Source organism: Trachemys scripta, chromosome 6, assembly GCF_013100865.1.
Source record: "Trachemys scripta elegans isolate TJP31775 chromosome 6, CAS_Tse_1.0, whole genome shotgun sequence".
Lineage (NCBI taxonomy): Eukaryota > Metazoa > Chordata > Testudines > Emydidae > Trachemys > Trachemys scripta.
Genome location: NC_048303.1, coordinates 105,370,358 through 105,442,446, shown reverse-complemented (window position 1 = coordinate 105,442,446; position 72,089 = coordinate 105,370,358). Strand labels below are relative to the sequence as shown.

Sequence of the window (72,089 nt, the reverse complement as noted above, 5' to 3'; positions counted from 1 at the left end):
GCACAAGGCTTTAGTTTTGATTGGGATTTTTGGGCACCATTATAATACACATAAATAAAATACTAATACAGGAGATTACAATGTTGTGTGTGAATTCACATGTTGTCTCAACCTCGTGTGGGAACATATGCAATTTAATGACTACAAATAATCTGAGGTTGAATATTTAATAGACTACTTCAACAGACACATTAGCCATTTGGGACCATTATACATTGCTTCTGTACTATCATTTGTTCTCCAAGACCTAAAGACTCACTTATCTAAACCACCATCCTGATGTCTACAACTTCAGTTTACAATACTTGATTATGATACTGTCTTTGTATTTTGACTGAACCCTTTGAAAGGCACAAAGTGCATTGCAACATTACACCTCTTAATACTGTGGTTTATAAGGTTTGAAAGCAGTATTACATTCATTTTATAGAGAAGTAAAATAAGGCATTGGGATGTGAAGTGACTTTCACAACCTCAACGACCAAGTTAGTAGCATAATCAGGCATAGAATCCAGGAGTCAAGTTCCCAAGACCATTGCTGCAACCATTAGCAAATACTGCTTCCCTTCTTCTAACAGAAACTTTGTTCAATTCTGGCTCAGTTAGGAACTTCTGTAAAGGAAGATTCCTAAAAGGGAGACAGCAAATTCTCTGAGTTTGTACATTATGAGTTGTAGTTGTATATTCAGTTGGGACTGATTTGAATCTAAAGAACTCAGATCACTGTTACCCAAGAACCTCTCAATGCCAGCAGGGCTACAAGATTATCCCAATTCTGGGATGTACATTCTGGTTCACCACAAAATGTCATGTGATGTCTTAAATGAAAGCCAGGGTCACATAGACCATTGTTATTCTTGTGAAATGAATTTAAGGAATTATGTGTGTATACTGAAAATATGTTCTTAGATTTTGTATCTCAGCAGAGATGGAGAAACTGGTTTCCTGTCAGACAAAAAATGTCTGTCTCTCTTTGTTGAAACATAAATTAAGTATTGCCTCATTCAGAATGGGTCTCCTATCACCTTAATACAAATGAAATATGGTAAGAATTTAAAAAGAAAAACAGTTATAAGGAGAAACAAAGGGAAGAGAACTTTATCTTGAGATCAACTTCAAAAGGTTTGCTGGACTATAGTCGGGGAACAAAGAAGATAACCCATCATCCTACACCTAGGAAGTATATTGAGAGAGCATTTACTTTCATGAAAATGGGATCACAACCAGCCTTGGTTGAAGATGCTGCAAAAGGCTTTTGGTGAGATAAACTTCATTAGACAGGAGGTTAACCTAACAGTTAAGTCTGTAGAAAGCATGTTATGATTTTGTTTTATATGTGACCCTTTTGTTTCCATGATCCTTACTCACATCTTCAATCTTTGATAGTAAACTTATATTTATAGTGAAAACAACAATATCTCAGTGTGGTGATACTAAGCAAGAAGCTGATCCTGAGTTGAATCATACAAGCTGGTATGTACTCTGTTCTCTTGGGGACAGCAGACCTGATATTTTTGTGACTATTCATAGGAAAAGGGGTTGGACACTACTCTTCAAAGGGACTGGGGTACACCAATTGTTAACCTGCATGGCAAAGAAAGGGCTGGCACAGCAGAGAAGAGTGTTTGGATGGCTAACAGGCTGATGGTGTCAGTGAGCTGACAACCAGTTAAGCACAAGCAAGTCTCCCCCACCCTTGAGTACATGGTGATTCACAGTCCTGGGTAACCTGAGAACCATCACAATCACACAGTACCAGAGGATTAATCTGGAAATTGGAAAGAATAATCTTATCCACTACACTACCCAGCTCTCACATTCTGTATTCTTAAAACCTGAGAAAACTTGATTGAATATGTTCCGTAGCCAGTGCTTAATTTGTGCTAGGGCTTGCCAGGGATGAGCCCCAGCACATCTAGACTTGGCAGTTCACAGCCCTGGCACCTCTGGGCTTGCCATGTCAGGCATGAAAGTAAAAAAATTGTTTGAGCCCCAGCACCTCTTATTAAAAATTGAGAACTGTCCATAACATAACATATATTTATTCCAACAACCTTGAAACACTGTAGCTCAGTTATATACAATTTTGATATCCTGCAAGAGGCGGCATCATTGAGTAAAGAATAACAACTCTAATGTGAGGAGACAAATTATTAGAGCCATCAAAGCAATGGTGACAGAAGACAAAAATATTAGAGTCATCAAAGCCACCGGGCTCCTGAGCTTTAAATATTATTCAGTGGATGAATCATACATATGCATGTCTGTATGTACAATACTTTCATATGTAAGTATCACATTCCCTCCCTCCAAAGTATATTCGGGATGAACATTTTACATACAGCAGCTTTCAAGAGTACAAGGAAAGTTAAAGTATGGCACAGAGTTGTCATTTATTCCTTTTTATTAACAGCACTTGTGCCACCATCAAGATATTTATGAATCTTTTGAAACCAAATATTATGAGTAAAGCTAAATAAGTCACAAACCATGAACCTAGCCTCACCCTATTGACAGAATCTGCAAATGAATGAAGCCGGTGTAACACACACTGCCTCTGTAAATGAAAAACAATTACAGACGTTCATGGTGTGCTTTCAATATTCATTTCAAATCACAATGTGTGTAAGAAAAACTCAGCATCTCTACAAAAGCAGGCTAGACTTTCATATTTAAAAGCACATTGATAGGAATTCGAAGTAAGTTAGTTTGTTTTGCACATAGTCTCTGTAATCATGTACTCCCATAAAGCATTTTAGCACTAATATAAAGAACAGAATTTTTAAAGCAGCGCTGGAAGAAACCGTCATTCAAAAGGAAAGTGAGCTGCCACATAAGGGCAGCAAAAGAGAAGAGGCCAAGTAAGATTTTTCATTGTAGTATATTCCCAAATGAGCAAGAGTTAGTGTTCACATAAGTGACCAAGTGAACAAATGGAGGCATCGGTGACTATGATTTGTAAAGATCTGGTAGATAAACTAAAGCTATCCTGTAATTCCAATCCAGGTTATAAATCTAAACTCTACCTGGCACTTAGGTCGAATGCCTGAACTTTGTGCAAAGCTCAAATAAATGAGCATTACATGGTTGTTCTCTTCAGGGGATTTAGAGGAAGATAGACAAATCATCCCTATTAGAGTATGGATCTTGCAAGGTGCTGAGAACTCTGATCCTAGATCCAGCAAAGTACTTAAGAGACAATAGGAACATTCATATACTTAAAGTTAAGCTTGTGTCTAGTTTTGCTGGATCAGGGCAGGAGTGTTCAGCATCCTGCAGAATTAAGCCACAGGCCACAGAACCAGCAAAACCGCTTTGTCCTCCCATGGTGGATTTTAGCCACCAAGTCTGTGTAGTCACAGAACCACTGGTCAGAGCCCTGCCCAAGCTATCTGCTCTTGCACTCTGAGGGTGCACCCTGCCTGCCATTTCTGTGGCTGGAACCATCATGCAGTGAAATTGCACCAGTTTCATTGCCTATGCTGCCTCTTGCCTATCACAAGATTTGGCTCTTAGGTAAATCTCAAACAGGTATGATCATGGCCCAGAGAACTTTATTCACATGGAGCTATTTTTTCTTAATTAAATCACCTTACAAAATGGTATTTAAAAATAAGTGGAGAGGATATTCACGTCAGATGCAGAAATACACATACAATCACCAAGATTGTGCCTACAATTGCTATATCTGCATTCACAAATAAGAAATGCAAATGAATGCAATTCTCTTTGCCTGGTTCTGAAAAATCTGGCTCAGTCTCATTTACAACATAGCACAGACTAGCTTAGCACAATAAACTGGCTTAACACAGCATAGGACTTTTGAGAGAATAATGTTTTTTGAATTGTGACCCTGCAGTTTACCACTGACTTCCTGATAACTACTTAGATGTTTTAATTGTAGTGCAATTGCCAGTGGAGTTGCTTTTGAATCCTTCAGCAAGTTCTTACTGCTCTATTCTGCTTTGAACTGGAGGGCCAGTACCCCAGGAACCAATAGAAACAGTATTACATAGACCCATTGCTTTTTTTTTTCCCAATAATGTAATTGTCCTACTGAAACTAATAGGAATTACCCGAAAAAAAACATTTCATTTTAGCATCTATTGGTTAAAAGTGCATTGCCATAAAATGTCTTTTCCATGCTAAAAAGCCAGTCTTTTCAGGGTAAATGTATGACATCTTTGTACAAGCACCAGATTAAGTGCTTTGGATGGTTAAGTTTGAACTTGGAGGTACTGATTTAACATGATCCAAGAGTAAAATGGCTAATTTTCTAAGTAATTATTGCCATTCTTCAGTGACATCTGTAATGACACTAGAAGTAGAATATAATATTTTCCTTTCAGTAACATGCTTTAGTTTAAGATAGCAATCATTGCAATTGGAGGAACTTGGACTTACACAAGCTCATTTCACAGCACATTCAGATACAAATATTTTAATATACTTAAATTATTAATTCATTCACAAGGAGACCTATTAATAGGAATTATGTTCCCTGTGTCACCTGTTGACTCACTGCTCAGGTATCTCCCAAAAATAACAACACAGTGAATGCTAGGGGTGAAACCCTGGCTCCGTTGACCTGAATAGCGAAACCCCAATTGACTTCAATAGAATCTGGTTTTCAAATCGCAGTTACCAGAGTGACAGGTACCACTGCTGTAGTGAAGACTCCACCTTCTCATCTACTGTGGGATTGAGAGAGATCGGACGCACACAGCAATCACAACAGACCACTGAGCACTGCAACTGAGTGGCAATGTTAATTTGCTGCAGAACTCTTCCAACCAAAAACAATGAATATTTTGCTGCTTTCGTTTGACATTGTCTCATAAATAAAAGATAAGAGGATAATGAATTACAGTTTGTAAACACTAGAGCCAAATTCTAATTGTTGATTGCTAATAAACTGCAATGAAAACAGATTCATACAAACCACAAGTGATACTGCAGCAATAAATATCGAGGAGGGCACTGTACATTAATAACAATTGTTGTGCTGCTCTTTGAATATTAATTATTTGTATAGCTTTTGGCTAGAAAGCAACGGGAAAATATTTCTCTAACAGGTTACAACAATTAAGCCTGTCAACAACTCACTTTTCCGCTATTTCTTATGTTCAAATCATTCCTGATTTGTCATGATAAAGCACCTCTCTCTCAAAATGAATTCAAAGAATAAAAGTTAAAATTAAATATATTGTTATAAAATTCAAACAGTGTACCATGACAGTTTTTTTTTAAAATATAGTGCGTTGACATTTTGACAAACTATCTTTTTCCTTCATATGTATTGTTCTCAGAAGGTTATTCTCCATTTAAGCAAAGTAATTCTAGTGACATTGGTATTAGACGTTCCATAAAATAGCATAATTTCTGCAGCCATACAGTGTAGGCCCTGTGTAGTGAATCCCATTATCTGAGCTGTTGAAGCACGCTTCACACACACATAATTACCAGCGATGATCCAACTTCTATGGTAATTACAGTATTAGAATAAATGGGAACATGGCAGCATGTGACCTAAGAATCCTCTGGCAGTACAAAGATAAGTATGATTGCTGTGCACAGCTTTGTCTAAGCCTTTTAAGACATTCTCCAAGGCTCCACTACATAAGTAGTAACAGATCAGCTTTCGGACTTACTCTTTTTGTTCCAGGCACAATAGCTGTATATTTGCTATCTTATTTGTATTGTCCACGGTTGCCAGTATTGGCAGGGGAAGGATTCGGTTGGGAGGGGGATGGGAGCCACACACATGCACCATTGTTATGGAAACTAAATCCACATGATTAAATGCAGAGCCAAATGATAGATGTATTTGTCATGAACCTTTGATGGCCTTACCTGTACCCTGTCCACTAATTCATCTTCCCAGAATTTATCCTAACATTCCAAAGCCCTGTGCAGCTTCCAACAGCTGAAATTTGTTTTAACTAACAAATATTTCCTCTCTTCCCCTACTTTGGAGCCCCCTTTTACTTCCCCTTCCTATGCACTCCCAAAATTACTTCTGTCTGAAGTCCAGAATGAGCAAACCTCAGTCCCAGGCCATTAAGGTCCTTTCTATACATGAAAATATTTCATCTGTAAAGACAGTTATTTCCCATCCCTGCAGGGTTAAACATGAGACCTAACAAGTCCTGCCCACACGTAATCACATGAAAGCCTACCAGTCACATATTTTCTTTTTAAATTCTCCATTTTTACATTTTTTCCCCATTTAAAAAAGTAGAGGTTTCACTTCAACCATATGACAAATGTAAGTTTCATGGCGATAACTTAAAATAGCCACTCTCCCATCCAAACTACTCCCACACCAAATAGACACCGGGGTGTGGTACTATCTAGTGGAAAAAATGGTTACATGATTAGCTATTGAATATTCAAAAAACATCTTTTTCAGAATTAACCTGCAAGTTTTCTTATGTTAAAGAATATGTAAATGCAGAAATGCAGACTAAATGCAGAAATCAAAGATGATTGAAAAGTTGGTGATTTCTATTTTTCTGTGTATGTACATTGGAAAAAAACATAAGTACCATAAAATATAGCAATACATCTTAATTTAAAAGAGTCTCAGCAGATACCAACTTTCAAGACATATTGCTAAACCCAGCTGTTTACCCAGGCTTTTTCAGAGGGTGTGGATTGACAGGGGAGACCCTCAACTTAAAGGCCAGTGAGTATTTTAGTATTCACACTGTACCAACTTTTTGTTAGTTTGTAACACATTTGAACAAACTGTTTTCTGCTTCATGTGCCCAGAGTTTAAAGAAAAAACATTAAATTCATTCTCTTTTAGACAAGTGAAATGTGCATCTCCTTCAAAAATGAATGCTAATAAAGCACTTTCTCTGCACATTTTCCATATTTAATCAAAGCAGCCTAGTTCACTGTTTTTTACTCTTTTGCTCAATATCAATACTAGCGTAAGCACATTTTGTTAACAACGGAATTTTACTTTGACCTCAAAACATTGGAAAGGGTACAATTGTTTTCTGGTTTACTAATTACTAACCTTTGTTAGGAATATAATTAGTCTACAATGTCTAAACAAAGGGTTAGGAACAATGTTATTGTATCAGTTATCAGAAGTAGCCTGTAAAGATTAGAAATAACATGTTTTCATTCATTTAGGCTTAGCATATCCTCATTTTTAATGGTGATGCAAACAGTTATATTTAAAAAAACAAACAAAACAAAAACCTATCCTTGCTGATGAAGATTTGTTACTCTAGAGTAAATCTCATGATGGCCTCTAATTAGCAATCACTTAACTTGTAGAAGACCATATGACCCGACCAACTACGAAAACCAAGATACTATGTGTCCGATTTATTTCCCATTCCATAACAATATAGTAAATGGCTAAAGTCTCAAGATATACAGCCAAACATAAAATTCAATAAGGCACTCAAACTATAAAACAAAGTGGGTGACATACTGATAAATAAAAGTGCTGAAGTGTCTTACATAGTATAATAAATGGAACGTATATGCTCCTTTAACACTTTTAGGTTCCTTCACAAGGCTAAGAGACACTGTTTTCTAGAATATTTTCCTTTATCTGGAATATATTACAATTATAAACAAAATACTAGAACTTTTTGCCCTTTGCTGAGTAGAACTTCGGAAGGGAAAACAATCTTCTAGCACCTTTGTTTAACATATAAAATAAACCCCCCATATTCTTTCGTATCTACTGAGCAACTTTATAGAAAACGAATCTAGTCACTGAGCAGTATCCAGAAAATTTAACACTGAACAATATAGTTACTGATATTCCCAAACTAGATAATTTCAAGTGAAGGGGCTTGAAAGACAACTTGGAGAGAAGACGGAGAGTTACCAGGCCTCTGAGAGTAGCATCTCTAAAGCAAAAAACAAAACCAAAACCAAAAAACCACCACTCCCTATCAGCATCTTCTTATGGCCTATGCTCCCAGAGCACTCTAACCCCCTCTGCTGCCAATCTCTCACTATTCTCACAAGTTAGGAATGAGAAGGGCGCTCTTTGGGAAACAAGAATAAAGCTGGAGGACAGAGTGCACAGAGAAACTAACTGAAGAGATGTGGGGGCAGTAGCCAGAGACGGGTGGTTGACCAGCATGAGACACTTGGCCTATTGAAGGGGGTAGTTGGATTGTTCCAATGTTCAGTGGTGAATAAGAGGTGTCTTATTTGTAGAGGGGGGAAGACACAAGGGTGCATGTGCAGAGATGTGGGTCCATTTAGAGGCATATACTCATCTCTGTGCCACATTGTGGAATGGTTCTAAGAATATTGATACCTCAAAGCAGTTAATCGTGTGGGTGCGTACATTATATCTACATACCCTGTGGCTACTTTAAGTAATTCTAGAGCACTGCACACAGTCACTATGTAAAATGTATACAGGTGAGTCTCATCTTACACTGGGGTTACGTTCCGCTGTCAGTGCGTAAAGCGAAAATCGCATATAGTCAAAATTACATTGAGTGTAATGGCGGGCAGAATTGCCCGCGCTACAGGTATAGTATTTAAATTGTTATTTTTCTCCTTTCTTTTGGTTTTTGCCGACCATGCAAAGCTGAATTTGTGCATGTTAAATGCGCGTAATATGAGACTCGCCTGTACACACAGACAGAGCGAGAAAGATTTTTAATCATGTGCTTAGTAACACAATATGGTTTATTTCCACTAGGAAGGGAATGATCCATAATTTTCATAAGGTATACTCATATTAGTTACGAAGGTCATCCCTCATGCAATACTGATCAAGAACCCATAGAGCCAAACGGCACACAAATGACCACACTTTAGAAAAAAAGAAAAAGAAAGCTAAAGCCTCTGATGAAAGCTTGGTACAAGTGACACCACATTAAAAAAAATCTGTAGGAAAAAACAAAAACAACCATAACGTTACAACAGCTGTTTCAACCCCACATATAAAATTAACTTAATTTAAATAAAGTACACAAATAACTAGCAATGCACATATCAACAGAATCAATGAGCAGCAGACTCCATCTCCTAATCACAACTGCTGTGGAGATCTGTAGTCAGAGATAAGAATAAAGAGATAATTGCAATCAGAAAAAAATGCTCAGAGTGGAAACAAATTGCAGTGGATTTTACCAAGCAATAAAAGAACAGAAATTTAGTGGTACAAACAATCTTCATTAACAAACAAAAGGCTTCATTAACAAACAAAAGGCTAGAGATTGGCCTGAACTAAAATCCAAAGCCAAATAACCAACCCATCACCACTAACTTTGGAAAGCATGAAACAACCCACTTCTGCAGCTCAATTTAATTATCTATCTTTTCTGTATAATAGTTGGCAATGCAACTCATGACCCTCAACTCACCTCAGCCCTAGTGGGTGGGATGTTCAAAACAAGAAAGCAACTGGCTAGTTGTCTGGGTACCACTGTATTCCACAATTATCCTAGTATCAATGCTAGTTTTCCCTTCCTAAACACTCTCTTTATAGTCAGTTTCTGGGTCTTTTTTCCCTTCATCTTTGCAATCCTTTCTTTCCCCAGTATACATACCACCTCAATTCCCCTCTCTCCTTATTTCCCCCTTCTTTTCCTGTGCTCACTTTCTTCTCTCCTCACCCTTAACTTCCCTCATTTTCTCCTCCTTTCACTCAAAAGTCCCCAGTCACTCTTCTCTTCCTATTCCCCGTCCCTCTGTGCCCACCATTCCTCATCTCAATCTTTCCCAATTTAAAAGGCCACCACTGAATTTCTCTGGACTAGGTCTTTCCCTTGCTCCTCCACAGACGACTTTCTCAGTGCTGGTCTTACAATCCTGGGGAAGATCAGCAGGATTCCAAGAGGTTGCCCTGAATGTAATCAATTCTCCACATTTGGAAAAAAAAATTACTACATAAAAATATTGGGAGAAGACAAGTTACTCCTCAGAAGCAACACTTTCCTTTCTCCGAGGAAGAAGTCCCCAGCACTTGCTAAGTCCTCCTCCAGATAGCTGCCTAAAGACTGGTAGGCATGATTCTCCTACCCTTCTCCCAGCAGTAGTCTTTGGTCAGTGCTTCAACACTTGTTGTGCTTCTCTCTTGCTCCACATTTTCTTCTGTCTCCCTTAAGATCCCCCACACATTTCCACCTGCCTCCATGCCACTGTGGCTCTGCTTTATTGCTCTCTCCCCCAACCCTCATCAAGTTATGTTCCCCCAAATTTCTCTCCTGCCCTTTCAGATGTAGATGAAGCACTGTTGCTGCTCTGTAGTTGGCTGAATTCTATCTCCCCAGCAACCGGCATGCTCACAGCTTCTTTTCTTCCCCTGCACACTTCCATTCTGCAATCAGATACAGAATCACAGCTTGAGTGGAAATGGCAGGGAGTGTATGACCAGTTGGGGAAAGGAAACCCAGCCACCAATGACTTACTGAGCTAAAAGCAGGAAGATCAAGCAAGCCTCCCAACTCCCTTCCAGGCTCCTTCCTCTGTGTGTGTGTGTGTGTGTGTGTGTGTGTGTGTGAGTGTGAGAGAGAGAGAGAGAGTGTTCTCCAAGGGGACAAGGCTGGATTAATAACCCAAGGAGCTGGCAGCTACTGTGCTGCAAATGCCCCAGCCATTATTTTGTCACTTCCCCCTCAAAAACAAAACAAAACAAAAAATAGATGGCCCATGGCTAGGAAATTCACAGGCTAAACTCTGGCTCCTCTAACTCAAATCGATCCACTCATCTCTAAATCACGCAAAGGGGCAAAATGTCCTTTTCAACCTGCATGCCTTGCACACCTTCATTTCCATGAAAGTCAATGGGAATTTGGGTGCCTGGGATAAGCAGGATAAATCACTTTAACTGTTTAGGTTTCAAAAGATAGCATTTTGTGACAAATGATTAGGGTGAAATTCTCCCCTGGGGTGCTTGTTATCCAGGGCTTCTCATGATTTCAGCGGGAGTTACGCCTGGACATCCTAGGACATAGTTTTCTCCCTCTTGTTTTGTATTTACTGAAACTGAAGATTACTCTGAGGAAGATATTGCATGTGCAGCAGAGAAACTAATTACAGCTAAAAATGATGTTGCTGCTATCAAGAATGACTAAAGTGAAGCATTTTGTGTGTGCGCAATTGAGATGGAAATATACTGAATACAGCATAATCACTAGTGCTCATGCCTCCCTGCAGTTCTTCTTTCTTCCTCTCTTGAAAGGCAGCTATACTGTAACCATATCCAATGGTCCTCCAATCATTAAAATCTGCTGGCTGCCATGTGTTACAATACAATATATGTATCTATATCTGTTTTTATAAAATGTGCTCATTAAATCTCTCTAAACTCATATATAAAATGAAGACATGGTTACATACATGTATTAATGAAAATGGATTCAACAATCAAAATCTCTCAGGCAAAGAATCTCAACCCCTCCAAGCACTCACTCAGATAAAATCTTGAATAAAGAGATCAGCTGTAGCGTGTGCAGAAGGCTAGTGCACTTGGGCTTTGTCTGACGTCTCTGTGTGTGTGTGTGTGTGTGTGTGTGTGTGAATTCCACAGTCAAGGACCCTTCACTGAAAATGCTCTATTTTGGTTCACCAGATGTATATTTTGGGGGCTGTCAGTTTGAAAGCCTCAGGTGCTTTCAACTACTGGGAGAGAGTAAAAGGAGAAAGATGACCATTGAATAAAATGACACATTTAAAGGTCAAAACTATTTGCATCAAATCATTTTTGAGACAAATTTAACCTCTTTTTCATTTTATGTCTTGGAAACAGATCAGGATTTCCTTAAAGTCTTGCATTATTAACACCACAATATAGGTCTTTACAAAAAAAGAGTCTCTATGAATTGACCATGAATAGATCTTTTCAGTTTTCCAGTTTTGTTGGTTAGCTGTAAGTGGGCAGATACAATCTGCCACATGGTATTTTTAATTCTTCTCGAACCAGACAAAAGTGCAAACACTTCCAGCACAAATACTTGCATATAGAAATCTCACATTTCCATGAGTACTCAAACATACAACTTTGAAATTTTACTACTTAAATTTGTGCCTAAATATTAAGTTGCACAAATTATATGATTGGCCAAGTATTTTATCTTACAGTTCAACCAAATATTCAATAAAAATATTTTGCTGTATTCATTTAGCTCTAGTGAAACTAACACCTTTCAGTGCCAATGGAAGCCATGAAGCACTGATGTCATGCTATCTGAGCATCTACAGATAAGTTTGATTTTGGACATCCAAATATTCAGCTTGTTCAGATCAGAGGTTTTTGGATCTTTAGATAAGGGAATTTTAAATATTCAGATCCAGATCTGGGCTTTGATCCACAATTTTTGTTTCAGGACTATATCAAGAAGCATTCTTCATACACACTGTGCAAAATGATAGAGTCAGTCATAAGATAAAGAATGATTTCAGATGAGAGGTAATGAAAAAAGACTTTCTATTGCAGAAGGGAGGCAGAAAATAGAGGGAATACCAGATAGACGAAACACCAAACATTAAAAGAGTGTGTGGAATAGAGAAGACCAAGGTTACAAAAGCATAATGAGAGCTGGGGGAGTAAGTAACAAAGAGGTAGGTCACTGCAGAGTATTCAGCACTGATCTATAGTTACCACATAGTGCTATCTGAGATACCACAATTACTTCCTTTTCTAAAAACAGGGGGGAGAAGTGGCTGCACCTCACCTACCACTCTGGTTAACTGTGGGTTGGCACTGACTTCTTAGGTATGAACTTTGTGCATGGTCAAAGTAGTAGACTGAATCATGTCAACAAAGAGTTCTGAATACTGGGAGGCAGGGCCAGTGCAGACAATAACGTCAAACCTGAAGTTGCTGGGGTCACCTGTGTCATAATCTCCAAGGACAGTTTGAAATGCTAGTTTAGTGTTTAGTGCTTTGGGCTCTGCCCCATGTGATGTCAGGCTCTTCTGTTGACAGAGGTCAGTGGTGAAAATAAGCAAGATCCCTGAGGAATCAGAATTTTCCCCTGAACCACTAATTCCCCTCCATACATACATACATACATACATACATACATACATAGTTCAGCACATATTACTCTCCACCCTGTGCCTTTCATGGGAGCCAAGCATCCCAAGTGGGCATGACAGAAATTGAGGCAGGTGGGAAGAGTAGACTATTGGCCGTCCATATCAGGGGGCCCAATCAAATAACTCCAGTGATGCTTAAAATGGACTCTTTTTTAGCCTTATATCAACCCATATGAAAAAAGGAATTAATCTAAAGTTATGACCACCACCAGATAAGAATATGGGATTTCAATCCACACTAGATCATCCATTGTCTTGGATAATATTAAAGGTATACACACACTTTTACTCTTCTGCTAAATACACATGAGGAAGCATATGTTTCTTTTCTTTGATGTCTATGTTGGTAATCTGAGTCACACTAGGGAAAACTGTATTCTTATTTCTGGGGTGGGGGGCAGTGGGAACAGCTCTGAAACAGCCAACTTTTGCCAAAGTCCTGAAATGAGAGGTTGAAAATACGCAAGTGCTTTGAAAGTGAAATATCAGAAGCTAGACTCTGATACAAATCATCTGTTAACAGGGATGAATGAAAATAAAAAGAAATAGAGATCTCAGCAAATACTGCATAACCACAAGAATTAAAAAAAAAATCCATGAGTTAGCTGAACATAGGGAATGCAGATAAGTTCAGCATCCATAGGTGCTAGTGTGAATACTGCTGATTATGTTGCTAAGCAACCACTGTCAGGCTCTGAATCTCACTATCAAGTAACAATAGATTCAGCAGAGAAAAGTATTTTGAAAACAAAAGAAATCCTCCGTTCAATGTTAGTTACTGGGGAATGAGGAAGGGTAAAAGCTAACAGAAAATGAACCCTTACTGTTGGTGAACCATCTTCCGTGATACTTGCCCTCCTTCCCAGCAGGACAGCTCAGGATTCTAAAATCACTACAGCACCCGAATGTGTTGGAAATTCCCAGCATCAAAGACACTGACAAGCAGGGATAGAGTACAAAGCTGTTTGGATTTTGGAGGTGTCTGGAAAGAGCTGCTGAGAGTTGCAGAAGGGAATTTTATCTTCAGGATCACTACATTCCCTGTGAACCTCAGGCAAGTTTTCAAACAAATAATACAGTGAAGTTGAGTTCTCATCTCTCTGGGTGGGGAATTGCGTGTATAAATCTCCACATCCAGCCTCATTTCTTCCCCCCCCCCCCCCCAGTGAGAAGAGAAGTTACTCTTGGGCTTGATTATTTCATAACAGATAAAAATGCTCTCATTTACAGCTAATAGCTGCAGACTAAAGAAAATATGAATATTATTTTCAGTCAGATAGCCAAGACATGGGTAAGACCTTATCCTATCCTGACTTGGCAGCAAAGGTAAGACTAACTTAGCAAGACTAATATTTCCCAATACTAATGGTTTGCAAGAACTGAGATGTTGCTTACAAAAAAAATTAACTAGAATTTAGATGTTTGTGATAACTGTGGCATTCAACTTTAGCACTTTTAAAATTACTTCTGCCCAATGATTTGAAAAACCCTGGATTGTTGGATCTTTTCTTCTAAAGCAAAAGAGTAAATTTTCTTTGCTTTTTTAACCATCGTTTAAATTCTGTTGCAGGTGTAGCCACTTTACTCTCTCCTTGTTTTCATCATCCTGTTGCTGAGGTGAGTATGTTGTTGCTGCTTGAAGAAGTATTAGATATAAATATACTGTAGGATTCATTTGTTGAATATGTAAGCGCTTCCTGTTCATGGAATGGAGAAGAAATATTTTTTGTAAGGCGTTTACAAAATATGTATCTAAATTAAGTTCTACAGATAGCACTATCTGCTAACATCTTTATTGCAAAAATAGATGAGAGAATTAAAATAAGTGAACCTCATCCTTTATTTGCTAATAATTTTCTAACACTTTTATCAAAAAGTTTTAGTTTGTTTGAGGTTGAGAGTCCTTTAATCCTCTAACACAGCAATTCACATGGGCAAAGAGTATTACTAATTCACTGCACTAGCTCAAATCAAGGATACATATGTTCTTAGGTATTTTATTCAATGAGGGAATGGCTTTCCAGCACTGATTTCCAGTCACAGCATGGATAAACTTTTGCTACATTTTAGCATCAGAAATGCAGCTAATTTCTGTGGTTTTTCAGTGGATCATAATCGTTTGTGGAAAACTTAATTGTGTGTTATGCTGGTATTTGGCACTGCAGAAGTGCAAGAGACACATTTACAGAAATACATGTTTCCTAATGTAAACTAACTGTGGGAATGGGAGAAAAGTAGAAATACTATCAGATGCCAACCACACAGACAGAAGCCCAAAGAAACAAGAGATGAGAATCAGAGTCTCCCCATATACTTTTGTTCAGATTACAGCCCAACCAACTTTCAGTAACAGCAGCAAATAGCTACTATTTCCTCATCTGAACAATTTCTCTGAAAACAATTAAAAAGGTTTTTCAGGCATGGACAAGATGTGATTTTAGTGCTCAGTAATTTGATTGCAACGATATTGCTCTAATGTTTTGAAATGTTTATTTTAGGAAATAGATCTATGACTGCAACACTTTGCCTGCCTAAAGGAAATGAATTAGAAGATTTTGTAGACAATTTATTTCTGAACATTACTAGGTTTTGTAACAAAAAAAATCTACTTTGAAATCTAAAGGGACCTTGTAACTCAGATAAAGGAATATTAAAATATAAAAGCTAATCTTTTCATACATTTTCTGTAGCAGTTTTATAATGATCTAATAAGTAGTTCAGGAATTGATGGATTACCCTCAGAAATGTATTTTAAAATTCTTGTCATATACCAGGACATTGGGAATGATAAATGAATGTAGATCTGACGGTATTCTCCTTGTACTATTGCTCCAAAAAAAGGAAGATCTAATGGACTATTTCCAGTATTTAAAAATCTTACTGTAATTAAGTTACAATACCATTCTTGCAAAGAGGCTTATGTGTACCTATATATTAAATGTATAGCAGTCTTACTTGACTAATTATATTAAATTAATGATTATGCTGTAAGTTTTAAAAATAAGTAACCCATAGTGCTTTAGAATCCTTTGGAATTCAACATCCCCTATTTCTGAGTTTCTATGACGCTTAGAAAAGTTTTGTCCATGTAAGCCATGAGCATCCTTGTAGCATAGTGCATGCTGAGGCATATGGCCTGATTTTCAGTAGGTGCTGAGCGATTCCAATTTCCATTCACTTTGGGCTTGTTCATGCAAGGTGCTGAGCCTTTTGGCCCCAGTCCAGCACAATATTTAAACAGGTGCTAAAATTTGAACACGAAAGTAGCCCCTTTGACTTTAGTGGTGGCAGTGAATACTCAGCACCTCTGAAATACACTATGGTTTTGGAAATTGATTTGATACCACCACCCTGTCCTGCTCCACAGGACCATCCTATGGGAGCTAAGCACCTAGCTTCCAAATAGTAGCAGGGCTGGGCAGAACAAGAGCTTGCAATATAGATCAAGTATGTAATTTTTGTTGCCCCTCGTGCCATTCAGAATGAGGAAAGAGAAGAGTAAAGAGGCAGCCACCTGTCAATGGTCAAAGAGGTTAGGGAGGTAATGAGGAATGAAGAGGCACCTGGCCTCAGCCACTTCCAGCCAAGATCTTTCTTCCACAACCTGACAGTGTCTCCAGTGTTTCCAGCTCTGCCAAAACCTCACCTCAGTGAACAATGCTGTTACCATATATACATACGCAACATCCTTTGTCCTATGCTCATTGAACAAATTCTACAGCAGCTCAGAAAATAAATTACATAAAGGAAGTTCAACTGTCCTAAGGTTTTAACACGATATCGATTGTTTGGTGGTCAGCGTCTTATAGATGCAGCATCTAACATACAATGTTCTTCAGTAAATCATGGAGGTATCTTTTCTTGAGCAAATTTGGCCTGGGTTTTGCTGGACCGGGAGACTGGACTAGGAACCAGGGGGTAGGGATGGCAGATGAGGGTAGTGGGAGGAGAAGCAGATCAAACAAGGAGCTGGGGTATGTGGGGAGAACACAAACAGGCTGGAAAAAGAGAAAGAAGGGTTGAGGGGTGAATTGAGATAGGATTGGGAACACAGGAAAGTGGACTAGGACTGGGACCCAGCAAGAGGGAGGGGAAACATAGTTCAGACAAGGAGCTGGGAGGAAGTAACTGGGATGGGCTGGAAAAGAAGACAGAGCAAACTGTGTTGGGGGCAAGAGGTGAACTGGGGCTGAGTAGTTAAGGAGATCAGGACTGGGACAAGGATCCAGCTCTGGGAAAGGGAGGGTATGGAGAAGTCCAGCCTTCAGAGCAGGCAGAAGAAGAGCTTGTACCTACCAAAGCATACTTCTCTCAAGAGCCAGAATGGAACCCAAAATTTTCAAGACTCACCATTTCTCTGCCATTGGCAAAAAACAGTTACATCTTGTGAGGGGTTGGGTCAGAGAGACCCCCTTGGGACTCTCACATGACGTGCTGAGACTACCTCTGAGCCCGTTTTCCCTGACAGCTTGGTACTTCAGTTCCCTGTCTTGTTGACCCAGACATTCTAGCCTGCTGCAAACACAGACCCAGGTCTGAACCACATCCCCCAAAAGCTTCAGACTTAACTGAAAACAGCTTAAGAAGTGCTCCTGTCTCCAGCACCCAGATACCCAGTTCCCAATGGGATCCAAACCCCAAATAAATCCGCTTTAGTCTGTATAAAGCTTATACAGGGTAAACTCAAACTGTCTGCCCTCTATAACACTGATAGAGAGATATGCACAACTGTGTGCTCCCCCAGGTTTTGATTACTTACTCCGGGTTAATTAATAAGCAAAAAGTGATTTTATTAAGTATAAAAAGTAGTATTTAAGAGGTTCCAATAACAGACAGAACAAAGTAAGTTGCCAAGCAAAATAAAATCACGCAAGTCTAAGCCTAATACAGTAGGAAATTGAATGCAGGTAAATCTCACCCTCAGAGATGTTCCAATAAGCTTCTTTCACAGACTAGACTCCTTCTAGTCTGGGTCCAACAATCACTCACTCCCCCATAGTTACTTCCTTTGTTCCAGTTTCTTTCAGGCATCTCTTTGGGGTGGAGAGGCCATCTCTTAAGCCAGCTGAAGACAAAATGGAGGGGTTTCTAGGCCCTTTTATATTCTCTCTCTTGTGGGAGGAAACCCCTTTGTTCTCCTGTGCAAAGTCACAGCAACAAGATGGAGTTTGTAGCCACCTGGGCAAGTCACACGTCTATGAATGATTCAGCTTTCTGCAGGCCGATGCCATTGTTTACATGTTAGTTTGAACATTCCCAGGAAAGCTCAGATGTGGCATCTCCCAAAGTCCATTGTCAGTTAAGTGTTTCTTGATTGGGTACTTACTGAGAATAGTCCTTTCTCAAGAAGCTAACTAAATGCTTCACTGAGGCTACTTAGAATCAAACACATTGAGATACAAGTACACAGCCAATATTCATAACTTCAAATACAAAAATGATACATATACAGACAGGATAATCATAACCAGCAAAATACAAACTACAAACTTTCCATAGACACCCCACTTGACCTCCTCTTTACAAGACCTGGTGCAACCATATGATCCTGGTTGCAACAATGATCACATCAATAACGTCATACATCCCCTATCAAAATGAGCATCCCATCCCTTTCTAGTGCTGGTCCATATACAGGATAATAACCTACTATTGGTTTCAGTGACTCCATTAGCTCAAGTGGCAGTGGTCCATGCAGTGGTTCCAAACTTGCTGATAAATCTTTGTGGGTGTCTATATGTTGCCACATAATGGAATTTGACTTTTTTCACCATGTTTATGTGTGACATTACACACAATAACCTAACTAAAATAATATTACAAAAGTTGCAACCTCAAGCACTCAAAAGATAGGAAATGCAAGAATCAAGGTTGTCTGAGCAGCCATAATTTGGCCCCTCATGCTTATGCATTATGATGCAGTTTTTCATAACACAATCACATATTATTTTGTCAAGAGGACCTCCACCTCATTCAGCGCACAGGATGGACCTGCTCTGGGGAAGAATCAGGGTTGTGTAGGAAAGGAAATTGTCTGTAGCAGTCCTGCTTCTTTTGCTCCAGAAGTTAGAAGGTATTTAATGAATAAATCAGAGAATTGCAGGAAGCAAAAGGATGGTCTCATAATCAACATAGCTGAATGCTGTCCTGGAGCACTGGATTCTATCCCTGCCCCTTCCAGAGTTCCTCTGTGATGCTGGGAAATTCACTTAATGTTATTTGGTGGGAGGGGGTTCACCTTCCTCATAAGCATCAGGGATAGCCATGGCTGGAGATGAGACATTGGACGGGGAGACCAGGGTTCTGAGATGGCACTGAGCATTCTCTCTCTCAGGTGCTTCGCTGGTTGGTGCTTGTTCACATCTGGGTCTAACTGATCACCCTACATAGGGTCAGGAAAGAATTTTCCCCCAGATCAGATTGACAGCAATGTTGTGGGGGTTTTAGCCTCTTCTGTAGTGCATGTGTGGGGGCTTTCGCTGGGTATATCTCAATTATTTTCCTGCCACTGTGGAGGCCACAGGCACTGGTGTTCCTCAGTCCCTCCTATTCTCTGCCTGTGGTGCATAATGTGTCAGTCTCCTGTGGGCTGTAACACTTATGTCTAATTTTGGTTGTCAGGTTTAATGTGCAGGTGCTGGGTAGTGTCGGTGGCCTGTGATATACAAGAGGTTAGACTAGATGATCGGCTGGTTCCTTCTGGCTTTAAGCCATATGATTTAACCTAAGCTGGTCACTAGTTGGGTGTTCCTCATTTTATTGATGAATGACTTGAGTCTCTGGAGCTTGATTTGCACCATGCACACAAAATGTCCCTGCCCCCAAAGAACATAAAATCTATTAGAAAAATGCACCCCCTTGTCACATTCTAATTGAGACACTTCTTTGTACTGATTCCACTATTCCAGAATCATTGCCTATTGAACTCAGGTCCTTTATAACAAAATGAGAAAACAAGAGCAGCCACAAATGATGAGTTAAAAATATTATGTTACATTTGTGTGTACAACCACAACTATTTGAAAGATACACTGCTTCTTATACATATGGTCCCAATGTCCTAAAGCTGTGTTCTATTTCTGGATCATTCTGGAGATGCACTTTTATTTACATCCTTGAATCTGTTATTTTCGAGAGCCACTTGAAAAGATAACCAGAAATGTTGCATCACACATTATTATTGTACTTCTACAAACTATTTCAAAAACAAGACATAGGGGAATTAAATGAGGGACTTCTCCAAACTAATGCTCTGATCAGATCCCCATGCACAGAACTTTCCACCTCTGCTTTGGCCCACTGACTCAGCATGGGCACAAAGGTTTGCCAAGCTCCAACTATAAGAGATTTATGTATCTCTGATTTCATTACAGTGATTCATTCTTTACTTCTCAAATTCATACCTCATTTTCACAGTGAATTATTAAAATAATATGAATAATTTAGAAACTTTGGGAGCTAGGCACGTTTTGTGTATTTTGTACAACAGGTACAGATGAGTGGATGAAAATATTATTTATCTTTGTAATTTAATGGTTTAAAGTTTCACAAAAATGTATTGAGGGGCCTGGAGTCACAGAGAGGAACATTTTAAAAAGATTTTTTTTAAAAAAAATGAAGTATTCTTTTTCTTTTGCAGTTCTCTGCTACAGAAGCAAATGTTTTCCAGTTACAGCACCTGGCATCCTTCATAGTTTTTTTTTTTTTTTTTTTTCCAATCAGAATGAAAACAAACAATGACATGAAATGTTTTTTATTGCAGATGCATATTTTAGCTTCTCCTTATACTGTGTTTATGTTAATCATTAACTTGTGTGCAGTTTATAATTGTGTTGTGTTGTGTTGTAACATCTCTCACTTTTGTTTTTATTTTTCATCCAGTAGCTATTTCAAAAATGTTCTGTATGATTGACTTTGTGTGGAACGACCTCCAAATAGAAGTATTACTTTTATAAAACTAGATTTAATTCAATACAATTTGTCACACCTGATCCAATTTCCTTTAGTTCACTAGTACTTGTAAACCCATTGTAATATTAATGACATTATCTGTCTTCTTGCATTCACTGACAATGTGAGCGCCTGTATCCCAGACCTATACATTGTGGACCTGTTTGGATGGTACCCATGCAAGGCAAATTATATTTCTGTTTGGGAGGGGGTGTACGTGTTTCAAAAAAGATTCATTCTAAGGGTTCTGTGAAATTGTTGTGTCTGTGAAAAATGCAAAGTATACTTCTGTTAATTTGGCAAAGAAGTGAAATTAAATCATGTCCATAAAATTACATCCTGTGTTTCCTGTATCCTATTTTTATTTTATAGTAATATATAAATGTACAAATAAATGAAGGAAATTTAAAACAATCTGAAATACACTACTGTAAGCCTTAGCCATAGTTTTAACCAGCAGTAAAATTGAAAATAGAAATATTGCTCATGTAAACTGTTAATTTAACCATACATCTTAGTTTCTCTTTATAGATTTAACTAGTAGTAAATACTATTCTGACAGTCCCTACTATGAAGTCGATCTCTACAAGTTATGGGGAACAAAGTAATGCATAAAATCTTGTAATTTCTTTTCTTCCTAAGTGCAGCAAAATAACATGGATCAGTTCTGATATTTGGGGAGGGGGGTAAAACAATCCGCGATAGCTCCTTTTTCAAGATGTGTGATAATAAGTCTTTCATGTACCACAAAGGGGAGCACAGCACTTTAAAATAATAAAACTGATACCTCACAGGGCTGTTGTGGGACTTAACTCATTAATGTTATTGAAGCATTTTGAAATCTTCCAAGGAAAGCTGCTTTATAACTTCAGAGCATAATTAAACAATTGTTAGACTACTGGATTTTTCTTTTTATTGTTCATATGCCTAATAATTAAGAAAAAGATTCTTTATAAGGAAAAGATTTATAATTTTCTCAGATGGAAGCCATTTACATTGTCATAATGGAATGACAACTCTACAGATTTATGGGAAAAGGCTGCAGTTTTATTAAGGCACAATGATTAACCAACTATTAAAATATGCCAGTATTAAACACATCAACAACTTATATTACTTCAGAGGTCTCTTAAATGTGAGGCCATTACAACCCTATTGACCTTCAATATAGCTATATCCAGCAATCAGGTCACTCAACGTTCCTAGGGTGAGTTCTTCCAGTACCAACATAAGTATCTTCTGGCAGCTTTTCCTCTTGAAAGATGATTACTCAGCACTTACCACCTACAAAGGACATTGTGGTAACTTCACCTTCCATGCCTTTTCACACTAAGTTTGCTGGCCTAGCTGAGTTACTAAATAACACTTGCTGCAGTGATAAGGAGACAAATTTCAATGACACTAGTGCATACTTTGGGAACATTTAAAAAAAAATAATAGCTTAATTTGCATTTTAATCTGTAGCCCTTAGTATGATTTTTCTTTTAAATCTTTTAACAGCAAGAGAGAAAAAAAAAGGGAAAGATTCAAAGTGATCAATAACCCTTCACCCCCCACTCATTCAAGATCAATTTTTTTAATAAAGCAACTGAGAACCGAGTGAGAATCCATTTTTATGGGAAAGGAGGCAACAAAATCCATCAAATGAGATAAGGGACACTAGATAAGGGACTGGGACTCAGAAAACCCTGGGTTCATTTCCCAGATCGCCACTGGCCTGTTGTGTGACTTTGGACAAGTCACTTCACCTGTGCCTCAGTTTCTCTATCTGTAAAACAGGGATAATGATACTCTCCCACTTTTGTAAAAGCATTGAGCTCCATGAATGTGAGTGCTAAAAATTATTATTAGGCTGCATTACTATATAGGTATTTATTAAGCCAACAATGGCAAAATGAAGCCAACCGAAAATGAGGCCAAAATATCACATATGATGCCTGATTATCATACCAATTCTGCGGGTCTGAGGGTAATCATATTATAACAACTTTTATAATAATAAATGCTCATGATTCTGGCCTGTGGGATGTCTGAATATTGTCTGCCTCTTCATACCAGACTTTCTTTCTCCAAAATGCTATGGCTTTTATGAGTTATCCTAACTGTAATACATAAAATAAAATCTGAGAAATATTGTCTTTAAATTGGCTTAAAGGGAACTGGGGAGTTGGCTAAAAAAATCTGAAGAAAAAATAGAATTGGGTTTTGTCAATTTAAAACATTAAATTTACCTTTGTAAGGTATATTGAGCAGGAAGGGGGGGCTAGAGAGAAGTGGGAGGGAAATACGGGGTTACAGTGAATGGAGTAAGGGAAACGATTTCCCTCAGTGGTGGTTAATGGAGCATATTACATTTCTCCTCTTAGTAAGAAAACTAATGGGGAGCACACAGCTGGAGAACACTAAAGAAGGCACACAGCAAATGGGTGGTATGGTAGAAATTTGCAAACTGAACCTCATACTCCAATAGAATGGCTTTGCAGGGCTCCCCTACAATTGCCTGATTCAGCCTAGTTGCTAAGTCAAGTGACCTAAGATGGCCATTTCAGGAGGCACTCATCCTGAGGCACAACACAGGCAAAAAGAGACCAAACCATTTCCTGCTAGAACAATACAAACTGAAATATATGGAACGTGGCTTTACATAATAAAGTGGGGTCAGCACACACTTATTGAAGCTGTGATACACATGCTTAGACCCCCACTTTGCATCTAAAAAAACCCAACAACACTGTAGGGTCCATCCAATCCTGCACACACAGAACTCCCAATAATATCAGTGCCACAAAGCATTTAAATCCTGCAAAACATATTCCTGCCAAAAAAGGGATTATAAACAAACATAAAAGGAAACATTTATTAATGAGAAATGCTTACACTCTTCTCCGAATCCTTTTGCATTTCTTGAGCTGAATTTTTTTTTTGGCTATCAGTTTTTTTTTTTTATACGTTTTAATATCAGGAAAACAGACCTTGGGAGATGATCAACCTGTTTGTCTAAACAGAACAGTGTGTCAGCATCTCTCCTCCATGTCCAGTAGCTAAGAGCATGAAACCAGTACCTTCATCACTCTGGCATTCTATTTTAGTCTAACTCTACATCAGGAGGCTGTCTGAGCTCAGCACTGATAACAAAGCACTATCGCTTTTCAAAGTGACAGAGCGCAGTGACATATCAACACTGGAACTTAAACGAAAAGCCCTTTCTAATTTAACTGCTAATCTGCTGAAGCTACATTCAGCCTGGCACTCTTGTTTTCAATTAAAACTTTCTTGTAGCAAGAGAAAAAGTTTGGTGTGTGCCCTAGCTTTTTTTGTTAGCAGTTAAACCAGGAAGCAGCTGAAGGGATAAAGAAGAGACGGACATATTTTTCAGGCTGCTAAATGTCAGCTGTATATTTGTCAGAATGGAGTCACCCCAGTATGCACTTACACCTTTTTTGAAGCTGTTTCTAGCAGTGCCTGGAAGTCTTGCTATCAAAATGGAAATTAACATGAGGTAATGCATGCAATGTAGAACATACATGCTTTTGTGAAAATGTCTTATTCCTTATTAATTTAGCACACAACTCTACCATTTTTAACAGAGGACTTGGAAAGGATTTTAGGACAAATCCAAATTAATTTAATCCTTTTGGCAGTGAAAGCAGACATCTCAGTAGATTTTTCTAATGTCATGCTGGCAAGAAATCGGTATCTCCTTTTAAATATTTCTGCATACTTTCAGTGGTTTCTCAGATCACTAACCTGCAACATTAGGTTTTTAGATTGTTTTTGTAAAAGAATGGTCTACTAAACGTTAGAGGCTGTTTTAGGGAACATTTATAGTAACATCCAGACAATGCTGTTTAAAATTTTGGAAACAGCCTTTCCCTTTAGGCAGATAGCAAGTTTTCCGGCAATTTGTGTCTCAGACAACCATTAAGTACAAAGAGTGATTTTTTTTTTCTTTTTTCTAAGTAGCTTCTGTTTCCCCTGGTTGCTTCAAACACATTTTTCTTCAAGAAGCTGTTTCAGTGGATTGGCTACATATCAAAATACTGTCCTCTATCTAATGGCATGAGTCAATCTGCCACTACCTGATCGATCAAAACTTGGACCAATAAAGAGTACAACATATGGCACATATCCCAACACAACTATGTGGGAAAATGTAATATTTAAAATTAACCACCACCAAGAAACAGGGGAAATCGTTAAACTTGCATTACTGCAATGCAGATAAAAATGCAAATATTTTTAGCTTTAGTACTGATGCATCATCAGGTACTATCTCTACTTCTAATAAACTACCATTGTAGTTCCTTTAGCCTTTATAATGTACACACATGTAAAGCAATCAAATGGTAAAAAAAAAATAATATTTGTGCTGTATTGATCAAGTATTTTTCATGCAAAATAACTAATGCTCTTAAAAGAGCTGAGTGTCTTTCATAGAGTATGAAATAATCCACATACTGTACATCTTTCTCCCTTAAAACATGCCTCATTACACTGAATTTAAAAACCAAACTGAAATTGACATTATCAACCACAGTCAAATTATTTGGTATTAAGTTTGTGTCAAATGATTTATGATACCCCTGATAGTATACCTTCTTTCCTTAAATGTCTGTCAATGATTTTTAATAAACTACACTAAAGTTTTATATTATTCATCAATAAATATGTGTTCTCAGATTTTGAAACATAGCTGTTTTATGAAATTAAACGGGGATCGTCCCTTCATACTCAACATTTTCATTATAAACCTTTGGTTTCAGGGCAACTTTTATCAGACAATTGTCATATTCTGATTCATCTGTGCTCAGCTGTGTAAGCTGTTCCAAATTTATTAAATCAGAGAAAATCTGTTCTCTAGAAGGAAATGCATCTTTGCTATTGTCCATATCTACATGACAGTATAATGTTCTTTGGACAGGATTAAGCCACAACTGTGGATTTTTCTAAAACCTTCATGTGCCTGTGGAATTTTGCTCTGTGACTGTCACTTAGTTTCCTCCTCCTCCCCCGCCCTCCGGCCCGCCGCCAATTATAGTACACTATTGGTTCATCTTGGAATGCTATTGTGTATTTATTTAGCACCCACAGCAGAAACCAGAGCCTATATTATTCTGTATTTATACCAAAAATAAAATATTCTTAAAATATTAATATCTTAATATAAAAACAAATGATTTAATGTAAACATTGTATACGTATGATTATTTCCACAATCATTTCAAGAATATTGGGCCAGATCCTGGGATACATCCTAAACTGTACACTGTGTACCTCATGGGGAGGGTAGTGTGCAAAGGTGACAAAGCCAACGTTTGTATTCCCCCAAACCTGTTGCTTCTCTGTGATAGGCCAGTTGCTCTGCAGTATATTAGAAAAGTCTGAGGGGTGCTCCAATTTACCATCATTTTCCAATAAGTTCTTGGAGTATACTGGGGACAGCTGTCTGTGGCTGTCCCTTAATTACTTTCTTCAGTGCCTGAAACAGGGTACCGTGTCACATTTTGGACACCATGCTTTAGGAAAGATGTGGATAAAATGGAGATAATTCAGAGAGCCACAAAAATGAGATAGGTCAGGTTTCCAAACCTTTTAAGGAAACGGTAAAAAACAAGGCATGTTTAGTCTTGAGAAAAGAAGGCTGAGGTGGGGGACTCAATAACAATCTTTAAATATGTTAAGGACTGTTAAAGACAACTGATCTATTGTTCCCCATGTCCACTTACAATCGGACAAGAAGTAATGGGGCTTAATCTGCAGCAAAGGAGATTTAGGTTAGACATTAAGGAAGACATATCTAACTAGAGGAGTAGTTAAACTCTGAAATATGCTTCCAAGGGAAGTTGTGGAATTCCCATCTCTGGAGGAGGTTGGACAAATATCCATCACAGATGGTTTAGGCTTACTTGGCCCTGCCTCAACGTAGGGGGTTGGGCTTTATAACCTCAAGAGGTTCCTTCCAGCTGTATATTTCTGTGATGCTATAAACAAGCTGCATCAGTATATAAGGACCAAAATGCAGCTGAAGATAAACTTATCCTGACCTTGCTCATTGTCCTCCAGCCACAACCCTTTGTCCTTGCTACACTGGCAACAGAGAACTTACGTGGAACAAGACTGTGGTTCTATATCACAGTTGAATCACCCTTACACTGGCATGATCTTCCTTGGGCCAATTCAGCTAGTGTTAGGATGAGCTCACACTAAGATCTGTGAGCTGAAGTGGCTACCCTGCATCAGAGGATTAGGCCCACCTGTTTTATATGCTTCTTGTGGTCCCAATAAGCCTGATCCCATGGATGGTCTTCCCCAAACATGAATGGACCCATTTCTTCCTCTGCAGTGTGCTGCAGTGTGACTCAGTGCTCAATTTCCAGCCTTTTTTAGAATGGTGTCCATTAGCACTGAAAAGTTCCCAGCCTACATACTTTCCTTCAGGTCTTTTGAGATTATTGGATTCTGTCTTGCAATAAATTAAGTTTGGAACCTTCTTTCCTAGACCAGCTATAGGCTAGAATTATGACTAATACCAAGGAAGTTAGAGTCTGTGTTAGTCATTAGAGATAATGACAATAAAGCATATAAGAAAAAATGTTTTTGTTTTTAAATAATTATTTTTCTAACCTTTGTTGAACTTGTGGCTCCCATTTATTCTCCATCATCTCACTGTTTTGATTGCCTGCTACTAGCTCTTCTGTTTCTATTACTATAGAGTATTTCCTTGTGCATTTCCCTTTCCTCCAGGCTTTCCTAGGATTGTGTATCACTATATTTCCACCCCCAAACATCTTTTTTCATCCACTTGGTTTCTCTCTCATCTTATTTCTAAATTAATTTTTTTAGCTCTTTTTACTCATTGTTTATCATTCTTTCACCAGATTTAATTTAGTTCTCAAGTTTTGCTCTTCAGTATGTCTGTGTTTAAGAACCTCCACTGCTTTCATCTTCCCCCCCACACACCTTTTACCTCTCCGCTACCTTCTGTCTGTTTAACCCTTTGCTGTCTTTTCTATCCTGTCTCTGCTTGCCCCATTCTCTTCTGCTTATTCCTATACTCTGCTAGTTTATCTTTCTCCTACAATGACGTATCAAGGAAATATGCTATAGTGAAAATGCCACAAGAACAACTGTTCTTGAAGGTTTTTTTTTTAAATACAGTATGCACCCACAACACCAGAACTATGTTGTGCCTAGATCTGATCTTCTGGTGTTAATAAGCTTCAGGGAAACTGGGGGAGATTCAGATTGAAAACTGATCAACAGCCCTTCCCTATAACTTGACCATAAATATTTTATCTAGGCTAGACACTGATATGCAGAGTTCAAGTCCGGGATTTGATGGCTACTTTTAAAATGTTGTAAGCCAATTCTGGGCTTTAAAACTAGAAATAAACCATTCAGTATTATTTATTTATTATTTCCAGATGCCTGTAGGTGGGGGGAAAAGCTAATAAAATGTTCAGGTTGAAAACTGCATTACACAAGAGGCAGGAAATTCAAAGTTCAGGTTTTCACATTCACTTCAATTTTGCTATCTTTGGTTCATGAAAGAACATCACAACATATATGGAGGTTTACCTAAAGGATGGGATAACCCTCATTTGGGTTGCTCATAGGTTTTAGTGATACGTGCCTACTGATGCAAATATAATCTGTCAGCTCTATGAACTCCCAAATAACTTTTAAAATAAAACAAACATTTCAAAGCTATATCTTGGTCAATCATTCCTGGACTAGCAGGCATGCCAGGGCAATTGAAGCAGCTCACTCATATTCAGACGTGGAGGGTAAGAGGTGGGCCATTCTCTGTATGCTCTCTAGAATCTTTATGGGATATACAAGAGGCATACTGATGAAATCCAGGAGCAGCAGGTCCAGCCTTCCCCAAGTAGAGATGAATCAATTTATTTAATGGTTATTCAAGAAATGGGGTATTAGATGTGGAAAAGGTCAGAAGGATCTTTGGGGATACTACAACACCTCAGATGTTGGTCAGGTTAAAAAGGGGGGAAAAGGAAGGAAAGCACTAGTCTAACTTGAATGTCTAGGAAAACTGTTAAAGATTTTAAACAAAATCTAGGTCCTTTCCCAATATTTAGCTATTTGTTTTTAATTCTCTCTCTCCCCGCACCTTCCTTGCATTCTCCCTTACAATGCATTTCATCTAGGAAATCTCAAGCCTTTTTATAAGTATCCCCATTTTACACATGGGGAACTGAAGCACAGAAAAGTTGCAAATTGCCTACAGTTACACAGCAAGTCATATCCAGAGCTGGGACTAGACTCCAGGTCTCCAGACCCCAGCTCTGTCTAGTAGATGACAGTGCCTCAAACAAAGACACATACACACCAAAACCAGACTACTATACATTAGCAAGGGAAGGCATTTGTAAGTGAAATAAACTCTTACTGACAGTAATGTTTAATAGCTAACCTCAAATTAGTGGTGGACATATGTCATCTCAATGATCCTGGCCTGAAATTCAGCAGTTAACATCTAGAATGGCAAATATTTGATTGTTATGTAGCCTGTAAACTCATTCCATCTGCTAGTATGGCACAACTGATGCTTGTAAAGTGCCATTTTGCATAAGATAGTGGTGCCAACCTAGCAATGGTTTATATGTGGCTGTCGTCAGTTCCGAATGAACTATCTCCTCAGTAACAAGAATACCATACTTCTGCTACATGCCTCTTGATTGCACAATCATGCCCCTTTGAACATAAGCACCAAAACAGAATACCTATAGAGAGGAGGACAGGAATGCCAGTGGATGGATGCTGGACGACATTTAACACCAATTTAGCTACTGCACAGGAACTACTAGAGGGTGTTTTTTTTTTGCCTTCTTTTCATTCAAGGGAATGACAAGTATCCGTGGCTTTGCAGACAATTACACCAGCCAAGGGTTAGATTAAGTCCAAACTGGTCAAAACAAACATAATTTAAAATCCTGAGAAATGGGCAAACATCCAGCGACAGGAGACTTCCCAAAGATAATTTTACTCACAGTTAACTTGGGCCCCACAAACTGGTTGTGTGGAACTTAGCTGAGGGTATGAATATAGAACACATCCATAGCCAGACAACACAAGAGGATATGGAGTAACTATCCTCACACACTGAAAAATTGCCTGAATTTGTAGACTAATTTATATGTAAAGTAAGTTAGTTTGAAGGACTCAGTAGTGTAGTCTCGTAGCCTTTGAATTACCTCAACAGTGCATGGGTGTAACTATTCTTATCATCACTGTGTGTTCTGATTAGTTTGGCTATGAGGAGTATGGAGCATTGTGCACATTTGGGCACTGGGTTGGGGGCATTCGTTGTGCACAAGACAAGCCAATGGATGTATTAAAAGAACAAACACCTAAGCAACAGGGGCCAAAATAGAAAAGGTCTCTTCAAGCTTTAGGGCAACTATGCAGTGGAAGCTGATAGAGTTCTCATGGCAAGACTCAAACACAATGTAGTGCAATTTGGAAATAAGAAAATTCTAACATACTTTTAAAATGCTATTTCATAAAGAAAGTTCATGCCAATAAGGGAAATTGCTCTTTATTTTAAGGCACAAGGCAGTTGATTGTGTAATCTTATGTACTTGACAAATGGAGTTCAAAACCATAGTGTCTTCAGTAAGGTGGCATAATAGATACTCTGCACTAATTAGGCCTCAACTGGAGTAGCGTGTCCCGCTCTGAGCACCACATTTCAAGAAAAATTGGAGAAATTGGAGAAAGTTTCACAGAAGAGGAACACAAATGATTAAAGGGCTAGAAAACATGACCTCTGAGGGAAAAAACGGGTTTGTTTAGTCTGGAGAAGAGAAGACAGAGGGGACATAACAGTTTCAAGTACATAAAAGGTTGTTACAGGGAGGAGGGAGAAATCTGAGAATAGGACAAGAATCAATGGGATTAAATTGCACAAAGAGTGGTTTAGACTGGACATTAGGAAAAACTTCCTGTCAGGGTAGTTAAGCACTGGAATAAATTGCATAATGAGGCTGTGGAATCTCTACCATTGGAGGCTAGACAAACATTGTCAGGGATGGTCTAGATAATACTTAGTCCTGCCATGAGTGCAGGGGACTTGACTTGACCTCTCGAGGTCCCTTCCAGTCTTTTGATTCTATGATTATCTGATAAATGTCTAATCATTCATTGGGCAAACAGTTCAAATCTTATAACTTGTGATCCTATATAAAATATTTTACACCTCAGCTCCTTCTCAGAATTCCATGCAACATAAAACTGTGCTACACAGTTTAAAAACTAGAGCCTTTATAGTCGGAAGAAGAGACAAGTAGCAGGGAGTCTTGATTTTTGTACATGTGCGCACCCCCATCTATAAAGTTAAGATTTAGTTACTGAAAGCAGTTTGGGGTACCTACAATTACAGCTATCTGCAGAATCTCAGGGTATGTCTACATTGCAATTAAAAACCCGTGGCTGGTCCATGCCAGCTGGCTCAGGCAATCGGGCTGTTTAATTGCAGTGTAGATGTTCAGGCTTGGGCTGAAGCCTGAGCTCTAGGACCCTGTGACCCAAGCCCAAAGGTCTACACTGCAATTAAACAGCCCCTTAGTCCGAGTACAAGTCAGCCAGCACCATCAGCCATGGGTTTTTAATTGCAATGTAGACATATCCTCATTCTGCCTTTCTTCACTCCAGTAAACATTTATTTCTCAATTTTAACAATAAAACTATTTCTTTTCCAATAAGCAAAACTTCATAAGCCAGTAGTTTTCTTGTGCTCACCATTCATCTTATCTTTGAGCATAAGAAGTCGTCTTGTTGTTAGGCACAGCACCTGCCTTCCTTTCCCAAATATCGTTCTATATGCTTAGCTGACAGACGGACAGTGCACAATTCATAATATGTAAGCTTGTGAAACTGACTAATATTCTGAAGATATTTACAAGTATTTTGCAACAAAGCTTTTTAGCAAATGCCTCCCTGAACTCAAGGTTACCTCTTTGGAAATATTTGTAGACATCTTGCATTTATATGCCATGAATTTGGAACGTGACATACGTTTCATTACAAAGCCAAAGCTTCATCCTGGCAGTTTACTACACTTCATAATACAAATGAAAAATCATTTGCTGACAGCAAACTAGTGGCAGGTGTGCTTTAGTGTTGACAGCTGCATTTCTGACATGGATCACAGAGAAACTCTACCGGTAGAGCTGGAACATCTGGAACATTTGGTCAGATTTCAAAAGCTAATTTAAATAGGTTGTCTTTTCCCAGTTCCTAATATAAAACAAGAATTATGATGCAGAGTTTGCATTATGATAAAAGCAAATAATTTTAAGAATCACATTTTCTACATTAATATATTGATAGTTACTAAAGGCATCACAATTTCCTATGAATTTCTGCATCCAAGAAACTGCTGAGATAAAAGCAGTTTATCTATTGCCATATAATGTCCATAACAAAAGCGACTAGGTTCGGTAAGATAGCTATTAACAATATACAGAGCTCAAAACTCAAATGTAGTCCTGCCCTTTGGAAATCTCACCTGAACTGAGACATCCAACCAACTGCAAATTCTTCAGAGCAGGGACTGTCTCCTGCTATGTTTCTGAACAGTGTCTAGAATAATAGAGCCTGAATCCTAATTGGGCTGCTGGGGTGCTATTGCAATAGTACATATAAAAAAAATAAACCATCATAATAGGAACAAAAATAAGAAGTTCAGCTAAAAGGCCAGCTGAAAAATAAGCCGTGCTGCATGATCTGCAGCTCACCATACTTGAGCAGTGACGGACACTTGGGGATCTGAGTCCCAAAACTCTATGGCTGACTTTGAAAAAGCAAGTTCTAAGAATTGACAACTGAGTCTAGCCAGGACTTCAAGTGTGGCATTGAGACTCCATATTTTAACATATTTATTGTGTTGATACAGACAGTGTTTGACGATATTGAGCCTAAACACTTAAATAATAATGGAGATATCCCATCTCCTAGAACTGGAAGGGACCTTGAAAGGTCATCAAGTCCAGCCCCCTGCCTTCACTAGCAGGACCAAGTACTGATTTTGCCCCAGATCCCCAAGTGGCCCCCTCAAGGATTGAACTCACAACCCTGGGTTTAGCAGGCCAATGCTCAAACCACTGAGCTATCCCTCCTCCCAGATCTTCATTATCAGTAAGTCACAGGACCAGATTCTGAGCTGCTGTACACTGGAGCTGTGCTGATTTACACCAGCTGAGGCTCTCACCCAAAGCAAGCACTTTAATAATCACATGGATTGCTTCTGTGGCTATGGCTTTTGGAACTAATTCCATGATAGTTACATTAAAAACAAACAAACAAACAAAAAAACACCTCAGCTAAACATTTCTTTTCTAAAAACCAAAATTTCACATGTAATAGGCCAGTTCCTATCAGCTGATTTTTTAAAATAAATATGTGGTATGCTATTTATACCAACCTATTAGAATAAAGTTAGATTTATTATATGTAAACTATACCCAAAACTGAAATGGTGCCAAAAGTTGTGCCCATCTAATAGTGTATATTCAAGAATACAGTAGGGAGCCTAGATTAGTGGTTAGAATACAGGCATGGGAATAATTAGGTGTTGGGGTTCTTTTCCTGGCTCTGCTCCTGACTTGCTGTGAGACCTTGAGCAAGTCACTCAGTCTCTCTAGAGGCCTAATTTTACCCATCTGTAACATGAAGATAATTACATATTATTCTGAGGTAAGTAGTAATTTATAACACAGAGATTAAAAAGCATTTACCGTATATACGCGTTCATAAGCTGAATATTTCTGGTAAAAAAGTGAAGCATCAAAGAGCAGGGGTGGGCTTATAAATGGGTCTACACCAAAATTTGATGTTTTTAAACTCTATAGAATCATTTAATTGAATATCTAATACATTGTCGTTTTGTTTACCTGGAGCGTCTGCAGGCATGGAGACCCTTGGCTCCCTGTGGCCGCAGTTCGCAGCCAATGAGAGCTGTGGGAAGTGGTGCGCCACTTCCTGCAGTTCCCATTGGCTGGGAACAGCAAATGGTGGACACTGGGAGCTGAGGGGCTCTGTGCCTGTGAACGCTCCAGGTAAGCAAAATGTCCAGGCCTGCTAGCGGCTTACCCTAACAGGCCAGGAGCCAAAGTTTGCCAACCCCTGAAATATAGGGTTGGCTTATGAAAGAGTCATACAGTTTTTGCTATTTTTACCTAACCATCTTGGGGGTTCCGTTTATAAATGAATGGGCTAATGAACAAGTATATATGGTAAGTGCTTTGATATACCACCTTTCACCCAAGAATAGAAGTGTTAATGCAGTTAGAAAGAAGAAGAAAAAAACTTCTTTTAAGACATTGTATAAACTAATACACTGTATGTGCTTCGTCCACACTAATTATTTACCCTTTCTAAACATAACTTTTCAAAACTAACTCACAGATCTAGCTCACAAACTTTAAAGTCAAAGTCATGGAAATATTTTCGGTTACACTGTGCACATCATTGACTGAAGTTGAAAGTTACACTGTAAAGCTATACTATCACTCCATAGATTTAAAAAATGACTGACAATGAAATATAATACCCCAAACTGCCGGCTGAGGGTATTGCGGCACAAGATCACATTAAGGTATTGGCTTTTCCTGTAAACAGAAGAGCCCAAGTGATATATTTTATATGCAAATTATTTTACATATGAAGACAGAAGAGTTGTAAGTCCCTTCACTTACCCCGGCCCTTGGATTCCCACATTTTCTCCTCCTCATCAACCCACTTCTAGCCCCCTCCTTCCAAGTTTTTTTAAAGTTATTCCTGTTTCCATCTTAGCTAGGTTGATCATCCCGTACTGCTCTAAGTAATTTGTTTTCTACTGAGACAAAAGTAGCTAAAGTCGTTGGAGTCAGAAAAAATGTCTCAGGACCCTGTCTGCAGATTACCTGCAGCATTTCAAAGCAAATTCCTTGTGTACCAGCACTTTTGAATCTCGTAGTTTATGAAGGGAGGTGTGATCCAGGTGAATGAGCACAGGGGCTGGGATTCAGGAGCTTTTAATTTCTAATTCTGGCTTTTCCACTAACTCAATCTGTGACCTTAGGCAAGTCACTTCACTTGCTTCCATCTGTTAAATGGTAAAAATAAAACTTGCCCACCTACCTCCCAAAGGACTTATTAATTTATGTCTGCACAGTGCACCTAAAGTGCTAAACAACTGGTAACTATTATGTGCCCCAAACTTAGGGCAACAGAACAGACCTTGGGGCAAATCAGGATTTGATGTTTTTCTAAAAGATGCCATGGGAATTATTTTGGGGAACTTCTATGGCCTGTATTATACAGGTGGTCAGACTAGAGGATCACAGTGATCCCTTCTGGCCTTGGAATTTATACATACTGATTACACACACACACACACACACACACATACAGAAATTAAATGCTTGTATATATACACTCCATCCATTGAGGTTGGCAGTATAACCAAAAGATGATCCTGAGTGTTAATACCTAATGCTTTTTTTCTAAATTGCCCACTCTGGGCTCAGAGTCCTAGTATTTGAAGGCAAACAGTTGTGTTCTTTACCCAGCATACAAGGAATTGTGTGTTTTGGAAATAAAAGATAACTGATGAGGTTATAATTTAAGAAGTATTCCATATTGTTTTTGAGAGATAGTGATACATACTGATGCTACTTGTTGAGTAATGTAATAAACATCATGAGTAAGGTGGCAGAATTTGACCCTTGGGGACTAACTCTCCACTGACCTGCATCTCCTGTAGGCATTTACAACAGTGCAAAGTGTGTACAGAACTCTACCATTCTGATCCGAGAGTGTTTTACATCCAGTTTGCATACACTTTATGCTGGTGTAAGGGACTGGACAAGATGAAGGGAAATGGAGGATCAGGTGATGTGTACAGAAACACAGATGCAGTAGAAACGTGACAGACATGACTACATGAAATTCAGACAATTAAACAAAAGAAAAAAAAAGACACTATTGAGTGACCTTGGTGCAAAAGACTGCAATGCTGTAATCTAGGTGCTTTTGTGACATTTTGAAGGCTTCAGAGAGCAATAGAAATTGTGGCCTGACTCTGCTAGAGCTTTCTTGTAAGATATTGAAATGTTTTATGTTTGTTAATTTGCTAGGTAACTAGATGGAGGTGGGGGCAAGTTTCTAATAATTGCACTGATAAAGAAAATAAAAAGAATTGGTGTGTATTATTGTGCTAACAGGGGATTGGGCTCTTTTTAATACAACCCACTAAGCACCCAAAGAACTGTAAGTTGTATGGATGAATATGTGACTAATGGATAGTGACTAATGTAGCCTCCTGCCCAGCCATTACAGAGAACCAGTATTTATTTACTAGTACACTGTGACAAATGACTTTGCTTTTAAAGTTTTTTTCTCTGACTACAGTCATTTGCTTTCTAGATCACACAAGTAGCTACTTTAAAAGTATGGTCTTGATAAGAAATCATAGCGAAAGTCAAATAACGTTTCAAAGGGTTAAATCTTTCAAATGGAGTTTCTTTTGTTTAATATTTATCTTGACTAAGTATTGGTTAGGCACCATCCATGAAAAACTGAACAGCCAGACGCAACATATTTGAAAGAATGTGTGGTACTTAAGAAGTTGTTGACTAGGATGCATCTCATTAACATTCAGCAGCACTGCATGGAATGAAGAAAGCCCCCTCAGAAACAGGAGGAGGGAAGATAAAAGGAGAACACAGAAGAAAACAATGTTGACTAACTGCACTGTGAATTTTCCCTTTAATGGAATCGCTTTGAACATGCCCTATCTATAGCAGCTCTCCGGGCCCATGCAGTGTTGAGGGTCAGGAGGGGCACAGGAATGCAGGACTTGGAACTGAGAGAGAACTGCAGGGAAAGGCCATTTATTTTGTTAAATACATATAAAAATAAATTAGTTAACATATTCACCATTCAAGCTCTGCATTCCCAGCAAGTAGCAAAATGGGGTATCTGGGGTTATCCAAAGCTCTCGGCAAGGGAAGTCCACTAGTTCATGTCACTGCTTTCCCATTTCAACATTATGCTAATTGTAAATTAGACTGAGAGTTGGATACTTTGGCAAATCTTACACAAAACGAAAAAAGGTCTAATTACAACACACATAGCACCAAGCAGGATTCCTCCGTATAGCTCAAATGTGCCAAACATTGACTGTTGAGGGCTGCCCATGTCTCTGTAGTGTACCCTGTGAGAGATTTGCCATTTCCTGAAACATGCTTTAGTCCCAGACATTCACTCATTTAGGCTACATACAAGCAACACCACATTACAGTGGATAGCGGGGCATACAGAGAACAAAGACTTTTTTATGTTTTGATAAGGCTGGCTTATGTCCCACTTCTACATTCTGAATTTACAAATGGGTCTGAATAATGTGCATCTTCACTAATGATAACCTTTCAGTGGTACAAGTATATTCCAAAATTGCCTGCAGACTTGGCAAAGAACCTCATCTGCCCATTCCTGTAATAGACCCCTAACCTCTGGCTGAGTTGGTAAAGTCCTCAAATCATGGTTTACAGACTTCAAGTTACAGAGAATCCACCACTTACACTAGTTTAAACCTGCAAATGACCCATGTCCCATGCTGCAGAGGAAGGTGAGAAAACCCCAGGGTCTCTGCCAATCTGACCCAGGGGAAGATTCCTTCCCAACCCCAAATATGGCAATCAATTAGACCCTGAGCATGTGGGCAAGACCCACCAGCCAGACACCTGGGGAAGCATTCTCTGTAGTAACTCAGAGCCCTCCCCATCTAGTGTCCCATCATCGGCTGGAGAATTTTGCTGCTAGCAGTTGCAGATCAGCTACATGCCATTGTAGGCAGTCTCATCATACCATCCACTTATCAAGATCAGTCTTGAGGACAGTTAGGTTTTTTTGCCCCCCACTGCTTCCCTTGGAAGGCTCTTCCAGAACTTCACTCCTCTGATGGTTAGAATTCCTCTATTTTCAAGCCTAAACTTGTTGACTTCTTCACGCAGCGCACAGTCAACTTGTGGAACTCCTTACCTGAGAAGGTTGTGAAGGCTAGGACTATAACAGAGTTTAAAAGAGAACTAGATAAATTCATGGTGGTTAAGTCCATTAATGGCTATTAGCCAGGAAGGGTAAGGAATGGTGTCCCTAGCCTCTGTCTGTCAGAGGGTGGAGATGGATGGCAGGAGAGAGATCACTTGATCATTATCTGTTAGGTTCACTCCCTCTGGGGCACCTGGCATTGGCCACTGTCGGTAGACAGGATACTGGGCTAGATGGACCTTTGGTCTGACCCAGTATGGCCTCTCATGTTCTTATGTTCTTATGATGGGCTAGTTAATAAAAATTGTTTATGCTGTGGACTCTCCAATGGATTCCCTTCCAAATCCATCCTCAGTACAACAACTGGCATAGATAATATAGTACAGATGGATCTGAACTGTATACTGTATATCTGGCATTCATTTCTATTTGCTTAACCTTGCCAGCCTGAAAATAAGCTAAGGGAAAGGAGACCATATACATTCTAACTAGTTCGTTATTTCTACTGCACTCATCATGACATCACATTGGTGTCAGTTTGTTCATGAGAAAAGAGGATTGCCTGATAGCAGTAATACTGTAATCTTCTATAATAAGCCAGGTCACTTAAGCAACTCAAAGTTATTATTAGAATCTGTCCTGTTCCCCCAACTAGACAGCAAATTACTTGGGTTGAAAAGAGACAGAGGATACGGTATGACCTTACTTAGATCTATTAATCTTTTCCCTAAAATATTTCTTAGTCTTCTTTGGCAGGCGATAGAGGAAGTGATCGTGGGCCAATGACAATGCAAACAAGCCAAGAGAGGGGGAAAGAAATTTGCCAAAGTATACAGGGGAAAGATGTATGCCATATGGATGTAATGTGGGTGACAATAGTCCTCTATCTTGTGATGGCATGGACAAAGGTGCTTTAGAAATACCTTAGGAATTATGGATTATATATTTGTCATAAGTCGCACTAATATATTTGATTTAGATATTTTATTACTAATAGCCTCAGAACTAGTTAAATAGATGAACACTCTACCTGTTAAAACACAATAAGAAGGGGAATCCTGGACAAATGCTTACTCTGCTAGCTAGAATAGGGGCTGGGAGAGGAGGGATCTCAGCCAGGAGCTGAGATCCACATGTTTCTATACCTGCCCTCCAGCATCATCTCTGGTGTGTAGGCTTTCCTGACTCATGCCCCACCTTTAAACCTCCCTCCCACCTCCTCCTCCCCACCCCACCCCACTGTCACAACTTTGGATCCAATGTTTCGTGGTCAGGAAGATCCAGCTGAAGGCCATAAAATCCAGTGGCCACTGGTCCTGGCCACTCACATAGAATTGTTAGGGGATATGTCTATGTCAAGGTCATGGGGATGGACACAGAGCATGGCCTTCTCCCTCAGATTTATAGCTTATCTGGACCATTACTTCTAGGTGACATCTGCACTGAAACAACCCTCAGATAATATGGGGTGATTTACCCATGTTTATTAGTTATAAATAAAATTGAATCCTCTGCATTTAAACTTATTAGGGTGTCTGTATTTCATTGTTTTTGAATCCACAATGAGGACTATGAGATAGCACCACAACTCTGGTCAAACATCCCGCCATGCACCAGTCTCCTGTGACCAGAAAACAAGCCTCTGGGTTGGTTCCTTTATCCCCAGGATGATTTAAGCCTTCTAGAAACTGAACAGAGGCCAGACATATCCCTGAACTTGGGGTCTCAAGGCACACACTCAGGGCACAGGCAGATCTGACATCCCCTTCTGAGAACTGGAACCTGCTATCCAGTTCCCTAGCCCCTGGGCACAATGATCACTCTTCAGCCTCTCCCATACTTTTAAACACCATTTCCCAGAACTCCCAAAAGATACTAAGCTTCTCATTTACAGTTCTTCTAAGGCTCCTGGTAGTTGTGAAGCATGTAAGACGGCCAAAACAGTTTGCACAAGTCTAACACGTGGCTCTTCTGTATGATCTGTACTGTCCATGCTTCACATGATTTAGTAGAAAATCCCACACACAATGCCCCTCAGTAGCTCACCTTTCCTTTGGCAGTCCTTGAGGTTGTTACAAGTTGAGTGGATTATCCCTCCTGTGGTTTCCTTCCCTAGCTTGGGGTGACCTTCCTTTCTCCTTCCCAAGGCTTCTATTCCTGTATCTCTCTTTCTAGTGTATATGCTCCCCTCCCAAAACCTGTCTCTCTTTGGTCTGTCTCTTGGTAACTTTTTGCTGCTCCAAAAATTCTTCCCCTCAGGAGGAGGAAGTATCTTTTCCCTTGGGATGCAGCTACTGTTTCACATAACCTTCGTGTGGTTACAGGACTGTATTTTATTAATTATTATTATTATTTTGCTGTCATTGAAGTTAAGTACTTTCCCACTGTCCTCGGTCTGAGGAAAACAATTTTCAGGTTGGTGAGACATGGTGGATACTCGTACAGAGAGGCATTCGTAATACTAGAGTTTTCACAGTAACACTTCATCATAACCTTGCAATATCAATCAGAATTCATAAGTTGCACAGGGCCACCAAATAGTCACAGTTGGCACCACAAAAGAGAAAAGTACATTCAACATTATGACTAGATTCATTTAAAAAATTAGGCAACAAAAATTAGGCAAACTTGTTAAATGCTTGCAAGTTTCATTTCATTCCTTGGGTGTATCACCAAAGTAAATGACTGAGATTAATTTCAACATGACACATACCAGTGTATTAGTTTGGTGTAGACAAAGTGTGTGTTTCATCATGTCTGGAGGAAACATCTTTCTCTCCCTCCCCCAGTCAATGGGGAAGACTCTTCCAATACTATAAAATTCTGTAGTTTAACATTAAACCAGCCAATGAAACAACAAAGAACACAACTAAAGCAAAGGGGTGTTGGTGCTTGAAAAATGCAGTAATATACATTCTGTGCCTAAATTATCTAGGCACGGGTCAGCATAGACAGTGCTGAAGATACACACTTGCTGAATCCAGAGTGAGACACAGCCATATAAACTGAGTAAAATGCTTTTTTATTTTCCAATCAGTTGCTTTCCAGGAACAAATCATGCATGCAGATACATGGTGGAACTGGAGGTAGATGCAAGATTATGGAGAACTTCTAAAGAATTGAATTGGAATAACAGAAAGGGCTTGACAAAAATTAAACAGGGGTTAACAAAACTTACTCTAAGAATTTAGAAAATTTAACAGTGAATGAAATCCTATCTAAACAATTTTAAAATCATATGGAAGAATTTGAGAGGGAATTACATCCCTGCATCAGAATTCTATAGCATTTTCAGACCAGCTCATTAAAGTCTATAGAACATTCCCATGAGGGTACTGGAGTCTAATTTTTACTGTTCTACTGAAATGAAAATTACATGCTTTGGCCTGTATTCACTCTGCCATTCTGACTATGGAAATCCAGGCTGTATTCCCCAGGGTGATAAAACAACCCTAAAAGGAGGGGAAAGTGTTGTAGTGTTGCCAGCTGCTGACAATTCTTGCTCCATAAGGGGCATTATGCAAACCTAAAAGTGGCCCTTCCTGATTAGTGAGGGGTATAGACAGATTACCTAAAGGATGCACTGTTTTAGTGCAGCCCTGAAGAAGCCTCTATTAGCAGTGTTCTTGGTTCTACCAGAGTCTCATAGCGCCATGGATCTTTCCGGCAAAGCCCCCAGGAAACACTACTGCCCTTCCCATGGGGCTAATCCCCACGGGGTAGCTGCCAGTGAGGTTGATCAAAGCAAAAGTGTAATATTTTTAAACTCTGAAACTTTCCAAAAAGGGATCGAGAGAAAACTGCAGCATCCCTCCTCCTTGTGTATTAATATGGCACAGTGGAGTTGATGCAAGTTGTCCTTGTGAATGAGATAGGAAGTAAACACATTCTCAGTGCACAAATGAAGGAACAGAGGCACTAATAAGGTCCAATAAATGGCCACGTTTTTTAGCTGATGACCATAGTTGCCAACTTTCACACAGTAAATAAGCACCCTGACTTTCACGATAAGCCAAAAATCAAGCTAATCCCATTTCAAAACAAGGCCAAAACAAGTCAACCTCTAAGAAACCCAACGTTCTGTGTGACTAGAGATCCCTGGCATGCAGTCTGGTACCGCTTCTCCCTCCCGTCTCCCCCCGTCCCCTTCTTCTTGCCCCCCCTTGCTGGGAGCCAATCGAAAAAAGAAGAAGCAACAAGCTACAAGAAGCTACAAGCCAAAAAACAAGCCAATAAGCATCACACAAGACAATTAAGCCAAAAGCAAGCCCAATTTCTGCGCTGTTTTCGTGGATTTGGCATGTCTGCTGATGACCCACAGTACCATGATATTCAGCCAAAAATTTCTAAGTACAAGACTGAAAACAAGAAAAAAAAAATAAACATTGTTATTTTGACCACTTTCCTTTATTAAAATTTCAAGAGGCTCTCCAAAGTAACTAGCTATTAAAACTTGAGGGACAAGATGTAGGAAAGACAGTGCCACTGCCTTTGAGGCACTCTTCCCCCCCCCCCCAGTGCTCATTCTAGAGTGGGTGCTGCCTATTCCATAAAGCTATGGGTCTGCCACACAATATAGCTCTCAGTTTGAGAGAGAAAAGAGAGACAAAGTGAGTACCTTCCTCAAATGTAAAAATATGCACCCAAAAAGACTTCCAGCCATTATTACAAATATTATATATAAATTAAACCCACCTTTTCTTGTATTATACTACTGTTGGTCCCAGGTCTGAGATTTACACCAATCCCCAACAGATAATGCAAACATGAGGAGGTCTGTTTCGTACAATCAGGTCTGTGGGAATGTCAACATGGTCAAGTAAGTGATTATGAAGTGTCTTTTGAGGCAAGAGGAATTTGCCTCAAATTATGAAAGAAAGTATGTCCTCTTGTACTGAATATAGCGAGGGTCTATTTAGGCTTAGCAGTTTGAACTATACAACCATTGGAATTGTCCTATGAATTTTCAGGAATCTGAACCTAGAAATGTCTGTCTCCTGCAATCCCTATCTTGTCCCTCAAGATAACAAAGTTGATTTGTCTCTCAGTTTATACTCTACTGGTGCTCAGAAGTATGTTAATGTAATGGAATGAAGGTCATTAATTATATGGCACAAAAACTATGTGCGCTGTTCTGTGTATCACAGAAAATAATTTGTATTGAATGGAAGGAACTGGTTCAGAAAGCAAAAATACTTTAAAAAATCTAGTCTCAGGTTCAGAAATGGCAGTCACCACAGATTGGTATCTACTGATAACAGTGACAGTTTATTAATAATCTGTCGTGTAAAGCTGACATATTGGGTGCTGAATACTGCTCAGCCACACAATGAAATCTCATCCATTTTATTACTGCCAGAATTACCTACATTCAGTTGAAAGGCTTTTACGGGTTTAAATATGCTTTAAAGCTCTTTTCTCAATACAATTTACTGCTTCTCCCCCCAACTCCTTGTTATCAACAAGACAAATCGACAAAAGTCTAATCTTGATCTGCCAGTATATCCATAGTCTATCGAATAAATAGCAAGTTTCAGTCCAGATTCAAATTTTGATATGGGCTGATAAGGTTACAACCAGACAAATGGAAAAGTCTTAGTATCTAAATTACTTGCTCCTGACATGCCAAGAGGAGGAAAAAATATACTTTAAAAATAACGCACATGGATGCACTGTTCCCAAATTGTCTGTGTGCATGTATTACTATACCCAATGTCCTCACTTGATAATTTACCTAGTTGCAAATATGAATAAGCTAGAGAAAAATAAAAAGAGATTCTCCCTAACAGGGCTACTCTGTAAAAGGCATAGAAACAAGAGCTGTGCAAACCGTAGGGTTTCTATTTTCAGGGGGTCCATTTTCTTCTGGTTTTAACTGTGAGGGTTTCCCCATCACCTCTAATTCTTTTAGATCTATGTTTAAGCCCAAAATCTCAAAGTAAATTTAAATAAAAGTTACTGAGTACTACATCATTTCTACATAAAATGGCTTGGATGAATCTCAGCTTAGTTTATAAAGAAGGAACCTAAAACTAAGGGCTGGTCTCCACTACAGGGAGATCAATGCTGCTGCAGTCGATGCAGCAAGGATCGATTTAGCGGGTCTGGTGAAGGCCTGCTAAATCAATGGTGGAGAGCTCTCCAGTCGACCCCTGTATTCCAGCTCTCTGAGGGCATGTCTACACTTTCCATGGATCGACACTGTGATGATTGATCCACCAGGGGTTGATTTAGTGGGTCTAGTGAAGACCTGCTAAATTGACTGCAGATCGCTCTCCTGTCGACTCCAGTACTCCACCAGAATGAGAAGCATAAGGTAAGTTGATGGGAGAGTTTCTCCCATCAACCCAGCGTGGCGTAGGCCCCGGAATAAGTTGACCTGAGCTATGTCGACTCCCACTAAGTTATTCACGTAGCTGGAGTTGCATAATTTAGGTCGACTTAACCTCATAGTGTAGATCTACCCCGAGAAGAGTAAGGGAAGTCAATCGGAGTGCTGTGTCGATGGGAGATGCTCAGTGAAGAAACTAGAGTAAGTCAACCTAAGCTACGTCGACTCTAGCTATGTTATTCACATAGCCCGAGTAGCATAACTTTGGTCAACTTACCGCCGTTGTGACGACAAGCTCTAAGTGAGCTTCAGGTGGTTTCAGGTTTCACTCAATACATTTTGTCCAGTCCTAATGTAAATGTAGCTGTGTTCAGAGAAAGGCTATAACTTCTTTGCTCTTTGAAAATACATTAAGCTAGTTCTGAATTTAGGTGATTCTATAATCCTCTTTTTAGGACTTATTTATCATTTGGTTTGTTGTTTTTCATCTCTACTTATATAAGCCTATATGACATAATTCAAACTCCCTCCTATCGACTTTGATGACTCCAAGTGACCTCACAGGAAGCTTGTAGAAGAAAAAAAAACATACTAAATTGTTGTGTTTAGCCACATCCTTCAGTCTGGGGAAGAACAGAAGAAATTATGCACAATCTCTCCCTGTTCTCCACAGACACAAGGTAGTGTGTGAGCTGCCTCATCCTAGCAAATGGTCCCACCTCTTTTCTAGACTTTTGTTATGTTCATGGCATATACACAGAGAAGTCAGATAAAACCTTAAAATACTCTTGCTGGAAGATTGCAATGTAACACTACATTTATTTATTAATTTTTAGAACTGAGAAGGATAGCACACAGGAACTCCAAAACAGAGACACACAAAGCAGGTTGCTCCCTAAAACAGAAAGGCACAACTCATTGTACCTTACTTGATGCTGGCTATCTGCAAACTGACTCTGATCACAAGCTTCCCTACAGAGCCTCCTGCCTGCAAGCATGATCAGGAAACCCCTGAGAATTTAAAGTGGTAGATCACAAGTTAACACTTTCCAGTACACCACACTATTCCCTCCCATACTGGGACAATTTGTACTGTTAGGGGCACACAGAAGGAGCAATTTCTGTTCTCAATTGGACTGGCCTTAATGGGGATGGCTCTTTTCACCATCCCTGTACCATTGTTCACCCAGCACTGGGCTCAAGGACAATCTGGCCACAAACAGCTGCCTCAGCGTTTGAATCTTCCATAGCAGCTGAAAATTTCAAATCATTATGCAAATCATTTAGTTAGATCATGCAACATCCCTGAAGTACAGTGATATCCACATTTTGCAAAGGAAAACTGAGGCATAGAAAAATGAAACGACTTTTCCAAGGTGAAAGCAAATCAGAGACAAAACTAGGAAGATAAATCCATGACATATTTTCAATTCCAACCCTGTACCTTAAACAACAGATCACCCATCTTTCCCATAGGACAAATATCGCTCATTGAAATTCAATCTCTCGCTCTCAAAAAAAAAAAAAAAAAAAACAATCTGTTCAGTTTATTTCAAAATGTTCTACATTTGTCCATTGAAAACTTAGAATGCATCTAGATACCCAGTTTGGCTCAGTTATAAATATTACTGTTAATGCACTTCAATTATTGGGGAAAGTTTATAAAATATTACAACATGCTTAAATTTGTCCTGTTATTTTCACACAGACAAACCCAAAGTTAGATTTTTACCAAGGTTCTTGAAGGTTTGCCACTCATGACTGAATCTAACCCTTGTGTACCATCCTATTCTGGGAAAACAGAATTAATCAGAGTATTTACAGTACTGACTTTGAACAGACCTCTCAAAAGACACCCAAGTGAGGCCAGCTACATGTGGTTCTTTTATGGTGTTAACTTCTGAGAAAAAAAATATTTCACTTAGGACCTTAAGTTGGAAGTAGATGAAAAGCTAGTGCTTTATCCATCAAAGCATTCAACTGGTAGCCAGTAACAGCCTAAATACTTGTTTAGATCAGTGATCCAATTTCTCTGTACTTAAAAAAAAAAAAAATTACTGTCACCAAGAGTCTAATAAACTTAAACCCGATTAACACATTTTTCCCTCCGAGAAAAATAGTTTAGTCTTTATTAGCAATTTCTACATCTTCATATAGAACGTAAAAGTAATGAAAAAGTAAAATACAGAAGGCGAAAGAGGCAATTGTTTACCACCAATTCCTAATATCTTAAGCAATGAGTAAACCTATGAGTAAAGCTGTAAAAATGTTGGATTTGTTTTTGGTTTAAAAAGTTGCAGCTACCATTTGTTAAAGCTGTGGTTTTAGTGTAGTCAGTACAAGCACCGTAAAAAGCCAAAACACATAGATAAAAAATTAGGAACAGATGTCACACCTCAGCATGTCAACAAAGCACTAGGCAGACACACCCCTGGGAGTCTAGTTTCATTTCATGCTTCCCCTCAACCTGTTTCCTAAAGAATGATGAGATCCCTCCACTCCCGAAATACACAAGGAGCACCAACTATGGGGATGCAGCCACACGCAACCTCCAACACCTTCTTCCACCTTCCAAAGCAGGGTAGCAAAAAAGAAGAGAGAGCATGGCCTGATTGGCTCTCAAAGGCAAGCATGAGGCAGGGGCAGCCAGGCCACATTTCAGTGCTGTTACGATTCCATGTGCCAGGCTGCACCACCTCTCATTCAATTTTGGCCCCGCTGACACTCTGTCACAACGGAGAGGTGGCCAGGACCAAATCTGAGTGAGTGTTGTGGTGACCTAGCACACACAGTTGCAACACCACTCAAATTTGTGGCAACTATCAAAAGTTGTGGGATGTTAAAAGTTGTAGTTTCCACACCAAAATTGCAGCCTGTGATTTTCTTACAGCCTTGCCTTTGAGTGCTATAAATGAATGTTACAAACATACTGAGGTATAAGAGAAACATTTTCGCAGTTGTCCCGTTTTGGGTAAGGGTATCTCATTATTTTATGATCTTCTAGGTTTTGGGTAAATTAACTAAAAAACCCCAGATCTATACAGTTAGCTGGGTCTGACCCCCCAGACTTTGACGTGTTTAGGATCAGGCCTAAATATTAAAACTTCTGTATGGAATAAGGGTCTGATACAAAGCACATTAAAATCAATGGGGGTCTTTTCATTGACCTCACTGGGCTTTGGATCAGCCCCTAAAAGAATATTTTGCAATTATTTTAAAAACTGTAAAATAGTTTCAAGGGGATTTTAAATCGAAAAGAAATAGTTAGTTCCAATATGAAAAATATATCAAATTTATTCCTGTTGTAATTCTGTCATTTACTTCACTGGTGTTACACAAGGCATGAATTTTTCACTGCATCTTTATAGCATGTTATTACAATAGCCTTTTGGTCTTCAGGGGCAACTCTTCTTTAGGGAGTTAGCAGGTCTGTACATAAGCAAATGGAAAACTTTTTGCTAGGCTGCATTTTAAATAATTTATGTTCCAGATATTTAATAAGAACATTGGAGGCTGGATGAAAGAAATAATTTTACCTTTAACGTATAATTTACATTTCCAATTCCAAATCCTTTGTAAATGTGAGTCACTCCGGGCTTATGATAAGCAGATATTGACATGGCCTTTGAATATAAAGTAATTGCTTAATAGAATTTCTCCCTCCCTTTCCTATAACTTGAAAGCAACTAACAATGATTGTATTTAGTGGGATGACTGTGAATTGCGGAGGAAGGTCAAGAATCAGAAGAATCAGTCTGAGAACAATTGCAAATAATCCATTGGCACTGGTAGCTACTAGCATGACCATTACTAGTGATTTTTGTGCATCAGGAAAAGCTTGTCTCTCACCACTGAATAGTTTAAATGATACAACAGGAGAAAATGAACACAAAATTACTACCTACTTGGAAGTATTATGCCTTTGTCATCTTCTTGATTGATTTTAGCATATAGTTTCTAACGGACCCTTGTCTGCTAGAACTTGTAACAGGACACGTTAGCTCTGTCTCCAGGTCTGCAGCAAGCTCTAGTCTGGTTATAAAGTGCAATTATTGCTAGTTCGAGACAATTAAATTGCTGTTTTATGTGACAGAGCAGAACCGTAAGTGTAAACACCTAAGGCTCCTAATATAGAACAATAGCATGTGTAAGATGGCATTCTTTGTGCCTTTAACTTCATCCACCTAAGAACAAAATATGCCGGTTGCCTTGCCTTTTAGAATTCATTTTAACCTTAGAAATAATCGGACTCCCAAGAGATACAATGACATTCCTACAGGTACAAAAGATAGAATATCATCAAGATTATAGAGCATCATTCTAATGATAATTTGTCCTTGGTCGACACTTAGGCTATTTATCAATATTTTCAGACTGTTGTAACCACATGGTAATGATAATGGGAGTACTAGTGCAAACATTGCCCCCAGGGCTGCTGCTGGTTTTAATTGTCCTGCATCATTCTTTTCAGAGCAAGACTAGACAACAGGTGGTGTAGTCGAGATACTGGCATTGTTAACCATGGTGTAGCAACTGTGGGAAATAATTGACAAGCAAACTGATTTTATTCTGATTAGTCTATTTAATTCATCATAGGGCCTTAATCTAACTAAATCTGAACATACAGTAGGATATACACGGTCAACAGAAATCATTACCCTCAGTATACAAGTATTTTTTTGTTTCACAGACATTCTAAATGATGCAGTTAATTTTCCATTCATGTTACTCTTTAATCATAAATTAATCTTGGAAAAAACATAGAGCTTTGTTTGATATGTTAATGTAAAAGGACGGAATGTTTTTTATATGATACATTTTAATCTGTCAGTGGTAAATATCCTGTAGACTGAAACAACATGCTGCATGATTTTTAATAAAAGTAAATACTTTTTTCTTCAATATGAGGGCACCATAAGAGAAAAAAATCCTCCCCCCAGCTATTTGATTTCAAGTTTAATTTACATACAACCTTTTCTTACATTGTGGTGTGACCCGAAAAATTTGTAGTCACATAGTAGTTCATGCACTGGTGAATGTACTAGCAAGAAAAGATATTTTGCTTTCTAAGCTTTTTCTGTAATATTTTACATATCATGCTTGAAATGTACATTAAAAGAACAACTGGCTAAGCACTTTTATGGTGCTTTTAGGGAAATATGAGTTGGTTCATTGGAAAGATATAAATATCTAGATGTGTATGTGCATATATATTTTTTCTTGTAGGGGCTGAAAACATACACATAGTGAGAATACATAAAGATCAATCAAGTTTATTTGTATAGTTTTGTCATAATTTAAATATATATTTCATATAGGTACAAATGTTTCCAAGCATCCAATATCATCAATATCATCATACCAATATCATCAGATATCTCTTCAGCTGTAATACTGAGCCCACAGGGGTGAGGTAAGCTGGAATTTTTATTATATACTGTCCTAGCTGTATATTTCAAACCTTACTTTTTATTATTTTATACATTTTTAAAAGGAGAAAAATATAGATGAAAATAATCCTCCCCCAAGTTTTAATTCAATATTACAGCTGACTAAATATCAGACATCCCAGTATGATACCCTCGGGTATCTCTATGATTTGCCAATTCATGCTTTCCAAGACTGAAACTGTGACTTCTCTTAAGTGTTAGTGAGTACCACAACTATATGCTTTCCTTTAGACAGCCACTAACAGGTACCCACTTCTCCACCACATTTTTCCCACTAGTATCCAGCATCCAAGTTCCCCAATTCCATCTCTTGCTACAATTTTGTTCAGTATTTGGGAAATCTAAAAGAGCTATTAACTTTCATGTGAGATTCGAGGAGCTGGTTCAGAATGCTTTCTAATAAAAAAAAAAAGGAGGAGCCTCAGTCCCCACCAGGAGTGCAGCACCACACAGAGGCACAGGCAACATTTTGAAAGCAGCAAAAGAGCTGTTTGGACAAAGAAAAGTTGCTGCCCACGGCTTTATTGACTCAGAACAATTTCACTCATAGCTGGTTACTTTTCCCCATTTAGAGTACTGCTTTTGATGGATTTCTTCCTTCTAAATAACATCACTAACTATGCTGGGAAATCATCCAGCAAACCAGGGCTAGCCTAGCCATTTGCAAGGCCCTAAGCTACCACAAGGGCCCTAAGTGTGCAGCACCTTTTCCTCAATAGCCTCAGTGCTGCTGTTGGGAGGTGTCTGCGACCTCTAGCAGAGGAACTAGGAGATGAGACTGGTGAATTGCTGGTAATTGATGGGACCCCAGAAGTGACCCCATAGTTCCACTTATTTGCTTTGCATTGGTGCCCTACTCAGACATATCCTTTCTTTCCAATAACTGAAGCAATGCTCAAAGTAGCTTCAAAGAAATCAAAACAGCTTGGAAAGCAGAAGCAACCACTTCTATAGGACTAGGGCCTTGCCTACAATGAATGTTCTCCAAAACTTTCCCATTGTTGACCTAGCACCAATACACCTCCACCTGTGCTAGCAATGGTGTAAGCACTAGTGCAAGTTGGGTGCAGATGGTTTCCCTGCTGTATCATCTAACTCACTCCTGCACTCTGTTCCACTAGTATTTCCATAATTGTTAGCATCAGTTCAAAGCCAGCAATGAGAGAATTTCAGAAAATACTCAATGCAGGTGCAGATTTAATACGAACAGCTCCTCTTAGTGATTTCCCACCTCTCTATTTAAAGAGCCAGAGGACATACCTAACTTAACATACCTTGTATTAACAGGTGTGTTGTGAGCAAGACACGAGAAGTCATTCTTCCGCTCTACTCTGCTCTGGTTAGGCCTCAGCTGGAGTATTGTGTCCAGTTCTGGGCACCGCATTTTAAAAAAGATGTGGAGAAATTGGAAAGGGTCCAGAGAAGAGCAACAAGAATGATTAAAAGTCTTGAGAACATGACCTATGAAGGAAGGCTGAAAGAATTGGGTTTGTTTAGTTTGGAAAAGAGAAGACTGAGAGGGGACATGATAGCAGTTTTCAGGTATTTAAAAGGGTGTCATAAGGAGGAGGGAGAAAACTTGTTCACCTTAGCCTCTAAGGATAAAACCAGAAGCAATGGGTTTAAACTGCAGCAAGAGAGGTCTAGGTTGGACATTAGGAAAAAGTTCCTAACTGTCAGGGTGGTTAAACACTGGAATAAACTGCCTAGGGAGGTTGTGGAATCTCCATCTCTGGAGATATTTAAGAGTAGGTTAGATAAATGTCTATCAGGGATGGTCTAGACAGTATTTGGTCCTGCCGTGCAGGCGGGGGACTGGACTCGATGACCTCTCGAGGTCCCTTCCAGTCCTAGAATCTATGAATCTATGAAACTTCACAAGCAACTTTGTGCAACTTTTCTAATGAAAGAGGAGTCAGGCATAATCTAGAATTAGGATTTTAATTAGAAACCTAAAATTAAACCCCAAAAGGCTAACAAAATATTTTCTGAGTTTGGTCTCATTTCACTGAAAACCCCATCCCTTCGAAAACCCCATCCCTTCAGTCTCTCCTTTTAGATCTCCAAAGTCTTTGATGAGAAGTCAGCTGCTGGTCCACAAATCCACCAGTTCTGACACCCCCATCTTTATTTTTTTGTGGGAGGTAAAGGGGAAGGGTCTCAGACCTGCTGTGTCACACAACTCCTACCACAGACCACCTTGATGGGAATAAGGCTGCCATCAACCCTCCCTTTGAAGAACAGAGAGACAGAAAAGGTGAATAAGTCTGAGGGTTGGTCCACAATCCTTTGCACCACAGCTCTGGAGCTCTGGAAAATGATACAAGAGGAAATGTGCAAGAGATTTTAGAATGATTTAGCATGCAGCACCACCACCACCACCACCAGGTAAAAAGATGTGTTGCATGCTCTGGTGCTATCCAATTACCGATAGGAAGCTCTCAACCCTCTGCAAGAAACCCTTTCCAGCAGGGAGTGGAGCTAATGGGGTGGGGCAGCAATGGTCATACTTTGTGTAAACAGAAGATGGAAGAGCTGAGACCAGGTACTCCTAAATATTCCATAAGAGAATCAGTAGAGGAAACAGGTGGAAAGTTTCTCTACAGTAAGTAGTTCCCCTCTCGAAGAATTCAATTAACGTGTACCCATATCCCAGTAGAACTCATATGCCATCATATTTTATTGCTTAAATGATGCTTAGCAGATACATAACATTTTCCATCTTCAAAATATGAATTAAATAAGTGATATTCCAATTATTTAATATGTGCATATATATTCAATTTTAAGTTATCCCACAAAAACTAATGATACAAATTGGAGAGTTCCTTTCAGTCTATTATTCCCTTGCCCTCAAATCCTAAAACTAATCATCGTAGGCATGGTTAATGCATAACAGTTTGTCAAATTATAAAGATAAGACTATGTAGTTTATATCAAATTTCTTTACTTTTAATATACTGTTTACCCAGGGTAATATTTTATTACATAACTGCCTTTGTTTCAACAATGGTGCCTATTAGACTGTCCCACCATTTATTTCTTATTTACTTTACAAAGTGCTTCTTTATGCCAATTTTAAATTTGATTTTCTTGAAATTTCTTTGAATGCACCACAAACCTATCATCTGTGCTGTGCTCAAATGAACTAATCTGACATTATTTACCTCCATTTAAGATTTTCATAATTCAATTACATTTGTTCCCTTTGAACATCTTTTTCTTCTTAAACTACATAAAATTAAGGTTCTGAAACCTTTCCTCATCAACCTATTGTATAATCCAGAGAATAACCTATTACAGTCATCCCATGTCCCTTTTACGCAGAGAACTCAGAGCATTAAAATCATGAAAAAGCACAAATTATTTGACCAAGATACACAGACAGTCTCTCCAGTATTAGGGAAAAAATATTTATGTCACTGCACAGTTTAAACACACCATACAGTAGTTGTGGCTGGGCTGAATCCTCCACTCTGTCTTCACAGTTTCTCTGGCCTCATGTCCTGCATCACCCAGACCATAGTAACAAAGCCTCCTGTGACTTATCCTAGAGTCAGCTGAATTGTATACTCAGAGAACGGTTTCCTGGGAGAGGAACTGGGAATAAAAACCCAGCCATCTCTTATAGTATGGAGGGATAGAAGTCCTCCTGTCCCTGGTCCCCCTCTCAACACGTCATCAGGGTAATTAGTTTGCCCTAGTAAGGAAAATAGGATGACTGGTTGATGCCAGGGAGGTCAAAGAAACAGTCAAGCTCAGTGAAGACAAAAGACTATTGATTAACACCCTGAATCAACAGGGTAAATAGATTACTTAGGGTCTGGGAAAGACTAGGAAACGAATTGCTCTGTTGATCCCAAATAGTAAACTTCTGATCCTTGCCAGAGTGTTTTTTTTTTTTAAAAGATGATTCACCTTCTCATAAGTGCTGTTCTCCGAGATGTGTTGCATATGTTCATTATACTGTAGGCAAGTGTGAATCCTGTGCACTGGTTGCGGAGAGTTTTCTCTAGTGGTACCCATACCCATGAGGCGCCCCTGCCCATCCCCAAGAGCCTAATGCTTCAAAGGGAGGATACACAGGTGAAGCTGCCCTGCCCCGCCTTCACGCCAAAAGCTGATGGTGAACTCTGATGCATCAGGGAAGGATTTGGTAATGGACCCAACCAACATATCTCAAAGAATAATAGTTACAAGAAGGTGAGTAACCATTTTTCCTTCTTTGAGTACTTGCATATATCCATTACTCTGTTATACCACATGGTGAGACTTGGAGTCTCATTAGAAGAAGGAATGTAGGGTCACTTTCCCTATATTTGCATCTTCCCTTGAGGTAGCAGAGAACACAATGTCTGATAAGGATATGAATGGAAGATCATGTCATCACCCGACAGATGTCCATAACTGGGATGTGTGCCACAAGGGCTGCTGAGGCTGAATGTGCTCTGGTTGACCATGCTGTGAGTTTGTTAGGATGTGTTACCTCTTTGGCAGCATAACACAGTGAGATGCAGCTGGTGTTGAATTTCTAGAGTTGTGATTGGATGACCTCTCATGCACTCTGTGTAAGGAACAGCTGGGAAGAAATTTGAAAGGTCTTTGTCTTATCCAGGTAAAAAAACAGAGCTCAATAAAAGTTGTGGGAGGGGGGTTGTAGAGTTCATCTTTGTGATTATGTAGCTTTGGGAAGAAAACTGGCAGCTATATAGACTGATTCAGGTGGAAATCAGATACCACTTTTGAGAAAAACCTTGGAATGAATGGAATGAACTTTCTTCTTGTAGAAAAGTTTGTATGGTGGATAAGTGACCAAGGCATTCAGTTCTCTCACTCTCCTAGTGGAGGCAATAGCCATGCAGGAAGCTATATTCACTGACCTGTGTGGGAGCAAGCACAATGCTAAAGACTTGAAAGGAAGATCCCTCAGAGCCGACAACACTAAATTCAGATCCCAAGAAGGAGCTAGGTCCCTGATGGATAGAAGAGGAAGAGAGAAGGGAAGTCCTCTGCACTTATGGTCTTGGGTCATCCACCAGGTTAGAGATGACAACATCCTGTCTGGGGTGCATAGCAACTTGTCTAGATGGTAAATCTGAGGACAATAGACCAACTTGAGCATGCCTGTAATGCTCTGAGTTTCAGTCTGGTGTGCGTCGCTCACATATGTACATGCAGCCATATGATCTAAGAGCCTGAGGCAATTCCTCACAGTGGTCTGAGGGACCTTGAGGGATGCACAGAGGCTCAGTATAATCTGAAATATGGAAAGAGGTCAAAATACTGAGGCAAAGGTCAAATCCAGGACTGCCCCCAATGAATTCTGTTCTTTATAGAGGGAATAATGTTGACTTTTCTTTGTTCAGTTTCAGGCCCAGGATGTTGAACAGACACAGTTTGATGGACAGCAGCCTGTTCTTGGGATCTGGAGTGACCATGAACCAATCATCCAGGTAAGGATACAAGTGGATGTCTCTTTTGTGGAGGTAGGATGCCATGACAACCATGCACCTGGCCTGTCATCAGCACAGAGGGTCTTTACTGAAGGGCAGGATGGTGAATTGGTAATGGTCATCTCCTACAACGAATTTAAGGAACATCCTGTGGCCAGGATGGATTACCACATGGAAATAGGCATTCTGTAAGTCGAGAGCAGCATACCAGGCTCCCAGATGTAGGGAGAGAATTATCTCAAGTCTATACATTGCTGAGAAGTGAGTAGGTAGGCCAGATCTCCAGCATAGATGCCAGCCCTAGGTGATCAGAATGCATGGTTGTTTTCCTGCAAGCACAGGTCACAGAGCTAGTCAGCTCCGAGATCTCCATGACAGTGCATGTGACATGCATGCCTATAGATGTGGGTCAAGTTCAGAGAAAAAGTTCATGCCTGAATTAAGCTCAATTAAATTGACTCTTCTGGTTATTTAATAAAAACTGAGGTTAAGTGAGGTCATACCAGACTATGATTCATGAAAGGAAGTATTAGAACTTGCCCCACCAGGTTTGAGAGAGTTCCTCAACGCTTCAGCTAGATCTTTGCACAGTCCTATGTTCTGACTCAGGCTACATCTACGCTACAAGCCAGGAGTGTGATTCCCCTGCTTAGGTACACATACTCGCCCCCATCAAACAGCATGAGTATAAATGGCAGCAGGGTGGAATGGGTATAGGCTTCATGGCTGAGCCGTGTTGATTATAAACCCACTTGAAACTGGAGGGTACGTACTCAGCACAGCTTAGCTGTGCCTCCACTGCCATGACCCGTGCTACTGAAGCTATAGGGCTATTTGTACTTGTGTTTGGTCCATGAGAGCTAGCATGAGTACGTGTACACAAGCAGGGGAATCATACACCTATCTTGTAATGTAGACATAGCCTAAGACTCTTGCACCTTCTTTTCATATTAACCTGTTGCAATTGTGCAGAACTGTGTCCTGACAAGTTTATAACTCTGTTTATCTGGGGATAAATTCATCCCTCATTTAATTCATTTTAAGTCAATAGCGTTACATCAAGTAAAAATTAGATCCTTTATCTTTTCATTGTACCTTGAATCACCTAGAAAGATGATGTCGTTGTACATGAGGTTCTCCCCCTAATAAATCCACGGTGGCTAGAACTTCTAACCTGTCCCCACTTTTATTTTGCCTATAATAAATTTAAAATGTGTTTAAGAAAAATAACTCCAAGACATTTATAATAACTTATTTAACAAAACATCCTCTATTGCCAGAAGAAACTGTCTGCATTCCTCCCTCACCTCTTGGAACTATGGGTAAGTTTTTGTTTCTTATTTTTGTGAAATTGTACTTTTAAATGATTTGGTGCTATTTAGCAGTTAGTTTGTATATTCATTTTTTCTTATTCACAACACTCATGCCCAAATATTTGGCTCTACTCATATTGGTGAAATAAAATACATTTGTTAAATAGACATGGAACATTCATCACAATAAACCCGTTGGAACATTGGAACCTCAAAATGGATCATCATTAGTTTTCCATGTTCCTTTCCTAATAGATAAAGGATTACTAGTGTACAGCAGCTGCCCAGGGGAAGAGCGCACCCAACCTCTATGTACAATATTTACATGTAATGAAACAGTGGCCTCATAATTGTGTGAAGGCCCTACAAATCACTTCACTGTACGTTCATTAAGAACTGGCTGTGCATTAAATGTCCTCAGCTGTGTCTGAATCACTTATTACCAGTCCTTAAGAGACATAAAAGAGACTGTTATGCTAAAGTTAATATGCTTAAAATTTGCTACCAACCCAAGACCTGCAAACCCTAATTCTAAAATAATTCTACAAAGCACCGAACTATTACCTTCTAAATCCCCAAAATCTAGCAATTCAATGAGTAAATCTGAGCACAAACACAAGTACGAACCGTTTATTCAGATTACTATAAAAGTACCAGTTAAGCAGTTATACTGTACACCTATAAATCACCTTCAGATCAGCAGTGAAGACGTTGTTCAACTATTGTTATGCAGTGCAGTAATCTAGAAATAATAGTTTCTACTCCACTGTTGATGGAGAAAGAGAACTTTCATGGACAATAAAGGATGCAGGGTTTGTTTTTATTATATCCATCCATCTTAGCCCACAAAGTAAATATTAATTCTTAGATGCCTTGTATGTCTATAGTACAGAAACATAAATTTTAGTTCAGGTTTTCACAGATAAAGCTTCTGAAACACAAATATAACTTAGGGCTCATTACAGAGAAGTGGTAAAAATTAAATATATCACTTCGTTTGCTGGGCTGCATTTTAAACTGCTGCCTTCACAGAAGCAACAGAATCACAAAACAGAATTGACAGGTCTGTTCTCGGGTTTCCACTCTTCAGGGAGTTTTATCTTTTGCCCAAATATGCAGATTATGACAGCTATTTTGTGTTATACAAATGAGGTTACCTCATGAGTTTGCTCCCAATTGAATGCTAACCATATTGTCTCGTTATAAACAAACATTTGACTTTATTATATCTAATACTATGAAACAGCCTTAAAACAGGAGAGAATATTTTCGTGGTAATGCTAAGCTTTTAGCTCTTAACAACTTTTACTTCACAGGATCTTAAATGATACCGACTACATGGTAAACATCTATATACTTGGTCCAAATGTGTTTAGTATTGTAGTTTTCTCAAGAAATACAGAGTATTACCCAAGACAGAAAAAAAGCTCAAATTGTAGTCACCGCAAGTTTCCAGTAATTTTTATTTTCATTGTAATAGGTACCTGTCTTGGACTCAGTCCCCTGAAGCTGTGACATTAAACATTTGTTGAGGGAACCCATTTTGATAAAGCTTGACAGGTAATAAAACAAGTTTTACTTTCTATTGCTGGTTGCTGCTATTCATTCTCATCAAAGAAGCTTTTCCACAAAGATTTTAATGTATAAAATTGCCATTTACATCTGCAGGATTTCTGTCAGTTTTATAAATCTTCTGAATCATTTTTATCTAATCCACTTTGAAATCACATTAGCTCCAATATTTGATGACTATATTAATATTAGTCCCATAATGGAATGTGCCCAGGTTACATGAATGTAGCCTCAAAGGAGTAAAAGCCTAGCTACAAAATATATTCTTCTTCAAACTATTCCAGAGAGAAAAATTAACCATTTTATTGCCAGTTTGAACAGTGAGGCAACAGACCTGTATACCAACAATCTGCCAAAAAGACCAGGTGACTTTAACAATAAATTTAGCACAGACTTGTTTCTTCTCATTCTCTGAGTACCGCAGCCCCATCCTGAAATGTGATTTCTTACATTAACAAACAATTTGAAGCTTAAGAAATAACAAAAATCACTTCTTACCCTGAGCTTGCAGGTTCTGAATTCAATCAAAAATTCTCCACCCTGAGACCTGGGAAAATACAAGAAAGAAAATCACTCTATCAGCACTGACAATAATTGGTGAGACATTCGAAATATTGTAAACCAGGTAAGTGATGGTTCAATGCTATGAGTAATTAATACACACATACACTATGGAAAAATCAATGGACTTAAATCCTTGACTAGCATACTTTGAATGGAACATTATTTATCAGAAAAGAAGCTCAATAAAACCTTTAAAATTTAAGTGTAATCATTCTTTTTTCAATGTTCTGAGGCAAATTCAATTTCAAACTTCCCTACAATTGAGTTTATGCATTTTCACAGTAAACACTAAACTCCCAGGGTAGCTAGGTAGAAAAGCGTTCAAGTTATATATTGCTGTAGTTCAAACAATATTCTTGGCTAGGTTTATCTAGAAACCAATGGCTTTTTTTGCAGGGGGTAAGCAAATTAATTAGTTCTCTGTGAGGTATAAAGAACAGGCAACACGAGTTCAGGCCACACTCCAAGGCTTTGGTTTGAAGGCTAGAGAAAACTGAGCTAATTACAGATGATACACATTTGTGGTTGGAGGGAATCAGAATGCCCTGCAACAGCTGACAAAGGAGCAGTAGGGGTAGAAGCGCAAGATAAATGACTGGAGGTGGATGTTTGTAAATGTGGAGGGACTCAAATAAAATGTTTTCTATAAATACCAGGAAGAGAAATCAGTTTAGTGTATAAATCTCTTTCATGAACAAATAAAATTGATTCACAAATGAATTAACGTTCATTTAACTGAACTGGATGCATTTCTCTATAAATGCTAACCTTTGTTAAAGTTATGAGTAATATAACAATGGTTATCCCATTACCAAGGCTTTAAGTTACCCATTAGTTTAATAAGGGCAATCAAAGAGTGATTTTTCTGCAACAAAATGAGTTTACACCTTTGTTTCCCAGCATTTTTTTCCACTAGAACATTAATGAAAATTAATTTTTCAGATTTATAGTCTGGCAGAGAAATATTAGAAAATGCACAAAGTCTAAACATACTATTATATATTAGTACTTACATTTCAGATTAGGAGCACAAAAGGGAGCGGGACATGTTATAAACCAAAAACACTATTCAAGCATATCACCATACACCAATACTAAATTTACTTTAGCATCGTATTAATTTTATGTAATGATAACAGGTATAAGAGAAAGATGAAAATGCTGGCCCTGATTCAGCAAAGTACTTAAACATATGCATAACTTCAAACACATGAAGAGTTCCCTTGTTGTTCTTTAAGTACCTTGCTGAATTGAAGCCTTAATACTGAATTATTATATATCAATAAATTCCCTGTGTGTGTATGCAAACACACACACACACACACACACACACACACACACATTTTCAAAGTGCCACTTGTAATTCTGTAGTTAATGTTGTGTTCTACATTTATAGGCAGGGTGGTAGCACTGCCTACTAATAAAGTTGCCTGATACTTCCCATTAAAAGACCCTGTTTTCAGTTGCTATACCTTTGCCAAACAGTAATCATTTAGGCTGAAATGTTCCATGTCAGGGGTCTGCCACAAGCTGATTTGGGGGAGAGGAGGAGGAGGAGGGGAATTTCAGCCAAAACAGTTTCAGCCATTTCTGAAAACAATGTTTGGGGGAAATAAATTGTTTCACCCATGGGGAGGGATAGCTCAGTGGTTTGAGCATTGGCCTGCTAAACCCAGGGTTGTGAGTTCAATCCTTGAGGGGGCCACTTGGGGATCTGGGGCAAAATCAGTACTTGGTCCTGCTAAGGAAGGCAGGGGGCTGGACTCGATGACCTTTCAAGGTCCCTTCCAGTTCTAGGAGATGGGATATCTCCTATATTATTATATTTAAAAAAATGGTTACCTTTTCTTGAAAAACAGTAGTGCCCCATGATTTAGGGTAGAGACTTGAAAATTAGTGGCCTTTGAGTTAGCAGTGTAGCTTTTGCCATCCATGAGAAAATCTGTTCAAATCTGGCCAATTTATAAGCCTTGGAAAATTGTAGTTCTTACATGCTCAGTAGAGACATGCTATAGTTTTGCAGCTAAATTCCCTAAAGATTCCACTTGCAATGAGCATGTTCTAGTCAAGACTGAACAGGGATTTTCCTGCAGCTGCATCTCTGGACCTGGATCCAGGCACCAAAAGTGAAAACAGGGAGCCTATGTCTTCGGTTTTCTCAGTGTTCCTATTACTGAAGCTTGGGCAACAGGAAGTTGCTGCCTGATTCAAGTGCAACTGGGACAAAAGACAAAGCTGAGAGGATCTGGGGGGAGTAGATAAGCACAAGGAGCCTGTAGGATAAGGGGAGGTGATTGGAACCAGATGCTGGTAGGGGCAGAAGAGAGAAACTGACTGGGAGTTGGGGTGAAGGAAGATTGGGACGAACTGGGCATGGAGACTGGGACTATGGGCCAGGGAGCGAAACATGCGGCAGGGGAAAGACAGATTGGATGAGGAGCCTGATGGAAGATGGACAGGGAGTAGAAGCCTGGAACTGGATAGGTGAGGAGAATGAGACTGGGATGATGACCTGTGAGGGAAAGGGGAAGAAAGAGGATTGGGACAGGTTGGAGGATAAAGGACACAAGGGGTCAAGATTGGGGGTGTGACCCAGGGACCTCTTGGTGCCTAAGCATTACAGTGATCCCCTGCCTCTGGCCTCTACATACTAGTTTGCTTAAGAGTGTAAGGTCTCTGCTGAAAGCCTGTGTCACATTGGTCCTCACAATCATTGTGGAATGTAAGTACAGAAAATATGTAAGAAGTTAAGAAACATGTAAGCTAAGTTAATTTTCAATTTCAACTTGTAACTGGTCACCAAAAGGTGAGAAACAGATTTCCTTCAGGCAAGGGATATTTATCTGTCTGGCTACATGTAACTAGAGTATTGTAGGGTCCACAATAGATGTCCATTTACAATCTAAACTAAATGCAAATGAAGGGACTGTGAAATCTTCCAGATGGGTAATTTTACAGAAAGAAATAAACCAGCGGGAGGGGATCCTGTTTACAAGTGAAGACAATGGATTTTTGGACTTTAACTGTACATACAGCGCTACACTCTACATCCTTTACTGAGGGAGAAAGCGGAGAGCAAGATTTTTCATGAAAAAGGGATGACAGCCTACTTGGCTGAAAAACACTCATGAGCAATACTAGGTTCTAGAATGCATTGTATTACTTTATTTTATATGCAAATCTTAATTTCCAATATTTTCATCTATTTGCTATTACTTGAATCTCCATTCTTTGTTAAATAAACTTATTTTTCTTTTTAAACTATAGACACATCTAAGCGCTGTTTGTAAAGTGGAGTGGTGATCCTGAGGTGAAAATGGTAAGGTGGTGTATACTATTCCCTTAGGAGTATCAGACCTGGGAATTCTGTGAGTGTCTAGTGGAACAAGGGCTGGACACTCCAGGAGGATGCTCAGAGGTTGGAGTGTGCCTATTGTTAACCTGTAAAGAAAGAAAGAGGCCTGCGGAGGCTCAGAAGCCATGTTTTTGTTGACAGAGGCTAATGGAGGCAGGTAACTGATCCACAGAAGGCACAAACAATGGTTCCTCACACTAAGGGCAAGTGGCAACAAGGTGCCTCATAACCTTGCATACCCACAAAAAGCGTCAGAGGGGGAAGAGGCAGAAGGGTCTGTTCCACTACAGCATACTTCCCACCAAGTCTAGATTGGAACCAATGAATCCAGAATCTCACTATTCCTCTGCTGTCAGAAAATATCCCTGAAACCCACTGGCAAAGTAACTCTCTTATTCCCTTCTAAGTGCTGGTCCACACAGAGGGTGGTAACCTATTACTGATATCAAGAACTCTATTAGCTCAAGCGGTAGAGGTCTGTGCAGTGGATCTAAAGGTTCCAACCCTGCTGAGGAATGATGTAGGTATTAATACTATGCATATGATATAACTGGTTTTTTTTCAGTTTCCTTTTTTTTTAAAATACCTAGGAAGTTACACACACAGAATCTATGTTAAAAGACCATTAAGGTTGCAAAGTTAGAAAATGCCATAAATAAGGTTGCCTGTGCAACCTTAATTGAGCTCCCTTGTGCCCATGCATTATGATAGTATATGATCTTATACTATTTTTTCCACAGTACCCCTGCCTCATTCAGTGCACAGGATGGACCTGCTCTGGAGGTGAATCAGAGATATATAGTCAAGGACATTTGTCTGTCGGATCAGGGCCGGATTTAGGGGCAGGCAACCCAGGAGAGCACCTAGGGTGCCAGGCTCGGGGAGCACCGAGCTCGGGGGGCTGTTTTTTTTTTTTTTTTGTTAGTGACAGAATGTTTGAAGTAAAATGTTTCAGGTATTCCATACGTGGATTCATTTTTCACAAACCTCCAAAAATGTTCTGGGCCTTTGTAGAATCTTGTGGAACCTTCCAGACCTTCTGAGAACTACATTTCCCTCAAACCTCCTAGAATGTTGTCAGCCGTGCCCTCCTAGGTATATAAGGGGTGGGATGTTGCCAGTCAGTCAGTGAGATATAAGAACAAAGTGAAGTGAGAGCTCAGCTGCGATACTGTGAACCTTGTTTTATTGTGTAATTGTGAAAATGTACTTGCGTTTTAAGACTGGAAGAGTGTAAGTAGTGTAATAAAGGACATATTTAACGAGACACCAGAGATATCTATTGAACGCTATCTATGCAACAATATAAATTGGGGGGAAGGAGAGCCGAAGATGCTCCTCACCTGGGGTGCCATTTGATCTAGGGCCAGCCCTATGTAGGGTCCCTGATTCATTGGTGGATAAAATAGTATGTGATCATGTTATTAAAGACTATCATAATGCACTGGCACAAGGGGGATGAATTAAGGCTACACAGGCAACCTTACATCTGGCATTTCCTAATTTTTGAGTGCTTGATTTTGCACCTTAACATTCTTTATTGTATTTTTGAGTGTGCATGTATGTATGTAATCAAACAAGTTTTTATTTATTTATTTATATAAAATACATATATATGTGTTCATTCCAGGGAAATCTGCATCAATCATGCTGGTGACAACTGCGGTGGCTAAGATTGCAAAATCGTTTTCGTTCTAAATTCCTGTTGTCAAAAGATAATAATTTTCTAACATATTCATGTTTGGGCTGATTCTCCATGCAAGTCCCTTCACGAAAATGGTGGTAGTGGGGGGGAGGTAGAAAGAGGAGAGGGGGATGTTGAAGTTTTTCTTTTTTTTTTATGGGGAGAGGTGAACAAGTTAGAACAAAGTCCCTTTCTGCTGTTGACATCTTATGGAAGGATTAAAACAACCACATTTCCCCCATCTTTAAAAAAAAAACAACAACAAACTAATCCACATCAAGAAAATATTATCACCACCATTATTATAGACAACTGAAATACTACTGAAATGCAATGGACACTCATGTAATGTAAAAATAGCATATCTTTATCGCAGCTGAGGATCTTTCCTGAAAACTTCAACCTTGGTGCCCAACCTCGCAAACAGTATCAGGCACAGTGCTTACTAATATAAGTAGTTCCTTGAGCAGCACATACACTTTGCTAGGGACTTGTCTACATGGTAACTGGAACCAAGATAACTAAAATCAGTTCTAATTCTCATCTTTAGCTATTTCAGCGTAAATCTCTGGGGGGTATTAAATTATATCAAATATTTGGAAATTAAGTCAATAATAAATCAATTTATGTTACATTCACTTCTTCTGAAATAAGAGCATCTCCATCCAGATTTGCAATAAATAACTAAAGATGTGAATTACAGCAGATTTTATTTTCATTCCAGCTACCTTATCGACAAGCCCTAAGTTAGAATGAAACTCATTCAAAATTAATGAAATTGTAGGACTAAGGAAGTGCAATAGAAAAGTCTGCAAAGTTCTTAGCTATACACATAAACATGGATGTAGAGTGAGTGCAGGCAGATAACTGTACAGTTGTTAGCTAACAGAAGCTTACAAGCTCAACTATTGAAACAGGAGTACAATGTCAACATGAAGGGTTCAATAGCTAAGAGTAAGGAGTGGTGGTGTGCATTTGTGGTGTTTTCTATTGATTTCATAGTGAAATTTCAGGTATTGTTTATATTAATGGACACCATAAAATATAGCTATGTGGACAAGTTAAAAGTAAACATGTGACATGCTTTACTGTTGGCGACATAATAATGGACTAAATGAACCTCTGGGTCTATTCTGGATCTGCAATTTCTATGTTCATATATTTTGTCTCTACTTTGTCACAGTCCTTTTCAACTTTAAGTAAAACAAATGCTTAAAGACATATTCTAGGTATTTTTTAAGGCATAGCTTTACAGCATAAACAGTGTAAAATCACAGATTAGAACTACAATGCTAAATGACAGCTGTGCAAATTGTTTCACACAGAGCAGATCATATCATGTGAATGTTTATCCTTTCATCAAAATTCTGATTTTTGGTATTTTTTTTTCTATTTCAGCCCATGGCAAGAAAAAGAAACTGGTTTCACAATATTTAATTTTACCAGGAGGATATGACACCCTTTTATGCAGCAAAATGTATGCAAGTTACTCTACATTTACCTTTCATGTGGCTGCTTTTAAAAAGGCAATATGTACATACATGTGTGTGTACAAACACTGCAGGATGCCTTCAAAACATCATTGGTGACCTTTGATTGGTGGCCCTGTTCAACTCTTCCAGTCAGCCATTTCATGTGAATTCCCTTTGATCAAGAAGGGATCTATCTGGTTCTTTCCGGCTGATTTCTAGGGTGATCAGATAGCAAGTGTGAAAAATCGGGATGGGGGTGGTGTGTGTGGGGGGTAATAGGCACCGATATAAGAAAAAGCCCCTATAAAATCGGGACATCTGGTCACCCTACTGATTTCCAGCCAGAGAGGAACATAACAGCAAAATGTTGACTTGGTCACTTCTAACATTCCCGCCTTCTAGTTAGACAAAGAGAAAAAATCTCAAAAACACAATTTAGGATATCTGGGCAAGCCCCTCAATATACAGAATAAAACATGCTGTGTTGCTGAAGAAAACAACAACTGTCATATAAATGCAATGAGGCCTGAACGGTCAGACTCTGTTCCTGAGAGGAAGGAAGCACAGCATGCCTAAATTAGGCACGCCAGATACCAAAGAAACAGAATGACTCCTTTCTTCAAACAACTGCAATTGTGAACCAGAGAGGATATGCTAGGTCCCATCAGATAGCCATATTATTATTATCATCATCTAACTGATATAGTGGAGGCTATTTTCAGATCTATCAAGCTCTGCAAGTCCAGATTTATTTTATGTTCTTTCAGTGTGTGTGTGTGTGTGTGTGTGTGTGTGTGTGTGTGTGTGTGTGTGTGTGTGTAATACATTGACAGCTCTGAAGTTTGAAATCCATTGTTTATCTACAGACAAGAGCAACAAGGGCAGCAGCTTTACAAACTTCTCCTTGTAGTTTTACCAATGTCTCTCTTGACATTAAGAGATCACAGTTACAAGGAAAGGGTAACTCAGTTTCCATTAAAGATGAGCTCAAACCAAACCCCCAGCTTCAAACATGTCACACTTTAAGGAAGTTCAAATCTCTCTTCCACCTTAATAGCTTGATCCCAACTTTAACTTCTAAATCTATTCAATCCTTATCTTCTCTTCCTGACCTACAAGATGAGAGCCAAAATAGTGCTACATGCTAGACACCTGTGTACTATGAACTGGGCTGAGACCATTAATTCCACAATATGGTGATCAGCTGAATTATTGTTACTCGTGTATTGGGTAGGATTTGAAAGCCTATGTATCTAATTACCACCCCCATCCACTATAGTTTCCCTCCACTGCCTTTACAAAAATAAGGTGTGCTTATCTTACAGAGATGTTAGACCAGGAGTCTGGGTGTTAAGTGACCTCAGTTTTTATTCCTAGGTCTGCATCTCAACTATTTTTGCTCTAGAAAAGCCACTAACTCTTTCAGTCCACCCAGTTTCCTGTTCTGTAAAATGGGGTTAATAATTCTTATCTATATAGTAGATACATTGTGAGATTCCATTAATGTTTCTAATGTGCTTTGTGAGCCTGAGAAAAAAGGAGCTATTGAATAACTGATAATTATTATTTTATTTTTCAATATGTATAAATATCTATACAATTGTACATTATATTGTCTTGGAGGAAATACGATTCCTGTTCTCTCAAGAGCATGATTAATTTACCTGCAAGTCATCTTGTTTCCATTTAAGCAAAAAGTGATTTATTTTCCAAGTTTGCCAACTCACGCAGGTCATGACACTATTCAGTAACAATTGCATTTTTGGCCAATTCCCATTTTTGTAGTACAATCCCTCTAGCAATTGTCATTGGTTTTAGGATTTTTTTTGTGCACTTCATTAAGATCCCTACAGACTCCAAACATTAGAATTTTAGAAAACAAGCAGAGATTGTTATCCTTTGATAACGTTCTAGTCTATTGCCATTATCTTGTAATTAAAAGTCACTGATAAAATGATTGTTAACTAATCAGATTATTGTATTTTCAAACTCATTTTAACATAACCTTTAATGAAGGGACCCTGCGAGCTAAAAGAAAATTACATTTCTTGTGTCATGAATGAAATTCAGACACTCCAACTATATCATTCTTGTCACTTATTTGTTCAAGAAAAGGCAGAGAATAAAATTATTAGTTTTCAATATCTCTGTTGCACATAGATTTTAAAATTTCAATACAAAATTGGCAAAGGAAACAGATCCTATTTGATAAAGTAAATATCAGAAACATATTTCTCCCAGATAATATTCACTACCAGTTTAAGATCAGTTTAGACTGAATCTACCCTAATAATTCTCCTCTTTCCTTTTGTTGCAAAGGAGATAATGACCAGGAACGAGTAGCTGTTCATATTCTCACTAACACATAAAATGCAAGTCCTTGAAAAAAAAATAGTTCCCAACTCCTGATACATGATTACTCTTGCATTTTAAAGATGTGAATCAAGGATAGCATTATATTGAACCTGTTCAAAATATTAACTCTCTGAAAATAATCAGCTGCTGAATACTCTGGAATATCTATGCCAAAGTAAGGTCACAGTTCAGAAAAAGAATTCTAAGAGTACTTCAGGCAATCTGTGATTAAGTTTAGATTTAGGCATCCACTCAGGTAATGCAGCCATTTTTCACTCTTTTTGGAAGTACCTAGGGGTATATTGTAGCTCTCAGAGAAAAGAGCAAACAAAAAACAACCAGGATTATACAATAGTTGTCAGAGTTCCAAATTCTTTCAATTTTTATAGATACAGTCATGGTACAGGTTACTACCTCAGAACTCAAGATTCTGTTCCTGGCTCTAACACAAACTTGCTATATTATCATTCACAGGCCATTTACAATTTTTTACTCTCCTAGATCTCCACCTTCCCATCCCAGTCTGGCAAATGGAATCAGAAACTGCCTTGGTCAAAGGTGTATTTTGGCAAGGAATGCAGATAATGAAATTTCCTTTCACTCTTGAAAAAAATAGCCCTGCACTGGTAAGCGGTACACAAAGAAAATATTCTCCATCACCAGGTATTTTTTATCCACTAGTTTCATGGCTAATCATTTCTAGTTTTCACATGTCAATTTGTGAAATATTTTCTATTCCTTGGAAAACTGCTTCTCCTATAAGCCAGTGCAATCTTTTGTGATGTCATGTGATTTTGCTGGTGAGACAGATGGAGACACAGAAATACATACCAAAAATGTCAGAAGGACACATTTAAGTCTATCTCAAAAACTTCTTAAATCAATTCAGTTGAGAGAACATTCCAGCTATCAATGTGACTGAACCTTAAACATTTGAAAGTATTAGTGTTAAAAGAAGGCTGCAAAACAGCCCAAATATGGAGATACTACCCCTTCTGCACAATATACCTCATAGACTTTCTACCCTGAGTAATCCATGCTCCCATACAGTGTATGGTTCTTTCTCCCTCACAAATGACTGGACCCTGGAGATTTGAGTCTGCTATAATCTTTGAGCTAACAGACTTGGAGCTTCTAGTTGAAGCAATAGAACCAGCAGTCCCAGGTTCAGCACCTATTTCTAATGTGCACTGCTGGGGTATCATTGGAACTGTTTCTACAGCTCCCCAAGGCACAGATCTCTGCCAGTTAAAATAAAGGAAGCTGCCAACTGTAGTAGGACAACAAGCTGTAACCAGGCAATAGGGTGCAACATGCTCACACATGCACATATAGATTCAGAGCCCATTGAGATCGACAAGAGTTGTTCCACTGACATCCTTGGGTTTTAAATCAGGCCCATAGTGCCTGCTTCCTCTCCCACTGAAGTCAGTGGGGAAAGGAAAAAAAATCAATAGGACAGAGTTAGACCCATTTTTTTTCTTCAAATATAGCTGGTGCAATAATTTTACTACATGGAAGTGGTAACAAGCCTTTTTGGAGACTAAGTGAGACAAAATCATTTCAGACAAAAGTCAGATTGGTCAAATTCTTTAATTGATTTATAATTTTAAAACAGTTTGAATTTTCCTCAAACTGTGCAATACAGATTAACCTTTGTGTTCAGAGTAAATTGGTAATTTTCAAGCCAACACAATTTTTCAAATCAAAGTGGCAGGGGGTCTCGCAACCTAATTATGGACAGGCTACCTCTTCTCCATGGTACATACATGCACACACACTTACAGCTTTTCTACTCAGAATCTCACTAGTTTAATCAAAGGCTTGAATTTTAGTTTAAAAGAAAGAGTGATGTTTTGGTTTAACTTAAACCTGTCTCTGACTTCTGCTAAACCAAAATAAACCCCTCAAACCGATATAGATTTGTAGACTCTGATTCCAAATAGGACCATCGTCATCTAGTCTGACTTCCTGTAGAACGCAGGTAGAACTTCCTCAAAATAATATCTAGAGCATTTCAGACAAACATCCTATCTTGATTTAAAATTTGCCAGTGATGGAGAATCCACCTTGACACTTAGTAAATTGTTCCAGTGGTTAATTATTCTCACAGTTAAATACGTATGCCTCATTTTCAGTCCGAACTTGTCTAGTATCAACTTCCAGCCCGTGGATCATGTTACACCTTTCTCTGCTAGATTGAAGAGCCCATTATTAAGCATCTGTCCCCATGTAGATATGTATAGACTATAATCAAATCACCCCTTAACCTTCTCTTTGTTAAGCTAAATAGATTGAGCCTCTGGAGTCTATCACTCTCTAAGGTATGTTTTCTAATCCTTTAACCGTACTTAAGGCTCCTTTCTGAACACTCTCCAATTTATCAACATCCTTCTTGAATTGTGGGCACCAGAACTGGAAACCCTATTCAAGCTGTGGTTACCCATTGCCCAATACAGAGGTAAAATAACCTCTCTACTCTCAAAATTCCCATTTATGCATCTCAGGATCGTATTAGTTCTTTTGGCCACTGTGTTACACTGGGAGCTTATGTTCAGCTGGTTATCTACCATGACCCCCATGTTTTTTCCACAATTGCTGCTTCCCAGGATAGAGTCCCCCTTCTACATTCTTTCTTCCTAGATGAATACATTAACATTTAGCTGTATTAAAATGTATATTGTTTGCTTGTGCCCTGTGTCCAGACAAGGGTTTGCAGCACTTTAACTAAACCCGTGCGAGTTTGCACAGACTTACTTTGTGCCTTTTCTAGCTCTGTAGTATGTGCTCTTAAAGCCCACAAGAGCAAGGCCCTACCTCTCACAGGGTTTATGAGCTCTGCAGGAAAAGCACTTACCACAGGACCCTGAACACATACAAATGTAATTCAAATTGAAGTGACTGACTAGTAAGTGGCCTTTTTGTGCAACTTAAAATCACTACAGTTCAAAGAACCACACCTAAATTCTGAAGAATTGTTTAACATAAGTTTCACAATTGAATGACCTTTTTTTGGGGGGGGAGAGGGGTTGGCCCAACATGGAGAGAGAGAGAGAGAGAGAGAGAGAGAGAAGCAGCAGCACAGGATAAAACATTGCAAGACACACAATTATTCCCAGACTGTGAAGTTAACAATGCATTCCAATCCAGAAACCAGCATGTGAATCGTGGAGATGAAGACAGTGAAGTAATCTGTCCTCCTGTACCCAGAACTCAAAGAAGATGTACATACTTTGCTGGATCAGGAAGTTTAAGAAATTAGTGATATCCAATTCCAAATTTCCTATCTTGAATTAACTTTGTTTTGTTTTTAACCAGGATTAAACCTAGTTAACTTGAACTAAACGTATGACTGTTAATAGCTGTACTGGAGGAATTTTATAACAGCTACATCCCATTTAGCCTTTTCACATTTAGAGGGCCAAAGAAATAATTGGTTTAAGGTAAGGGGCCCATGATCTCCTTCAAACTTTTTTCACTCAGCTCCAGAAGCAAAGGTTCTTCCAAGACAAGTAACTGGTTTTTATTGGACCAAGTTGGTAAATTCCCAAATCAGATCTCCTTTCAAACTAACTGCTTGAATTAAGTGCTGCTCTAATGTCCAGATTTTCATAAAGTTCTATGTGCAGAAATGTGAATGCTTTATCAGTTGTAAAGAATTTTCATTTGATTCACACGAGCACTAAGTCACTATGAAATGCATATCTGGTTTTGACAGTTTATCCTATGTGCTACCTGTGTTAACTAACCTCAGTGCCATCTAAAAATAACTACCTGTCTTGGAATAGGCCTTAAAAGTTTACTATCTTTTAGTGACTGAATTGCTCATCTTATATAGATGAATCTGAACAGCCTAGAAAAGTTAGTGACTGCAAGGAGCTGTTATGTATACTACTGTTAGCAAGCTCCTTCCCAGCAGGCTGTCTGCAGCTGAGCCCACGGCTTTTATAGCAGAGCTATGAGATTTCTGGTCAAAAGAAGGGGCAGCATTGTCCGATGAACTGAGCACAAGTCTCCTAAGCTCTCCAGTCCCAGTTCTGACTACTTGAATCCTGGATTTTTCCTGTGGCCACAGTCAAGCCACTCAACAGATTTCTGCTATCATCACCTCAAATTCGTAAAGTGGAGACAATAGCAGCTACTTTACTTGGGGGTTACAATGATTATGTAGCTGATGTTTGCTAAGCAGTACATATGTGAAGGAAAAAAACAAACAAAAAAATACAAAAATGCACTCACAACCATCCAAATACTAGAGAATCTAGTAACCCTGGGATCCTCAATTTACTATAATTGTCCCTTGCAAAGTTGTGCGTTCTCGGTAACTATGAACAGATCTCAGCACAAGCTGCTGGACTCTACATTAACTGGATGCTTTTGCTAAAGTGGCTGACTCTGGAATATTGTATGTTGACATTTACATTGTGTTTCTGCTACAGAGTTATCATATTCAGATGAATGGAGCAGTCCACACATGAAGTGCTCCAAAACAATAGT

General features: G+C 38.9%; 1 long non-coding RNA gene across 4 annotated transcripts; it reads left to right on the top strand.

Annotated features, from left to right (window-relative positions):
• Positions 1-14,099: 14,099 nt before the first annotated feature.
• Positions 14,100-70,103, top strand: LOC117879302. 4 transcript variants are annotated; one of them, XR_004646228.1, is made up of 9 exons: positions 14,100-14,364; positions 14,609-14,655; positions 53,797-54,027; positions 55,191-55,277; positions 56,558-56,599; positions 58,071-58,150; positions 58,674-58,787; positions 61,994-62,045; positions 65,164-70,103. It is a non-coding gene; the product is annotated as an uncharacterized LOC117879302 (long non-coding RNA). The 4 variants fall into 4 exon arrangements; XR_004646227.1 differs by lacking the exon at positions 65,164-70,103 and having other exon boundaries at positions 61,994-62,787; XR_004646229.1 differs by lacking the exon at positions 65,164-70,103 and having other exon boundaries at positions 58,667-58,787; positions 61,994-62,787.
• Positions 70,104-72,089: the final 1,986 nt, after the last annotated feature.